Source organism: Amphiura filiformis, unplaced genomic scaffold, assembly GCF_039555335.1.
Source record: "Amphiura filiformis unplaced genomic scaffold, Afil_fr2py scaffold_65, whole genome shotgun sequence".
In the NCBI taxonomy this organism is placed as follows: domain Eukaryota; kingdom Metazoa; phylum Echinodermata; class Ophiuroidea; order Amphilepidida; family Amphiuridae; genus Amphiura; species Amphiura filiformis.
The window spans coordinates 46,756-118,844 of NW_027305529.1; the positions used below are offsets into that span (position 1 = coordinate 46,756).

General features: G+C 37.9%; 4 protein-coding genes across 4 annotated transcripts; all 4 read left to right on the forward strand.

Moving 5' to 3' along the window:
- Positions 1 to 11,769: 11,769 nt before the first annotated feature.
- LOC140144596 (uncharacterized) lies at positions 11,770 to 15,811 on the forward strand. The gene is made up of 2 exons (XM_072166412.1): positions 11,770 to 11,863; positions 13,719 to 15,811. The coding sequence occupies exon 2, from the start codon at positions 13,743 to 13,745 to the stop codon at positions 14,565 to 14,567; it is 825 nt and encodes a 274-aa protein (XP_072022513.1). The 5' UTR covers positions 11,770 to 11,863; positions 13,719 to 13,742; the 3' UTR covers positions 14,568 to 15,811.
- A 3,928-nt stretch (positions 15,812 to 19,739) lies between these two features.
- On the forward strand, positions 19,740 to 33,690 carry LOC140144591 (uncharacterized). Its single transcript, XM_072166408.1, has 2 exons — positions 19,740 to 19,993; positions 31,404 to 33,690. Exon 2 carries the CDS (start codon positions 31,428 to 31,430, stop codon positions 32,250 to 32,252), a length of 825 nt encoding a protein of 274 aa, XP_072022509.1. The 5' UTR covers positions 19,740 to 19,993; positions 31,404 to 31,427; the 3' UTR covers positions 32,253 to 33,690.
- A 13,479-nt stretch (positions 33,691 to 47,169) lies between these two features.
- Positions 47,170 to 55,685, forward strand: LOC140144589 (small ribosomal subunit protein uS14m-like). The gene is made up of 3 exons (XM_072166406.1): positions 47,170 to 47,276; positions 49,695 to 49,877; positions 54,296 to 55,685. The coding sequence occupies exons 1-3, from the start codon at positions 47,196 to 47,198 to the stop codon at positions 54,476 to 54,478; spliced, it is 447 nt and encodes a 148-aa protein (XP_072022507.1). The 5' UTR covers positions 47,170 to 47,195; the 3' UTR covers positions 54,479 to 55,685.
- Positions 55,686 to 70,334: 14,649 nt separating this feature from the next.
- Positions 70,335 to 71,543, forward strand: LOC140144592 (uncharacterized). Its single transcript, XM_072166409.1, is given in 2 exon segments — positions 70,335 to 71,062; positions 71,065 to 71,543. Coding segments are annotated over 2 exon segments (828 nt in total). The 5' UTR covers position 70,335; the 3' UTR covers positions 71,166 to 71,543.
- Positions 71,544 to 72,089: the final 546 nt, after the last annotated feature.

Below are 72,089 nucleotides of genomic sequence, written 5' to 3' on the forward strand. Positions count from 1 at the left end.
TTCAACTAAGTTTTGAATTTTGAACTATTTTAAACGTAGAATTTTGGTTAAAAATGGGCAGCAGGAGGGGTTCGAGATGCAAGGTGTTTTGTGGCAAAATTGTGTTTTTAGTAGAGAGAATCACATTTTGTATGTTTCTAATAAATTTGTTATCTTTTAAGACTAGTTTGAGTTCTGACTAGTTCTGTGTTACAGAAACTATGTTTTGTGTCAAAATGTGTTAAGTCCATGCCAGAAATTGCGTTTTGTGTCAAAACGTGTTAAGTCCATGCTATTTTTAAAACAAATTAATTCATTAAAAAAAATCAAAAGTCTCTAGATTTTAACTTAACATGTTTTTATGGTCCTATATAATTATGTCACCTTCACTTCACTGTAATTTGATACAGGGTGTATCAAAATGATTGGTACCGGGCTATGTGACATTTTCAAAAATATAGCAAAAATATAAAATTCCAAATTATTATTATTATTGTATTATAAATAGAAAGGGGCATATGTTTACTCATTGATCTAATAATATGAAGATAATAGGTTGATGCATCTGGGAGCTATTGTCATTTAAACGAAGATCGACGTAATCATGATTTTACTTACACAACACAAGATGAATAGGTTCACTACTCGAACTATTCGTTGCATACATCCTCTTCAATATCTTACCTCAGTCTACAAAACATACAATTACTTTACACATGCTTTTATAAAGATAGTTCCTGAATGAAGTCCCTGCCTTACGACTCTGGCAGTGTGAGGTGAAGCCCTATCTTGAATGAACTTTTAACGTTAAAACACCTGGGATGGATCCATTATATAACTGCCCATATGAAATTTTGAAACATTACAAGTTATAGCATGTTTGCATGGGATAGTCCTTGCTCTTCTTAGACACCGTGGTCTTCTTAATCTTCTCTGCACTTAGCTTTGTGTCAACCAGTAATTCTTTATGAATGCACGCTGAAGTGTGGAATACTGTGGAGCCATTCCAATAACTCTTACTGGAACCAAACAGACACTCTCTACAGTCTATAGCCATTCACTGCCACACCATCTACTTAGTAATCTCAAAGATCTATTACTACAATTTAAATTACCGCTCATGATACACAAACTTCTTTCACCCTACCTAAATGATGTAAGTCAATAATATTACTCTCAATCAATAAATATTGATTAGAACATTTATATATATTATAAATGAAGAAATAGGCAACGAAAAAAATTAAACATTTCCATGATTTTCAACATATCAGTCTCACAAGGTATTTGTGGTAAAATAGAGCTTTGAAAATGGTGCGCTACTGATCCAACGTTACGATGAAAAGTGTAAAAACACCTACTTTCCTTTAGAATCATGTAACTTCTGAACAGAATGTGCTATCTTTATGATCTAAATTTATTAGAGAAGATAAAACTACTATAATTTCAAATATTTAAACAATTAACCCCAAACTGGTACAAAAAATAGTAAAACAATTCGGCAAAAATGAGAAGTCCTCGGTACCAATCATTTTGATACACCCTGTAGAAATCGAACTTTTTTTCATTGCCATAAAGAAAATTCCTGATTTTCTTCAAAGTGAATCTTGTGGACTTAACACGGTTTGGAAATAAGCTCTTCAGATATTAATTTGTGCAATTGTAGGCACCTGTGCGCATTTTATTCATTTTTGCAGAGATTGTATTCGTTTTTGCATATCAATACCATCAATACCATAAACTTAATAACATTTATGATCCTAGTGTGTACTTTCATGCAGCTGTAGGTAATTAAAAATGAAATGAATTAGTGAAATATATTAGTGAACCAGACATGAATCAATTTTCAACTTTAAGTGCATATCATTAGATTGATAAACTTTACTTCGGGGACTGTTAATGTTTTTTAATATAACTTGTCATAAAATTTGTATTATATCGCAAATTTCAATTTGGTATGTCTGAGTGATGTGCTCTTAGCTCTCAGCCCTTAACGTCAAAAATGAGTCAGTAAAACGCGTGATTGGTAAATATTTACAGAACTCAAGGGGAGACAGCCCCATCTGCAGCAACCCCTTCCCCTAAAGCTTGTCTCCGCTAGCTTATCTTTTAGATTTTACGTTTGCTAACGTGCAGTGACTTTTTTCTTCTAAAATAGCCCCTGGCACACCGTCATCATCCCTATATCTTCGTGTTAAAAATTGCCGTGATAGTACGATGAATCCTCACGTTTTTCAATAGCTACGCATGGTGATTTTATTCGAGATAGGCCGAGCGACTTAGGCTAAGCATACAATTTAAGATTTTGAGAGCCTGCCACACTGTTTCTATTCTATGTTTTTACGATTTTCGCATGATCAGTATATGGCTGGCCGTAACCGCCACAACGTGGAGCTGCTACGCGTAGCTTACTTTTCGCTTCGCGGAGCTAAATTGACCAATCATGTTAGATCTTTTCATTACGCGGAGCCAGTGGATGCATCCTCGTTCCAGAGAGAGAAAACTCTTGCCAAAATTAATGTGTACTATGGGGATTTTAAATGAATCGATTGTAAATAAACCACGACCAGTTGTACAGGATCAATAGGCCTACCTTTGTTTGATTAGTGTATAGTCAATGTTACCTTGCATGCATGTGTCATGTGTGTGGCGTGTTTGTTTGTTTGTTTGTTTGTCTACTGTGTCAGGCCAGGATCACTGACACCCACGGTACTGATACTGTCATACTATCACGGTGATCATATTGTTGAATGTTGTTGACTTTAAAATAATCATGATGCAGTCATGTCTACAGTAGAATTCACCACGACCTTTGCAGGACTTAAACCCCATTAAAAGCTATTAAACCAAGATAACACTCAATGAAAACAGCTCAACTATGTTACATCAGATCTTCTCTGGTTAAATACACACTGCACTTGTGTCTGTTTTACCTGTGCAATGAGCAATGAGCTGGTATTATAGTTTCAGTTGGGTGAACGATTATAAAGCGAACGCAAGGTAACAATACTGTGGGCTTTTGTTTACGAAATGAGACAATAGTCTGCTTATTGTTAACCAGCGTTCTTGAAAATGAGAAGCTTAATGACTTAACACGGTTTAGAAATAATTTCTTCATATTTTTTGGTGTTATCTGTCGTTTACATATCCTTCCTAAAACACTAAAGTACCAATATTTCCAAACACCTAAATTAGCTAAAAATTTAGGACATGTTACAAAACTATATTTTCTAGAATTTCAGAGAATACTTTAAATATTGGCCGGTTATTTTTTACACAGTGACGTCAACTAGGCAATGGCCTATACTTCTAACATACACTATTTGTAGAGGTCACGCGTCTATGGTGAGCGCACTGAGTATTGTGTATAGGAAAACGGACAGTAACTACAGTATGTATGGCCTACTACTAGTATATAAAGTACCGGTAAATCCGGACTGGTTTGCAGTTTGCTGAAGGTCGAATTCCGCAGGGATACCGCGCAAGTTATACAAATTAGCTCCCGGCGATACACTGCAGATCGCAGAACTGTGTGCATAGTTTACCACCACTCTGCCTAGCTATATAGTTATGTACAATACTGTATGAGTTTCTTATGAGTGCATGTCCATCTTAATAATAAGTCAGTTCGTACTTTTCATAAACTACTTTTAGAATCATAACTTTCGTGACCGAGGATATCTTGCAACTACGTGACGCTCGTCTGGCAAATTCTTAATGAATAAATTCGCTTCACGTAATGAGTAAGTCGTACTTAATTGGTCAGTTTTACCTCCGAGTAATGAAAAACTCTAACATGATCATGATTGGTCAATTTGGCTCCACGGAGCAAAAAGTCAGCTACGCGTAGCAGCTCCACGTTGTGGCGGTTGCGGCCTACCATATCAGTATCCCATATGATATTTCTATTGCAAGAAAATTTAATTTGTTGTCAGGTTTTATCTTAAATACACTAACTGGAAATTAAATGCACTAATTAGTGAGGACCGGTATTTTGCTGTGGATATGTTTAACTGCAATTTGCGGGTAAAAAATTTGAAATCCTGGGTAAAAATTGTGATCATATTCAACTCTTTGAGAAATAATAATATAAAGGAATGTATGTAAAATCCAGCTGCAATACAATGTACATTATTGACACACTATCACTCTCTTTATCCACGCCAATAATAGAATATCGATTTCAATCGAATTGAATACAAACTCAGTTTTGAGTTTGTAGTTGACTACTAAGCGACCTAAGCGATCGATTGCTAGCCAATCAGATAGAACTCCTGTTCAGTAAAGATAGAACTCCTTTTCTTGCGTTCGGTGAAATACCACTCGCCCGTCGCTCACCAACGGAGTATTAAATTTATATTTATCGTATAGGACGTCGACACTGTGCCTGGATTCCGGCGATGGTCCGCCATTGTTTTTCTTCAGATTTTGAGGTCATTTAGTATACTTGCTTACCAGTCGTTTTCATTATCCTATCTACAGTTTGCACATTGAAATGTGAACTTCGACGTACGTGATGCGAAAAATTCTTGCAGTACTAAAAAACCCGGCTTTTTTTATTCATTTTTCAGCCGCGACGGTTACGTTCTCGGTATACCGATAACCAGTTCTTGTGTATATTAGAATTCTGTGGAGTATACTGGACAAGAGTACTGATCTTTTGGTCATTATCCCAGAGTCTGCATCCTTAAGGGCTGGGGTATGAACGTTTGGACAGTATTTATTTTGGGACATTAGAGCACATCAGACATATCGAATTGCATTCTGAATACGAAGAATGTCATTCTGATATCAAATAATTTTGGTTTTTGAAATTCGCAATTTAATACACATTTTATGGCAAATCATTAAAAATTGATATTTTGATATTTAACAGTACTCGAAGTAAACTTTTTAAATCTGATGATTTATACTTAACGTGTATGTAGGTGGGATGAAATGCCGACGATTAATTGAAAATTTTGACCTTTTGTATTGAAGATATGGATTTTTTCCCCAAAAAAATTAGGTCTTTTGGGGAAAAAATCTATATCTTCAATATGAAAGGTCAAAATTTTCAATTGACCGTCGGATTTTCCTCCTGCTACATACACTTTAAGAATATATCATTAGATTTATATAATTTACTTCGAGGACTGTTATATATCAAAATTTGAAAAATATCAAATTTTTATAATTTGTCATAACATTTGTATTATATTGTGATTTTCAAAAATGAAAATTATTTGATATCAGAAAGACATGCTTCGTATTCAGAATGCAATTCGATAGGTCTGAGGTGCTCTCATGTCCCACAAAAATACTGTCGAAACGCAATAAACGCTCATTTTAGATCCCTTAATGCAGTATATTCACAGCAACAGTTGCAGCCTTCGTTATAATCATAGGAGAAGAATCTGTATCCTAAATATTCCAAAAGCTTCCAGATTCGTTCCCATTCCGAATAACGTACTGGACCCTCCATGCCTGGTATTGGAAGTGGGTTATGCATGTGGAATTCAACGGCGAGTTGATAAGGCAATGAATCCTCATTGGCAAACCCAGATATTATTTCATATTCATAACGTTCAATATCCATTTTTAATACATCGATATGCTGATGTCCAAGTTTTTTCATTATAGTTTTTACGGTGTAAAACTGTCCAGGGGTTTCTTGGTTTTCTGGTTTCATTACCAGCTGTGACATCGGTCTTGATTTCACCTCATCTTTACTGCCAATGCACCAAGGGTAGAAAGTAACTCCTTTTGGAATTTGATTTTTACCCGCATCTCCTACAGTGCAATCAAAAGTAAACACTTCGCATTGGAAATTTTCAATCATTTCGGTCTCAAAATCAAACTCCAAATTTGAGCCCAAAGAGTACACAATGCAACTCCCTGTTTTAATCGCATCAACGCAAATATATTTACCGCCATTTCCCGAACCGCCGATACGTTTCACGTTGTTGCAAGTAGTTTTTAAATCAATGTATTTAGATTTAAATGCATGTCGTAGGAATGTTTCAGCTTCTGATCCAATTTCAACGCAGTTATGATGTTGAATCGCTGATAAATCAGAAGGAAGGTGTTTATTCCAGAGTTGTTCAGTATTATCTGCAAATCTTGCTGCAAAATGACCTTGATCTTTTCTAGGAGTATTAGAAAGAAATGACAAGTATATAAACCATATAAAAAGTGCTGATATTGAAAATATTCCAAAGACAAAACCACGCTTGTTAATATTCATAACATGAATAGCCATGATGCATGCGATTTTCGACAACTATATACATGTACATGTAGCTCTGTATACTATTATAAACTACTGACCGCGTAATGAACTTCCAATTGTAATTCAAACTAATCGACGTTGAATAGTAGGGAATGACATGAGGTTATGCCTGATTATGCTTCGTATCATCAATGATAATAATTATATATTATAATAATTAATTATTATTATTGATTTAATGTGATAATAATTTAAAATAATAATAATAATTTAAATTAAAATAAAAACAATTTTAACAATTTTATTAAATACAAATTTAACATTTTTAATTAAATTTAAAAACTCGATTTTATTTGTTTTTTAAACTCAACTCATGCAGAACGGAGACCATGACCTCGACATTCAATAAGCGTGCATGCCTTACACCTAGAGGATTTCCCGCCTTTTCATTCAGGAGCACCACAGTGTGCATAAGGTGCTTGTAGTTTAGCTGATGAGATGCATTAGTAGTTCACATCAATACAAATATACAGTCTGTCCTGACCCACCACCACTTAATAACAATATGGTATGAGTTTATCTTTATCACAATGAATACTCTCTAAAACACTATCAACATGTACATGATAACAGCAGTTCATACTGCAGTTACTGTCCGTTTTCCTATACACAATACACAGTGCTCTCACCATTGAGCTGTGACCTCTACAAATCGTGCCACGTTAAAAGGATAGGCATTTGCCTAGTTAACGTCAATGTGTGAAAAATAACCGGCCACTATTAAAAGTACTCTCAAAAACTTCTAGCAAATATATTTCTCTAACATGACCTAAAATTACAGCTAGGTTAGATGTTCAGAAATATTCGTACTTTGGCAAAACAGTGAGTGAGGGCAAGGCATAGCTAGCCAAATCCCGTGTTAATTGAATGGAGATTTGACCGAAAATTTTGGTAAACGGACCGCTCACTTCTGAAGAATGCCACACGAAAACGGTACAAGCTACATTTAAAGTACTCTCTGTTCGATCATCATGATGAGTTTTTTAAATAGTATGCCGAAATTTGGTACTGTAGGTAATTGACAAAGGGTCGTACTTCGCTGATGAGTAAGTGACAGTGAACATGAAAATCAGGGCCCATAACCCAAGTTAGTAGCTAGTTAGTGGAGGCCGTCACGGGACTGATTATTGATTATTGAAGTGCCTTATTAATAGATACGCACGATTTAGGGAAAAAAAAAAAAAAACCGGGACACTTTTGGAGACATCATCATCATCATCATCATCATCATCATCATCATCATCATCATCATCGACATCATCATCAACATCACTTTCTACATTTTTTCTAAACAACATAGGGCCTACCGTTTTAATAAGATTTTTTTCTTGAAATGCATGTAACTATAATTATTGTTTAGAGCGTGATGAAATAAAACATCACGATTTTCATCACAAAACAAATATAATGCATAAGAAATCGTTTGTTTTAGAGCGTGATGATGAAATAAAACATCACGGTTTTCATCACGAAACAAAGTAATACATAAGAAATCGTTTGTTTTAAAGCGTGATGAAATAAAACATCACGATTTTCATCACAAAACAAAGTAATAGGCCTACAAAAGAAAACTTAATCATGCTGCATGCCTCAATTTTCTCCATTTTGCTGATTATGCGGTTACATAAGCAGGTAGTGACATCTAGCTCCTGTAAAAAAAGTAAACATACTTATGAGACCATTTTTGCACCATAGTGAACATAAGGACCAGTGATTGCACTGACAAAATTTCATTGATATAGCTCTTTCACTTCTGGGCGATTTCTAAAACTTTTTGATACCCCCTCGTATAGTGAATATATACCGTATTTTGAGTATACCGTATACGATATGCCTTGTATATAATACCGAAACTCTTGCTGTTTATAGTGAAATACAGTTACCACACAAATAATATACCGACTAACATTGCAATGACCCAGAGGTTACACGGGGAATGTCTAAATATTGTGGCGCGAGCTATAAACAGTCCATTCAACAGTATGATCATGGCGGCGAACATGTACGTACTGAACTTCTGTAACTCTTGGGGTGAGAAGCGTTCCGAATGTCCTGCTCGCATCCTACGCATCATGAAGAAGCTGCTACTTCCGGTAATACAGCACAATGATCCTCATGTGTTTTTGCGTCGTCGTCGATCGGCTGAGTATTTCGTGACCTTTCTGATGAAGTTTCTCCACTCATGTCGATATCTTGTACATAAATTGATCTATATTAATGTGCACATTATCATTCGGATTGGCATGCATTTTGTCAAATTAATTTGACAAAATGCATGCCAATCCGAATGATAATGTGCACTTTTTTCTGTAAAAACGTTGAAAATAAGCCCTTCAATCACAAAAGGTCCGCTTATGAGCCTGTCGCGCCCCATTGTACTTGTGCAGGGCCACAGTGTCGCCCTTCCCTCGTATCAATGTCTATCTCCCTATTTTGCTTCCTCCTGCCCCCCCCATGATCAGGCTCCCCACTCCCTCCCCGGTCCCTACTCTCTCCTCTCGAGCTTTCTCTTTCTAGCCTTTCCGTCTCTCCCTCTCCTCTCTTTCTTCCTCACCCCCCCCCCACTCTCACTTGTTCAGCCTCAAGTATCTCCCTCCCTCCCTCCCCCTTCCTTGCGAAATTTATCAGTATGACTAAAAATAAGCTCTGCAAAAATAAACATTTAAAATAAACCCGAGTCATGCATATAGGCCCAACCAATTATCAGATTAGCTTGCCATTGGTACGAATGAATAGAATACATTATCTTTGCTCCAATACAATTCTTTTGTATTGCATTTCAATATAAAACATGATTACCAAATCACCACTTGTACGCGCCTCATTGGGAGATATTTGACTATTTCAGACGCTCGTTTCATCGCCAATAAGAAAGACTTTTGCTTATAACTTGGCAACATGGTTAGTATCTATTTCAATGCAAGACAATTTTTACGAGCCACTTACGTCTAGGCGTAAGTGCATCCCGGGGGGGGCACTTCAATATGAAATGGATATAGGTGTAGGGCTGGCACTTTCGCACTAAGGGGCATTCGGTGAGAGCAAAATGTAAAAAATATGGGGTCATTGGGTGAGAGCATGATTTTGGCATTCGGTGAGAGCAAAATGAAAAAAAATATGGGGTCATTGGGTGAGAACATGACCTTTTGTTAAATGGAATCTTTGGGTGAGAGCCGAAACAGCACCACAAAAACCTCGAAATCGAATTTCTAGTTCGAAATGGCTTCAAATTTCATTGTTTTATTCAAAATAAGTAACAAAATCAGTGATAAATGAAAGTTGCTGTTCAAATTGAACTTGTAAGGGTCGGTGACAGATCAAATGGAAAAATAGGGGGTCTTCGGGTGACAGATCATGTGAAAAAATGTGGGGTCTTTGGGTGACAGCGATGCTGAAAAAGGGGGTCTTAACAGCCCTACATACGCGTCACCTCCAAAGTTGGGGTGCCCCCCCGGAAGTGCATATACACCAAACACAAGTCAATTGAAGCCGTACAATTTACCGCGAATTTAGGACCGTAAAATTTAGACTCTTCTTTTGTCTAGATTAGCACCCAACCGCACATCTCAAGGTTTTATGTAAAAAATCAATATAACTTACCAAAACGAAAACTGAAATTCACGAGCTTCAAATTTTCAGTAACTAACAAAAGGCTGAATAAAAGATTGGCCACACCTGGGAGACTACCACTTCAGAATAACAATGACTTACAAAAACGGATACGGTTACGGAAACAGAAACTGAAAAGATAAAACGACGGTAAGTATCCTAAGCTGTTCTACCACATGTTTTGGGAAGCCCATTGATACTGAGGTGTCCCACATTTTTTGATGTTGAACAGTACCAAATGCTTTTAGTCAATGAAGCACATGTATGTAGACTGGACGGTTGAATTCAATATTTCTGATGTTTGCTATTTGTTCTCTTGTGCTCCTGCCTTCCACAAAACCTCTGCTCTGTGGGAATCTCACGACGCATGTACTCATCTCAACCACTAATAGTAATGTACAGCATAATCTTCCTTGCATGGGAGATTATGGCCCTTTTGTTTTTGCATTCTCTTGTGTCACCCTTTTTGGGGAGAAGGTAGGAATATTGATCTGGTCCAGTCTATCGGCCAGCTCTTGTCTTTCCACAGAAGATTGCATAATTTGTGCATCACATCCACTCCTTCGTGTGTTCATATAGTGCAAATATCATCGATATTATGTGCGGTGCATACAAATACGGCTAGTGTTGATAGTGAGCAAGTTTCCGGATAATTTCTGACCGGATAGAAATTATACCGCAATGTACCGCACTACAGGGCGTCCCAGAAAAAAACTGCTTCCATTTTATTAATTTAACTTCTTTTTCTCTCATTCTTGCACCACATATTTTAGACAGATATATATTTAAAAATAATAATCATGTAACAATATTGGGTATATTGATTTAATTCCAAACTTCAATATTGGGAATAGCTGCTCTGAACCCGATTAATTAAACATTCAAATTGGGTAAAGTTCTTTTTGGACCAAACTGTAGTTGTGGGAGGACAAGATTCAGCTATCATCTCAATTATGACCAAATACCTCCTACTTTTTAACCTATTGGAATTTTTCAAACTGTACACTTTTTTGATACACCCGTAAACATTTTCAAACAAAATAGATTAGCATTTCTTTGACATAAAATGTTAGCTTTTACTGTCAAATATATCCCCTTTATTTTTTATTTTTTTATCTACGGCAAAGCAAAGAAAATTGGAATTTACTACCAGCGCACATGTCGCTAATACGTACCACTCCTTCGGTCATGTTGTGGTACGACCCTTTGTTGTGTATATCACCGTCCCGCACGCCGTGTACGTACTGTGTGTTATGAACATCGTGTATGCGTTCGACTAATAATTCCATCGTAATAATAAAGCGCCGGTTCCGGCGTCTTATTCAAAATCTCGGATTTTGACAAAACTACAGCACCTAGAGTCTTGATTTTTGCAGGGTATATTGGTTTAATAAAGTACAATTTAATCGTGTAAAAAAGGAATTTTAAAAATTCAGTGAGGGCGTCTTCCTCAGCAAATGTTATAATATGGCTTTAAATATCGGTCGTGTGAGGTTCATCAGGTCTGGACAGTCAGTGCCTGCCACCTGAGCCTGGCTGCACCGTGCACTGACATCATGCAAATAACCCAAATGGTCGTGATGGTACGAGTAACTTATTGTCAGGCGATAAACAAATAAACTTACAAATAAGAGACGTCAACAAAATGGACTTTGACCTGATACCACTGTTTGATGACTGTGTATAAGATCTGATAATGGATTAGGTGCAATCAAAACGTTCTGCATTATCATAATATCCGCCTTTTTCGACTTTAACTCTATATAAAACATGCTCGCAATTAAGTCGTATACAGAAAGTAATGAATGACCTGAAGACTGTAAGGAAACCTTTTGAATGACCCAGTATTATGCAATTAAATAGCACAACTCTAACAATATCGCGTGCAATATTGTCGGTCATTGCCATCATGTGTGCTGATGAGAATATCATTATTTGACAAATCTCTGCTACGGATTGAATTCAGTTACCTTTCTTCTATATTTGTTGCTGTTAAAACTTGAGGTAAGTTAATTAAATCATTTATAAGCTCTCCATATGGATTATAGTGACGGAGGCATTTTTACATATTAATGCCACTGGATTCCACTGGATTTTATTAGTGTAATTTAAAGATGGAAAAATCTTAATGGCAAAACCATTCTGTTCGAAACGTTTTCCTGATCATAGACCATATCATTTAATATTTTAGAAATTCCCAATATCGTCTATGTTCTAATACTATATATATAAATTTATAATCTTCGGATATACGTGTAATCATATTATAAATGAGGGAAATTATACTTTCAGAAATCAAAATCCAAGACACTGAATCTTATTATGTATATCCAGCTGATTACCTATAAAGGGCCATACAGACTCCGAGTAATTGACGTATAGAATATTTTGATCGTACCCTATTCCCATTATATTTCCAGTAATGTTTAACTTCTAACGAATGTCCGATGACGTCAAATCGATAAATATGTGATGTAAAATGTCTCGTGAAAGTATAATATCGATTTTACGTCATCAAATATTAGTTAGAAAAAACAATAGAACGGGAATAGATTAAATAACGACAATATGTTGCATCAAATATTCTGCATCCACCAAAAAGTCTGTAGCGGCCTTAACTCTATAAAGTACTGAAGCGGATCAATTATTTGAGTCCAAGGTATTATCTGTTAGCAACAGAATACGCGGATTTATGGTTTCTCTAGCAGAAGTCAATTTGTGCCGAAATTTCTGCAATAGGCTTATTGCATATGAACAAAGGAGATGTACAATCTCCGAAATGCGTTTATGCAATTATACATCTGTTGCATTGTAGGGAGGAATTTCAGCACAAATTGACTTCCGGTAGAGAAATCCTAAATCTTGCCAGTGGGTCACTTATCATGCTTATTGGGATAATAAATAAGGAATAACTGAGATGCTTTGTTACCTAGGTAATATAGTGAAACGGGTCAATACCCAATAGGTCCTATTGGTTGTGACCTATTTTGTTGTGTTTTCGAGGTAACCAAATATCCTACACAGGGCAAAGTATTCTATTTTTTGATTGCCATTAACAAAAACATTTTCATCAAATGAGGAAGACATTTTCTGTTTTGACCCAAATGTTGACCTTCGACTTTTTTGCTCATAGGTCCGGAACGATAAGCCGTAGCTAGGTAAAATCATACATTTTTTGAATCCTTATAACCTGAGGAATATATTTTGGAATAAGTTTTAACTTTGAAATTTGACCCCTGTATAAACTTTGACCTCGGAATTCTGGGATTGTACAAATGGCTAACATTGGCTAACGAACTTTTTCTAATAAGTGACCACAAGGAGGATGTCAATTCTGTTGCGTGTATGACCTAGGACACAATTGTGGCACCAGAATTGATTAATCTCTAGTACTTATATATATTTTCGACACAGACAGTATGTTTTCAGCTCATTACAGTGAATATTTTTGGGTCGGTGGGGAGCAGTGTTTGCACTCAAATATTAAGACAAATAAAGCTGACACACAAGTGGAATGGCATGGGTTCTATAAACATGATAAAGGAGATCCTATTTCTATAGGCTTGATATTAAGGGGTGTCATTTCCGCACCATGTTCGTGTTTACATATTATTGGCTTTAACTCAACAAGACCTATGGAACTATAAATGCAATGCTTCCTTGCCTTATTTCTTATAAGATCAATGTATTAATATTATTATTAAACAAATGCTAAAATGGGAAGCGCATGCCATCCCACTCACCATTAATTAAACGTTCAACATACTTAAGCGTAAACCTTGTAATGTTATGAATTATTCTAATTCAAGATCTACAAATAATGTATCATATCAATGCACATTTTGATTTTTAATTTCAGATTGTTGAATACAGCTAAAGCACTATGTCGACGGATATTACCAATCTTAGGCGAGTTCTCCTATGGACCATTCCCCGCAGTATCTCCACAGCATTCGAGCGATGCGTTGCAGGGTTGGACAACGTTGCCATCATTCACGAACCATACACCACAGCATACTACTTCGGTCCAGATCGCCAGTACCTCCAGACCCCGTTCCTCCCCGTTGAATATGGCTACAGCTATCAGAATATTAAAGATCAGCTTGAAGGAGATCATAAAGACAAACAACTAGTGTTTTGCAAAGACCATGCGTACAGTCTCGACAAGCGTTATGATAAGATCCCAAGTGGTTTCACTCATACCATTCTGATCCGAGATCCTGCTAAAAGTATGTCTTCCTTCTACGATGTATGTACAATGCCTGTGTGTCTCAACTATGGTCTCTTAAGACATGTCCTACCAGAAGGTTACGCTTTTAAAGAGCTCTATGAGCTGTATGAGTACATTAAGAACAACTTAGGACAAGAACCAGCCATAATTGATGCAGATGATCTCATCCAGTATCCAGAACAAATAGTGAGACGTTACTGTGATGCGATTGGTGTTGAATTCACGAACGCCATGCTGGATTGGGATCCATCCACCAGCGTTACTACCACGTGGTCTAGTACCATGAAGCTACTCAAGCAAGTCGGTGTGTATGAGAAGGCTCTTAGTAGCAATGGGTTTACCCCAAGGAAGCCTAAGGTCATGGATTTGTCATCGTTGCCCGAAGATGTCCAAATTGCTGTCAAAATCTGCCAGCCATATTATGACAAACTATATGAGAAGAGGATCGTTCCTGAAAACAGGGAGACTGAAGTATAGACACTATAGTGTGCTAACTCCCCGGGGGATACTAAAGTTTGGTTTAGGGGTGTGCCGCTGAGAATTTGAAAGCAGACCCATCAATATAGAAAGTCAAAATTTTCGGCTGAATTTAATCCAGATTGTCTTAGTTTTTTAAATATTTCCCCTAAATTTCGCTAGACTGAGGCAAAATTGGGCTATTTTCTGAAAATTTTTTCGAAAATTTCGAAAATGGACCCATCCATATGTACCAAAATTGGCTTAGAAAAAAGGGGTCATTGATCTATAACAAATTACCGAGTTGCAAAACTTTTCGTGATAAAAACTCGAACGGTGGTGATGCAACTGCAAATTTCACTTTTGCAAATCTAATCATTCACCGAGTTACGCTGCATATTCACCTCATTTTTTTCAATCTTAGTGATTAAAGTCTAAAATGAGCAAAAATACCTTAAAAAATATCCAGGGACCTCAAAATAGTGAGCATCAGTTACTAAGTCCGCCTAACAACTACATCGCGTCAAACAAAAAAATCTTGCGTCTTCGCGTATCAACACGCCGCGTCAAACAAAAAACCGCGTATCGTTTTGTGCGCTTCATCTCGCGACATCGCGTATCAACACGCTGCAATAAACACGGGAAATCAATATGAGTGAGGAGAGTCATGGGTGCCATGGGTTGGCGATATTATTTAACAATCCGCGATGCATGTATGATACATGGGTGACCATCAAACTGGCAAAAATACAAATTAATAATTTTTTACCAGTTGACTAGAAAGAACTACTAAAACCACGATAAGAGGCAGAGCGGATAAGAGGGATGTGAGCTAAAGGGGGAACAGTGGAAAGAACGAGAGGATAGGAGCAAAAAACCGTGTATCATTTAAGAGGCAGAGCGGATAAGAGGGAGAAGAGGGGTGTGAGCTAAAGGACCCCAGTGGAAAGAACGGGAGGATAGGAGACAACACGGGGGGGGGGGGGCAACAAAGAAGAAGTTGATTAAAATGAATAAAATTAAACTACTGACCAATCGCAATAAAAACTCGGAGGGTGGTGATGCATTTGTAAAATTGCATTTATGTACGAACCGCGAAAGACGGGTGACCGCTAGTATACCAAAAGGCCGAAAATGCTACCAACATTTGCTGCACATATCTGTATTGAGTACCCCACCCCGGGACTATAACTTATGAGAACAGCTTAGGTTGTCAATGAAAAGTCATTGGATGGCAACCGTAATGCGTTTTCATCTAAGTAAACCGAGATCAGACTCCCAAATTTACCATCCCAAATCAAAGCTATTATTGACAAAAATACTTTTAAATATGCCATAAAAAACACCTTGCCAGAAGTGCGTTAACCGAAGAGTCAGCTGCATTTGTGTAACCTGTTCCTTTCTGTCCTTTTGCTTGTTTTGTCCTCCGTCCCAGGCACCGTCTTGTCTTTATGTAGGACCCCATTGGAAATAAGTTTACACATTTGCAGCTAGACTTTATGGGTTATCCTGCATGGCATTTTGGCTTTTTGGTGTCTTTGCTTGTATCCATGTATTTCATAATGCTTAATTTGTGATAATTTGTGATTGATTATATTTATTGTTCTTGTCGATTTTGCCTAATAAATATGAATGAATGAATGAATGAATGAATGAATGCGCATTAGAAAACTCTAGCGAGTTAGGCAGGCCTGATTATTGTCAAAAAACAATTTCATTTTCCTTTTTTTATACTTTTTACCATTGAAAACATGAATACCGCGACCGCGATTTGCAGTTGTGCTTAAACAGGTGATTTGTATACCCCGACAGTATAAAATAAAGAACTCAAGATTTAAATCATACGTTTTGTATCTTTGAATTAATACTTTGTGTCACAGTAGCATTATGCGCAATATTACAAGAAAAGTGGGTACCCATATAATTGTGTGTCTCGTCGAGTTGAGAGTATAACGCCATGTTGGATTTCACAGTTACAGATTCGAACCAAGATGCGTTGTCAGTCTTGCAAATAGTCAATCACTTGTTCGGATATGTCATTTCAATATCGGGATGATCTTTTTTGTTATTTACACTTGAATGATCACCCTATTGGTATGTAGATTTTCACCATGTTCACCTTGTTGTTTTGGTGTCTATAGTTTTGTTTTTGATAGATTTTGCTTCTCAAGATCACCAAACTTGTAGCAGTCAAGTTAGCTCAATCGATAAGGCGTTCGACTATGGTGCGAGAGGTTGCGAGTTCGAACCCTGGTGGTGCCTTGTATGCTCTCGTGGAAAAATTGAGTTAGCTTGAAATTCCCTTGGACAAGGAACTCACTGCTAATTTGTCTCGTTGTAACCCGTACAAAACTCGGGGAGCTGATCCTGGTTGCGATGGTTATTTGTGGAATGTCTAGGGTGTGCGCTCTTGAAGCAGCAAAGCCCCTGAATTGTTGTTTAATGGTTTATGGAATGATGTGGGGCCATATAGGTCAGCGACAACCTGTAAAGTGTGCTGAGGCTTGTGGATCAACGTCTAGGCGTTGTGCCTGTGCGTAGCGCACTATAAATCACTGCGCTTTTTTCTTTTTCTTTTTTTTGCGTCTCATATTAGAAAGAACCAATGTTTAATTGCAATATTTCGATACTACAAACCAAAACTGGGTGCTATGATGTACGAGATTGGGCTACGAGTATACATTTTACCAAGTCGGCGATAGGAATTTGCTTCATTTTGCATATATGCATGACTTTCTTGTGATGACCTTCAAGATGTGTCTATTTTCAGAAAAAGAGATAAGGATGTTAATTCTACTTGGAAAAGGTTAGGCAGATATGAAATGTGCTGGATATGTTCATGGATGAAAATTGCTGTGGGCATAATTAACGAAATCTGGCGAATGACTCATTTTCAGTCCAGATTGAGAGTATAATAGTCTTAGCAATCAATACATTCACAAAATACAATATTGGATTAAGTAATTAGTCTTTTTGATTATAATGTGCTTGTAACTAACAGCAAACAATGCATTGCGAATAAATTACAGCATTCCCACTACTTGTCAATGCAAAATTATGAAACGTGATCTTCATCCATGGCGTCGATCATATCATCCGCCGCCTGGGGACAACCGGTATTTTACTTCCACATTTAGAAGATGAGTGTTTGTAAAATGGTCAGTGATTGGCTCCGATATGTTATGATATAGACTTTAAAGTTACGTAATGAATACAATTGATTAGATTGTCTCGATTCTCGCTTGGGGTGTGAAAGGTTCCCTGTTCAATTCCCAGTATTAAAAGCGGGATAGAATTTGTGTCTTTTTCTTTGTCCATTTTTAACCCAAATTGTTTACTTTCATGTGTAAATGTACATATTGCACTGGGAAATATATTTTATGTCCATTTTCTGAAACGGTACTGCATATGGGTACCGGGTGCAAAAAAAGGGCCGAAAATGCACGTCGGAATCGCTTCATCGGGGAAATTCTTTCTTATTTACATTCAAATGTTTTCAATAAATAAATAAATAAATACATTTATTGGTTTATTTCTCGATCGATAGATTAATCGTTTGTTTGATTTACTCGCACAAGTCCGCGAAATGTTGCAAATTTGGGCTAAAAACTTTTTTTTTCATGCTAAAAATGAAGATGCAGAAGGCAATTATTGTTTATTTTTACTTCTTTTAGACAAAATACCCAAAATGGGTCGTCCTGTACAAGTCTATGGATACTAGTTTTTGCCTCTTATCTCAAGAACGTCAAATATCGACTATTCAGTGCCAGGAGTGGGTAGTGCAATAGCTGCCCTGTGAACATTTAGCAATTTCCACCGCAACAGTCACTATGTCAATTTGTTTGTCATGGAGGGACAGTATTCTTTTCTAGATGCTACATCTGTTATCAGGTTAGAAACATCTCTGGAATACAACAATTGCGCAAATAACACATTGTTGCCGATTTGATTTGCTGACTAGCTATTCATCGAGTGGTACCTCTTGTTCAGGACAGAAGGGTTCCGTCATTAAATCGGTAACTGGCCCGACAGGTTACTGTCAAGTGATCAAAAGAAAGTCACGTGAAAGCGCCCACTTGAGCGAGAGGTACCTTGTGTTCTCATACAGCCCACGGGTGTGATTTAGTCTTCGCCGGCACACAAAGGCACACTTTACCGTCGATGTACAGTCATTTACCGCCCACCTTAATTTAGGCGCGTAATTTAAATAAATTGAATAGAGTTGCTGATTGATTATCCGTAACGCGGCGTGGCTGCCAGATATAGGTCTATGTATATCTGTGTCACTTTCTATCAATTAACTATTTCGCAGTATAATCTTGTTATCATGGTTATGGTTATAGACCTGTTCAATAAAGTCAAACGGGTTTCTTAATATCACAAATATCCATAAAATCCCGGGGCAAGTGGGGGAGTGAAGCAGGGGTCGAAAAGAGGAGAAGCGGATGGGCGATCGAGATTGGAGGGGAGGGGAGGAAGACAAAAAGAAAGAAAAAGGGGAGGGAAAAGGGGAGAAGGAGGGCGATGGAGTGATGGGCCCCTAAAGTGTAGGCATAAAATAAAATAAGTGCAGAGAAAGGAATGGATAAAGAAAATAATTATTAATTATTATTATAGAAACTAAACACATAACAGCACTAGGCAGCCATTAAATAATGCAAAAACCTTTATGCTTTACGTAATATTAAAACACCCAGTCAGATGTATTTCACATCTGCCAAACACAAGTCACCCAATTTCGAAAACTGGACGTTGAATGTACACTCTCATGAATATTGATCGGCAACATTTTCCAATATGTCAGCGCTCTAATCAGCCACAATAGAACAATAAACCCTGCAGCGATCGCAGCCAGAGTGCGAGTGCCTTTAAAGGGAATTGTTTTCTGGTTAATTCATTCTAATTTTCGTGCATGCCTACCCCTGACCGAATCACAATGATCTCATTTCTGATAGCGAGCGAGGTTCAATAACCTCCATTCAACAAGCATAGCTCAAAAAGTTGACCTCAAGTTATGGGGGATGAGTTAATGTACCCAACACACTCGAAGGTTGTTTTGTGCATGCAGAGTTCTATGGGTTATAGAACTTTGCACTGGTATTATAGTGTTGGGTAATGGGTTAATGTTTAACCAGCTTGGTATTGAACTTTGTTCATGTTGCTGGCTCGCTCGCCAGCTCGGTCGACCCTGTCTTCAGGCAGATTTCAACAATATATAGCTTTTAATCAAATAAAAGATATACATGTACCTTGCCTTGTTCTGTACGAGGTAAATCATACAACAGCATTGCACCCAACCTGAACACAACTTAAGGGACGTTTTACAGGCATGCAGCTTTGATGTGATGTAAGAAGAAGAGATCCATACATCCGGGTCATGAGCAAATAAATTTGTATGTCATATACTTGACATCATTTCATTTTGAAAGTTGATTTCCTCTATAAAGGTAAGCCTAGCCATACACAGAGACTTTATTGCACAATATTATAATTACGACATTATAATTTGATAACAAATTTTGACTTTTTAGATAGATGCTGTTTGCGTATAGTTGCCCGTATCTTCGTATTAATATACAAAGTTTGTGACATAAAAATAAATACTTCCATTAATGAGAGAAATTCTTCAATTAGAAACTTTTTATTAACGACATTTTTTTCGGTATGACCGTACATGTGCGAAGATCATTATTCTCCATTTTTCCGACGGATGAATTCGTAGACTAGCCTTAGACTACGACAATATTTGCCGTGGTCAATAGGGCTATCAATGGATGACCATATTTGATCACCACATATCACACCAGTATTTGTGAGCTGTTCCAACAACGGGATAATTATATACATATTCCTGAAAGTATAATAATATATCTTTTATTTCCATGCACTATTTACCGGGGCTAGGGGCAATTTCACGAAAACTTTAAACGCGAATAATTTCAAATGTCCTGGTCGGTACCTAAAATAAGCAGGTATATGGATTATGATAATTGGTTTTCTAAACCCGGGTTCCAAACAATTGCAGTTGAAAACGTAACTTCGTATGCGATAGCCTGAGCCTATCCATATCAGGATATACACAATAAAATTTCACTTAATTTTGAAAATGTGTCCAACGTATAGTAAAAATTATTAAACTCCAAAAGCGAGGTACTGCTCGATGCACAAAAGATCGAATCCCCTGGGTAAATGTGATTTTATTGTAAGCTATTGTATAAGACTCGACTAGACGGGTTTTTCCCTTTGAAACCTTTGAACTGAGGTTTGAAAAAAACATTATTTCACATGCTTTATTTAATGTGTTTGCTTTTCCGTATAGCATGAACTATATTGGTGTACAGTGAGTTTTAATACAAGTGGTGAACACATTACTATCAGACTTGACCTTTTGAATAAGGTCGCAAAATCACACACAATGTTCATGTTCCACTAGTTCTATATCGGCCAATCATTGCACTGGATGACTGTACATGCAGCTACAGTGAAATGATTGAAACCAGTGTCGTCATTGTGGGGGTGGGTGGGGTGGTGGTTAGGATGTTTAACTACCCCCCTCCATGAGTTGTTAACTCAACCCCTGACGTGCAAACACAAAATGTCACCGAAAGAACTCAGTGCTCAAACATAAATGAGTTATGAGTATAAATGAATTTATTTTCTCAGTAAAATGTAAAATCAACGAATTTTAATATAATATGAATCTTCAATATACAATGCGACTTAAAAAAATATAGATATACTAGAGAACGACAGCATTTGTTGTTGCTGCTGCAACTTCAACTTGAAGTTGATTAAGTAAGAGCTATTTATAACAGCTTCAACTTCAATGCAGTTGGCACTCTTTGCGCAATTAATAAGTATATGGTGTCAGTTAGACTGAGAAAGTCTGTCTGACTATACTACATTTCCTCTTGTTATAGCTCGATCGATCAGAACAACTTTAAATTTGACCTGACCTTTGACTTCAGATGACCTTTGTGGTTTCATACTCCCCAAGTGTTAGGAATCATTTTTGGGGAGTTACAGCTCAATTGGAGCAACATTACATTTAACCTGACCTTTGACCTCAGATGACCTTTATGGTTTCATACTCCCCATGTCATGTGTCAGGGATCATTTTCTGCAAGTTACAGCCCGATTAGAGCAGCTTTTAAATTTGACCTGACCTTTGATCTTGGATGACCTTTGCGGTTTCATATTCCCCAAATGTCAGGGATCATTTTCCCAGAGTCAGCCCGATCGGAGCAACTTTAAATTCGACCTGACCTTTGACCTCAGATGACCTTTGCGATTTCATACTCCCGAGTGTCAGGGATTATTTTTCATGAGTTACAGCCCAATCGGAGCAACTTTGAATTTGACCTGACCTTTGACCCCAGATGACCTTTGACCCCCAGATGACCTTTGACCCCAGATGACCTTTGCGGTTTCATACTCCCCAAGTGCCGGGGATTGTTTTCCACGAGTTACAGCCCAATTGGAGCAACTTTAAATTTGACCTGACCTTTGACCTTGGATGACCTAACAAAATGCAAACTTGCTCTGCATAGGAAATTGCTATTTCTTTCCAGCGCCTATAATTATTGTTACTATACCCACTCAATCTTTCTCCAGTAGACGGGTCTAAACTTGCCCCTGATTCTTGGCAGTGCTCTTAATATAAACTTGAATCTTGGCACAGATTCTTGCCTTTTCTCTATTCTGAGCGATGACCTCATTGGACAGATATACAGACAGAAAGCTCCTCGTTAGTATTATGATATATATATATATATTTTATTAATAAAAATTCCTTTAAAAAAGGAATGGGCACCCAATGTGAGCTTGGACGTGATATGGTGAATTCCATGGTGTGTAGATTTGGTATTATAATGATTTTTCTAGGGAAGAGTAGAAGATGATCAAATGCAAGAGAAATGTGTTTGATTGGGGAAGGTCTTCTGACAATCCAAATATAAACTTAGTCCACCTCAAATGACCTGTAACAATTTGTGATTGACATTACTTAATTCACCTCGGATGACTTTGATCTGACATTCAACATTTTCCCGCTTACACCAATCATATCCATAACAATTTAACTCTTACAACTTCCTGTCAACTCTCTAATTTAAAACTCTAAATTTCTGTCTGTTTGCCTTTTCTGTCTTGTACCATTTAGTACACTACAGTTTGTTACAATTATTAAGATAAGCAAACATTGCTGGGTAGATAACAGGATTTAGTTATTTACTTAATCCAATCATGGAGGTAGTAGCTAGTACTACGTACCTCCATGATCCAATCATGGCATTAACGTCAATTTTGGTCTTCTGTGTTTTAAAATACAACAATGTAGAACATGTATAATTAGTATGCCGTGTTGTTTGCATACAGATTGCCGCCCAATTGTGCCACCATATTGCAACTTTGGCAATAAGGGACTGTTGCGTTATTGACCCGCAGAATTTTCCGGGTCGTACGATCAAGGTAGACGAATACATAATCGGGCCGTGGTCTTTACATCATCGTCCCCTGGAATCACTGAAGAATGAAAAGGTCATTCATAAACCAGATAATTGAGATGAGCGTCACGACCGCCCGTTGTGAGAATCGATCTTGTATATTGCCGGTACTCGATGCTATTGTTATAATTGTATAATTGGTAATAACTTCTCAAAACCACTTATCACAACACAAAAGGAAGCTGACCGCATGTAATAGCATTTCGCTGTCAAATGTTTGATTCTGATCGATGATTGCTGAATAGGCTGCATTGTCTATGACTAATTATAATAAAATAATAATTATGGCGAATAATGGCATTATATTTAAAAAAAAATAATAATAAGGATTATTAATTTGCTTTAAAATTTTATATAATCTAAAAAATAAAGTTTTATTAATTCTATAGTCAAAAAGTCAAAAGTAGAGAAAAAAAACCCTTCAGCAGTATTGACATAATTTTCTTAAGAACTATTCGATCTGTTTGGAAAATAGTAGGCCTATATGTTTTTAATTTTGGCTAAAAAACTAGTAGGCCTACACGCAAAATAATAACTCAAAATGTATACTGGTAGCACGCACTATATTTTGGATCTGAGCCAAATCCGCAGTGGTGTAGCCAGGGGGAGCCCGGAGGTATATACCCCCCCCCCCCCCCCAAGAAATTTTTCAGGGATAAAATGGGAACAGCAAAGCGGAAAATGTCGTTAAAATGACTAAAAACGGGACGAGAAAAATGACAAATGGGACGAATATTTGGTTGTTCTACTTCACTCTAAAAGGCTGGCTACACTCATTCGTCTCAGGCTGCACTGTTGCAAATCAGGCTCTCGAATCACAACCAAGTAATATAAAAACACGATGTTCTTAAACATGTTAAAGTGCATACTACTTTTAAATAAAATAATTTTTCCTCATGGCTCAACCCCGGGGCTCAACGATGCAATAAATTAAAGTTTAAAATATCATATACATCTGAGTCTATTATCTGATAAACTAGGCCTAAACGAAAGCAAAATTAAAATTCAATATGACCCTAAAGATAAATAAATAAATATGTCAAAATAAAAATGAATTAATGAATAAAAAAAACAAGAAGCTGCTTAAATATTAAATGAAAAATGGATATGATAGATGAATATTAAATTAATAAATAAATAAACAAATAAATATAAAGAGTTAAACAAGCAAATAAATATATAAATTGTCAGATATTGAGATGGATATTCATGCAAATAAATCGGATAGATCAATAAATGGGTAAGTTGGGGGCAAAGATAAGTAAATTAATGAATTAAGATAAATTAATGAAATAAAATAAATAAGCAAATGAAGGATACACATATTTTGGAACAAAATTAAAGCTTTTTCAATGAAGTAAAAGTACGTTTATAAAAATACAGCTAAACATGTTTAACCTTGTCTTGCTTGTTGCGAAAGTTTAATCGAATAAATGTTTAGGCCTATATAGCTTGGGCAGGATCGTCCATAAAGCATGATAGGTATAATGTAGGCATATCATAATACTGCTCGTGATTTAAATGTTGTATCATTTTATTTATTATAAATTAAAGAAATATATAGTAATTTAAGACGGTTTAATCAGGAATCGTTTCTCTAAATCAATAACATGGTTTATAAAAACTAGTCCAGCGCTCCAGTTACGATCAATGTAATCGGTGACCAAACTAATTGACCACTTCAGCAAAGCACTTGAAATTGACCACCGCAAATTGCTGTTTGAATACACAATCGATCTCGGGGTCATCATGGTCATGCTTCTTCCGTCCCGGTCTTTGAATTTCATCGGGTAGCTAAGCTTGTTTCGTCCCGGGTCGTCCCGGGCAGGTCTTTCGGGTCAATAACGCAACAGTCCCTAACCGCTATATAGATTCTATGGTAATTAGCAAACAAAAGCCATCAGTTTAAGAGGCCTCGTTAATTGATCTTATCACTATGGACCACAAGAGTCTCATCCCAATGGCATAGTCCAATAACCTCAATTACATAATCATAGTGCAAAATTTGACCTCAAGTTGCAGAGTATGAGTTTGTGTACCCAAATTATCATGTCAAACTAATGTCAGAATCGGAATCCTTGTACTCGACATATCCGAAAAAGTGTCTTTGTGCATGATTATAGGTGCTCTGGCTCAAAACTTAAATTTTCAAAATGGTGGCGGCGGCCATTTTGGATTTTGGCCTCGAGCGAAAAATGCCGGGATTTTCGCGAGGGACATGGTGGCTATTTTTTTTCTAAATGGTCCATAGAAGTCGAATCAATCATCAAACCTTACTAGCCAGAGAGTGGTCACCAAATTGAACTTTTTCACCTAACTAAAGGATGAATGTACAAATGTATTAGGGTTTAAGAACTGTTCCCATGATAGATGAGCATGTTGTGGATCCTAGTGTATGGTCAAATGTCACCGTCTATCGGGTTCTAAGGCACACGGTAAACTGGTTGAACGCATACAAAGGTCAGGATTTATTTGGTGTTTTTATAAGTCCTAATTTTGTATTTTAAACAAAGAATATACGCTCACCATTTTATCCCGTGCATATCAGAAAACAATAATAAAATAAAATCCAAGCAAATTGTGGTTTTATTTCTGAGCTGGGCATAATTTTAGCAAAACAAATTGCGAAGTCAATCTAGCAAGAGTGAAATTAGAAGCTTTTCACAAAGTCATGCCTATATGGTGGCGCCTCCGTAGAGGGCGCCCCAAAAAGTAGAAGTATCACACACAGCTATACAGTGCTCGATACCAATAAATGGTAGAGCTATTTTAAAATATAAACACAGATTTTATAACATTTCACTATTTTCTCAGCAAATATTTCGTGAAACACCGTGTTAGTGAAATGTTATAAAATCTGTGTTTATATTTAGATATATACATTTAAAATAGACTTGGTGATTTATTAAAGCATTATTTACAATATTGTTTCATGCAAGCCAGCCGAAGCCGACCTACACTCGTCAGAATATAGGTCAAATATTTCAAATGAGTTACCCAGAAGGTTCCCAGAAACTTGGATTCTTTGCAGGAGTTACCCGGTGGTTATCCGTTTTTAATTTGACCTTGAAAATAGCATAAAGCATCTTAAGAATGCATTGTGCATGGGTGGGTATTTGGTCAAAGGTCACTGAATGAATTCAAAATGGAGCAGCTATTCTGACGAGTGTAGGTCGGCTTCGGCTGGCTTGCATGAAACAATATTGTAAATAATGCTTTAATAAATCACCAAGTCTATTTTAAATGTATTCCAGCTCCCTTCTTGGTTGAGCACTTTACTGTGGATGATTTACCTTACTTGGATTTATTTATTTAGATATATATATATGCCTATAGGTCTACAAGCTCTTACATACATGTATTGCAATGATTGGCTCCGGAAAAAAAACGGCTTCCCAATTAATTAGCTTAGTCTGGGCCAAATGAACAAAACATTTGAAGCCTAACAGTAATGGTAGCTAATGCTGTTCAAAGAAAAATGAAAGCTTCGTTTACGTCAGCACATACTGCTGCGCAAATGAGCTTTATGGTCCAATGAACCACTGTTGGGTCTGTATCCGCTGTACATGTACATCAATAGTGTGCAAACCGGGGTGGACGGTACCATTGGGGGAGGCAAATAGGCCAAGTATACCATTGAGACCTATTGACCTTGATCCATTTTGCTGTGTTACCTAGGTAACAAAACATCCAAGATGGTGCAACCCTATCCTTATTTATTTGAAATGATTTATCAAAACGAACATTTTGACACCTCTGTGGCAAAATCGGAGCACTTTGATGTTTTTGACCCCACATAGAGCCAAAAACATGACCTTTGACCTTTTCGGCTATAACTCAAGAACGCCCATATCAAAAAGAAAAGTTTCCCGGTGACCATTCGGTGGTCATCAGAAACCTTTCGGGTACCTTTTCCAGAGTTACCCAAAAGTGCCCGCTAGCGGATACCTTGCGGATACCTAATTAAGTTATCCAAAAGTTTTCGGGTAGACATCCGGAAGTCTCCCCAAAACTCAAATATTTCAAATGAGTTACCCAGAAGGTTCCCAGAAACTTGGATTCTTTGCAGGAGTTACCCGGTGGTTATCCGTTTTTAATTTGACCTTGAAAATAGCATAAAGCATCTTAAGAATGCATTGTGCATGGGTGGGTATTTGGTCAAAGGTCACTGAATGAATTCAAAATGGAGCAGCTAGCTGTTGGCAGTTGGAATATATTTGTGCAGAATATTCAAGTTATTTTATTTATTTATTTATTTATTTATTTATTTATTTATTTATTTATTTATTTATTTATTTATTTATTTATTTATTTATTTATTTATTTATTTATTAATTAATTAATTAATTAATTATGCTTCATCACTGGCTCATATACAATGACAAAGACAAATATATTATATATAAATATTGCACATACTAATCGAGACAAAGTAAATAGAATAAAATGCCAGCGAAAAGAATGGGACAAACAGGTGCAAAATCACCTCTAGGACCATCCCACCTTTCGATTTTTGAAAACTTCAATTTATGGGAAAAAAACGCAAAAAACCCATCACAGCCCCATCCCAAATTAAATAAGCCTGCAATTCGAGCATCTGCAGTAAGAGCTCCAAGAGCATGTATTCAAAGAACAAAAATTTTGAGTAAAATGAGAATTCAAAAATATGTGGTCCAAAATGTATGGATTTACATTAAAGCCAAGAATTTTCTGCTTTACAAATGCTAAATTCCGCTTTTCTCCGCTTTGTAATTTTAGCACATTTCTGACATAATAAAATTTCACAAGAATCTTGTGACGATCATTGCGATTTGCAAAGTTGGGATGGGTAATTGGGTATCATGGCTGCAATGGGGCGTTGTACGGTAAATCTATGACGGATTTTACTTTATTTTGATGAATTTTGAAGACCCATTTCATTTAGTATTTTATTTATTTCTTTTCGATTGTATTTTTTTCCTTTTTCCAGGTCATTTTTGCTTATTTTTTTCTCAGAAATGCGTTTTCCGCTTTATCTCCGAATTCCGCGATTTTAGCGGAATTTCCGCAACGCGGAAAATTCTTGGCTTTAGATTTACATGTAGGACATTACAAGATGTTTACTAATTAATCTGGAACATGCTGTAAGAATTTTAAAGCATTGAATGCTTGATTTCATATGATAATGCAGGTGGGACCATGATATGATTTGTATATTGATGCAGTCTTTATACTCACTCACTCACTCACTCGGACGACTTCTGTCGGACTCCTACGATGGCTCTCCAGATGTGTCTGTCCTGCATGCAGCTCCGGATTTCGTTTGGTTCCTGTCCAGTGTCCTCACACAGAAGATCCACATAGGTCTTGCTCAGCCGCCCCACACTTCTTTTGCCGTGACTGGGTTTCCACAACACTAGGTCTGACACCACCTGCCCTGTACTTCTTAAACAGTGACCAGCAAATTGTAGTCTCCTTTTCCTGATTTTATCAGTTACCTTTGTGAGTTCTCCATACAGTTCTTTATTTGTGGTATGTGTCCTCCAGCTTATATCAAGAGCTGATCTAAGTAGCCTGGTGTAACAACCATTCAACAACTTGCGGATCTTTGTTGTCACTGTCCATGTTTCTGAACCATAGAGCAGGATGCTTTCTACTGTTGCTTGGAATAGCTTGACTTTAATCTGCCTTGGAAGATGGGATTTCCAGATTTTAGTGAGCTTATTACATGCCCTCCATGCCAGTGCTTTCCTTGTTTTGATGTCCTGCTCGCTGCTTTTGATCCAAGCTCCAAGATATTTGAAGTCTTTTACAACTTCCAAACTGGTTCCATCTGCAGTTCTTACATCCACTTCAGTCTGTTGATTGAATACCATGCATTTTGTCTTTTTGGTATTCATGTGCAGACCTACTCGTAAAGCAGCTTCTCTATCCTTTCCAGTAGCTCCTGAGCTTGACTGGCAGTATCAGATATTAATGCTATATCGTCAGCAAAGTCCAAGTCAGTAACACATAGCGGTCCAACCCTTCTACTGCGTCTGGGATTTGCTGTAAAGCCTAGATTCTCTTCTCTACCATCTATAGCAGATCTCATGCAATAGTCTAACACAGTTATAAAAAGATAAGGAGCAAGAGTGTCTCCTTGAAGAACTCCTGCAAGGATGTTGAATTCCTCTGTTTCTCCATCAGGAGTCACAACTTTTGCTCTTGTGTTCTGGTGTCTTCTATGGCTTTCACAATTATGGTGGGTAGTCCATATGCCTTGAGTATTTTGACCATTTTCCCTCTATGTATTGTATCGAATGCTTTCTTAAAATCAATAAATGTCATTACTGCAGTGAGATTTTTGTCCTGAATTCCTTCTATTATTCTTCTAAGTGCAAGAATCTGGCATACAGTAGATCTGTTTTCTCTAAAACCGCATTGGTTTGGTCTGAGTTTGGTATCCATATGCGGTCTTATCCTTTCAAGCAGCATGCGAGTGTAGGTTTTTGCTACAATAGAGCTAAGGCTTATACCTCTGTAGTTTGCAGTGTTGCTGAGATCCCCACTTTTTGGTACAGGGATAAGGTTCATTATAGACCACTGATCAGGTTTTTCGTTGCTAACAAATGCTTTGTTGCAGAAGTCAAGGATAATTTCATCCAGGTTGCATCTTTTTATGACTTCTGGAGGAAGTCGTTATACATGTACCTAATATATGACACATTTGACTGTTTTAGTTTATATCTTTTCTAGTAAATCATACATGGTTTTGACAGTAAATTAATGTCCATTAAATTACTACTCATCAGCTAATGTGTCAATTAACTGATGTAAGCTTTATGTTAAGCTATTTGTTGTAAATAAATTATAATATTTGATATAAAAATTCAGAAGAATATTTTTGTACAATAACTACAATTACATTGTACACTTTTCAAGTTTCTTATAGCAAGATAGCACTAAAGCTCAACTGCCATGCCTGCAGAGTTGTATTTCTCCAAAAACTACAATTCAAACAATAAGCTAAATTGTCTAATAAATTTGTGCATACTCATGAATTTGTATTTCTGCATTCCCCAGAAGGTCAATAGGAAGTCTCCCAAGAGGTCACCAGGTATATCGTCACCAAAGTTATCCGCTAGGTCCCCGAAAAGTTATCGGGTAGTTATCCGCTAGTTCCCCAAAAAAGTCATCGGGTAGTTACCCGCTAGTTTCCCAAAAAGTCATCGGGTAGTCAACCGGTACCTGTATTACCTGAAAGGTATCCACTATGGTTTCCCAAAAATTTATCGGGTAGTCACCCGCTATCTATCTAATTTGCATGTGAAATTTGCCGGTGTCTACCCGGTGACCGTATCGGGAAGTTATCTGGAAAGGTCTCATTTTTTGATATGGGAACGGTACGTCCTATATGTCAAACTATACATTTTCTGAATCCTTGTGACTAGAGGAATACACTGGAATGGTTTTAACACAATTTGACCCTGTGTAAAGTTCGATGACCTTTGCCCGCCAAAAGCTACTATTGCTCATTATTGCTATCATGCATTTTTGTGTAGCCCATGATGTTAACTATACCTATGGTAAAAGTGCAGCTTTGCCCCAGTGGTACCGTCCAAAACGAGCTCACACATACCGTAACCACACGCTAAAAAAACATTACACTACAGTGGGTTGTACTGTCACACCCATCGGATTTAGACTTGTAAGATATTGCTTGATAACATAAATTTATCAGGGGGTGTAGTATTATACCACCTTAACACCAGCTCAGTGTTGCACATTTACCGGCGTTTTTGCAGTGTACTGCCTATGAACTATTTTCAACTCAAGCTCACAGTGCAGTGGTGGCTGCAATATTTCAATATTTATATCCTAAATATGCTATAAGTTTAGATAAACCTTAAACATAATTAATCATCAGGCCTATGTCATTGCATTGTATAATTATTTGAAATTGGATTCTAAATCGCGACGAATGGGCACACTGAAATCTTCATGCAAATCGAGAATGAGATTTTTGTGTTGAAGGGGGTACCCAAAATAAATCATTATTCTGTGCATGGTGGGCAAAGTTTCCCATCTCTTTCCTAAGCCATGCAAACACTCCTGTCGAAATGGTATCCAGGCCTGGCTGCCCCTTAGCCCGGGTGCCCGAGGTGCGACCCTACCTGAGCGCATAGGAGTTACGCCACTGGCAGTATTCAGTGAGAGCTCCTCTAGCTCCTTACACTTTGTCCTAACATTAACGGTGGGGATATTGTGCCCTCCCATACATTTGATAAAGTTGCTCCTCTATCACCACCAGCCTTGTCCCTTTCATAAACAATAGGCCATATTATAGACAAATGCTATAACCTGATTTGCTCTTTTGTTTATTTTGTTTTAGATTGGACTGGCTTTTGGAACAACAATGTCACGACGCACCATCAATCAAAGACGGGTTATGCTTTGGACCATTCCCCGCAGCATCTCCACAGCCTTTGAGCGCTGCATAAGTGGTCTTGATGATGTTGCCGTCATCCATGAACCATACACAACAGCTTACTACTTCGGACCAGATCGTCAGTACCTCCAGACCCCATTCCTCCCCGTTGAATTCGGCTATAGTTACCAAAACATCAGAGAGAAATTAGAAGGAGAGTATGCAGACAAGCAACTGGTTTTCTGCAAAGATCACGCGTACAGCCTGGATGGACGCTACGACAAAATCCCCCAAGGTTTCACCCACACCATTCTGATCCGTGCACCAGCAAAAAGCATGTCATCGTTCTACGAAATCTGCACTTCTCCTATTCTTCTCAACTACGGACTCTTGAAACGCGTCATGCCTGAAGGATACGCCTTCAAACAGCTTTATGAGTTGTACGAACATATCAAGACACATTATGGACAAGAGCCTACGATTATTGATGCCGATGATTTGATAGAATACCCAGAGCAGATGGTGAGACGCTACTGTGAAGCCATCGGGGTAGAATTCAAAGATTCCATGTTGGATTGGGACCCAACTGTCAATGTGACGCGTACTTGGTCCAGTACCATGAAGCTCTTGCAACATGTCGGTGTCTACGAGAAGGCGTTGAGGAGTGACGGCTTCCATGCTAGTAGACCTAAAGTTGTGGACACCTCGGCACTTCCGGAAGATGTCAAGGATGCTATCAAAGTTTGCCAGCCTTATTATGATAAGCTTTACGAGAATAGATTGATACCTGAAGACAGAGAAACTGAGGTGTAATATTGTAATAGGTGACTCGTACATGTATAGATTGGGCATGACAACATCTTGTCTCTCTTTAATTTTCAGCATTCATCATTTAATCATGGCAATAATCATGATCATGAAACTACCCTCTTAATAATTGATACGATTCAGCCATTCATGACGAGGCTAGCGCAATGTAATAGCACAGGTCTTGCCTACGGCGTTTATGCAGTTTGTGCATTTTGTAAATACATGGCAACATTAATAAAGTAAAGCAAAATACGATAATATTAAAAGGCATCGTTACGGATTATGATGGGCAACGGTGGCGCAACGGTCTAACAGACTCTGCCGCAGCAATATTACTTACAAACATGGTGCAGGGTGGAGTCTGGTTCATTGGCATCGATAGAGAGATGGACACTCCGGCCAGCCTTTGAACATGCATATTTTCCCCTTGATCTTTACAGTTCACAGAGCTGCGATGTAACTGGAGTCCTGGAATTTCCTAGCAGTGCCGCCGAGAGCCATTACGGGCCCAGGGGCAATGTGAACGCACAGGCCCCTTTGATAAGTGATGACGGTGCAGGATTTCATAAGTGTGTTCGTGTGTGTGTGTGGGGGGGGGGGGCAATTTGGAATTTGAACGGCATTTTGTTCCCAGATTAAGTTTCTCTTAACAACTTCCACGCGAAGTGCAAACATTTTGGCAATTTAAAGGCAATTTGAAGCTAAAATGATCCAAATATGAACCGGTGAATTGTACATTAATGCGCGCGAAGCGCGCGAAAATTTGTAATTCGAATTAGCGACTCGTTAGCTCCCAGATTGGACTTATTGAAACAAAGTCCGTGCGAAGCGCGTAAAATTGCCAATTTTAAGGTAAATGATCAAATAATAAAGTTAAGGGCACAATGCGCGCGAAAATTTTCAATTTGTGTTCCCACGATTAAGCTGCACTCCCCCTGATTTCTCGAAGATTTCATTATATCGAGGATGATCATTTTGGAAAAATAACGAGTAAATTCAAGTGAAATATTTATTAGAATGTGTGCTTCAAAGGCTATCTTGTATTTTATCAAATGCACGTCTCTTTTCGTTGTTTTTTACGGGCCCGTTACTTTTGTTTGCTTTTTATGGGCCGTAAAAGAGCAACAGACCTTATAATGGCAAAGAAAGGAGATGGGCCCGCAAAAAGCAAAGAAAATATACCATAGGCCCGTAAAGGAAAGAAAAGAGACCTTAGCATGCTTAGTGAGTTAAAGCTTAATAAGCAAAGACAGGATACCTTAATGGACCCATAAAAAGAAAACAAGAGACCTCAGAGGGCCCGTAAAAAGCAAAGAAGAGATACCTTAGGGCTTAGGCCTAAGAAAAGAGACCTTCGGCCCGTATAGTAAAGCAAAGAAAATATGCCTTAATTGGAAGGTATCTTTGCTTTGCTTTTACTGCCCCATAGTAAAGTATCTTTTCTTCACTTTTTACGGGCCCCCTAGGACCCCGGGCACCGGGGTAACGCCCCAGTTACCCCCCTTGTCGGCGGCACTGTTTCCTAGAATGTCATTGGTGGTATTACGATATTCCCACCCGGTTAGTGTGGGAATTACTAGCATTCCAAGTACTCTGTACTTGTCAATGTAAAATTATGAAACATGAAAGCTCATGAACTTCATCCATGGCGTTGTCTTTTATAAAGACATTTCTTGTTTAGATTCTTGACATAAGACATAAACATAGTACGTACATGGCGTGCGGGCAGTCGTGACATATCCAGGGCCGGATTTACCATAGGGCCAGATGGGCCCGGGCCCAGGGCCCCCAAAATTGCCCTGTACAATGTTCATCTTCCATTTTAGCTGAAAAACACTATGTTTTGGCCAAAGTAGCCTACAAAACTTGCACAATTTTGCGCGCTTCGCTGTTATATAGCAAAATTTTGCTTTAATTTGGGCTAAAAATCTTTCGCGCGCAAATGTCCCAGTAAGATCTTTAAAAAAACAACTTGGCCACTTGTGTGCACATGCCTTCCTCACGGCGGCGTTTGGGGCCTCCAAATTTTGGCCTGGCCCTGGGCCCCCCAAAAGGTAAATCCAGCCCTGGACATATCAAAAGAACCGACACGACTCACGTTCGAATGAGTAGTTCGCATTGGCGACATTTGCGCTGGTATTAAATACTAGCGATATTCTTTGTATTGCCTCGTCTGTTTGAACTCAAATTAACAAAGGACATTATATGACAGTGAAAACTAACATTTTATACAAAAAAAATACAATTCTATTTCGTATGGAAATGTTATAATATGGCTTTAACTTTGATATGACCTTGATGGTTTTTATTACTTATTTTCTAAACCATTGGAATCATTCCAATACCACACCACAATTTATGAAGAAGTATTTTATGGTCGATTGTATCAAACGCTTTTGATAAGTCTAAGAAAATTCCAATTGTTGTTTTACTTTTTTCCACTGCTGGATTAATTTTATCCACCGGCTGTAAGGGGTGGTGCAATAATTATGTGTGTGGGGGAGGTGAATTATAGTGGGGGGCAAAGATTTTTGGCAGGCCAAAAGGGGGGGAGCAAGCATTTTTGGCAGGTCGAAAGGGGGGGTCAAGCGATTTTTGGCAGGTCGAAAGGGGGGGGCAAGCAATTTTTGGCACAGATATTTTGGGCACCGATTCTATATTACGCCCTAAAAGGCGTAGAAAAACGTTACGAACACGTTCAAATATGCAAAATTTCCTGCTCGCTGCGCTCGCATTATATGTTAAGACAATTTAAGGTTTTAAATTCAGGTTCCCCAAAATCTTGCATGTGTAAGGGGGGGCAAAGATTTTTGGCACGTCAAAGGGGGGGGCAAAGGTTTTTGGCACGTCGAAAGGGGGGGCAAGCGATGTTTGGCAGACCATTTTGAGAATTCACCCCCCCGGGGTACACATAATTATTGCACCACCCCTAATATAGGGTACAGTGATAGGATTGAAATCCAAATTGTTTGTCATTAAGGATTTCGTGAGTATCTATATTAGTTCACACATTTATCAAATACTTTCTAAAATCTTTGAAAAACATGGTAAAAGTGACACTGATCTATAATTGGAGAAGACACCGGCATCTTGTTATTGCTACAACATGTACACAAAATGTTCTGAAAATGATATGCATGAATATTAAATAAGTGACCAGAAATTTGACCCTTTCTTAACATGTTTTACCTGATATTTGCTGATATTGCTATAGGCCCTATGGTTAATATAGTTAACTCCGGATTGATTGGTGTATTAATAACATGTTTGGTATGGTTTTGGTGTGTGTTGTTATTATCATGGTTATTGTATGTTCAAACGAGCTATTATTATTAAAACAAAATGGAATTCTCAGTATTCAAATGGTAGTTCTTGCTTCCTTAAAGAATGTATTATTTTCGTCATAGCGTCATAAGATTGAGCTAGATTGAGAGCTTGAGATTGGCCACGCGCGCACCGGGGCCCGCACATCCTCGTCATTAGAGACTGTGCTTTAGGGGCTGTGCAATAATTATGAGCCGGGGGATTTTCAAATGGCTCGCCTGAAAAATCCCGGGTGGCACTCAACTTTGGAAGTGACGGTATGTGCCTGTCAATAGGCCCCCTCTTTTGAAGTCGCCTATACCCGATGACCCCCTTTTTTAAAAGTCATACCCGATGACCCCGGTTTTTTTTAGTTGCGGCTACCCAATGACCCCCTTTTTTGGTTGCGGCTACCCATTGACCCCCATTTTTTCTAGATTTTCTAGAATAACATCATCAAAATGCAACAAAATAATGCCGAAACTTTCAAATTTTGCTCCATTTTTTCAAAATTATGCCGAAAATTTCAAAATTTTGCCCCATTTTTTCAAAATTTTCTACCCGATGACCCTTTTTTTGAAATCTTATACTCAATGACCCCTTTTTTTTCAAAATATTATACCCAATGACCCCTTTTTTATTTTGTTTGTACCCAATGACCCCCTTTTTAAAATAACGATTTGTACCCGATAAACCCCTACTTTGCGACTCCGGTAGGCACATACCCGTCACTTCTAAAATTGAGTGCCCCCCCAAGGGCGGCGGAACCGGGGGGGGGGGGGGCAGTGGCCCCTCCACTTTTTTGACTGGGGGGCCTGGCCCCCCCACTTTTAACCCATAATGTGCTGTGTGTAACATGTCCTGGTGAACATAAAAATCAAATCTCTATTCTAGACCCTTAACATGCTTAAAAAGTGTAAAAATGATGCACGAAATGGCTTCAATTGGACCTTCATTTTGCAAAATTTTCCAACTCCCCTGTATTAGGACACCCAACACTAAAAGCAACAATTGATACAATTATAGTGAAAACTTATCCACGAATGGCGTTCAATTTGGGCCTTCATTTAGTCCATTTTCGGATTTTTCAAACTAAAATTGTACACAATGATAGTGCCAGAATGGTCCACCAAATGGCTTCAATTGGGCCTTCAGTTTGCAAAAGTTTTTCACTTCTGAGGGGGGCACATCCCCTCAGACACCCCTGCGTCGCGCAAGCCTGACGATGATAGCCCTTCGCGGCCATTATTTTATTTTATGCATCACCCGGACTGGCCCCCCACTTTCAAAATCGTTCCGCCGCCCTTGGTGCCCCCCCGGGAAACTTCGCTTGCACGCCCCCCCCCCTTCTCGGCCCGATTGAAAAATTTGCATATTTAAGCGTTTCCGTAGGCCTACTGTTTTCCTAAGCCTATTTAGAACGTTTTATTTAACAGGAGCCCCATGAATGTTTGCCAAAAATCGCTTTCCCCCACTCTCGGCTTGCCAAAAATTGCTTGCCCTCCCCTTTCGGCTCGCCAAAAATGTCTTGCCTCCTCCAATTTTACCATCCCCCAGGGCTCATAATTCAATTGCACAGCCCCTTAATTATCTGCCTCCCCAGAAGTTTAAAATGGACAAATCATAATACCGGTATAACAAAAATGTTCAGAAGAGTCTGGACAACAATATTATCTGCCATAAGGGACCGCTCATTATTAATGCGGGAGGGGGGGCCGGGAAAATGTTGAGCTTTATGGGTGAAAAATACGTAACCCCCCTATTGCGATGAATCAATTTCACATAACCCCCCTATTGAATCAAACAAAATCACATAACCCCCCCCTTCAAGCAAACTTAAATATTAATTAATTCAGTCACAGAGATTGGGATTTTGACATTGGGGGTGATGGGGTGGGAAACAATTTCTTGAAGTCATAGGGAATCCAGCTCTTTTTGGCGACAAAATAAGTGTATTGTACAAATGCGTGCGAAGCGCGAGGAAATTTTTGCCATTTTGAAGCTGAATTGATGAAATATGATGCAAAAGTGGAATAAATTTGCGCGAAACGCACAAACATTTGCAATTTTGTGACTAAAATAAAAATATAAGGTTAATTTGGTCAGAAACCCACATAAGCATACCAGGTAATTGTATGGATCATCTCCCTGGCCAAATAGGAGGGAATTTAACCCCTACCCATCCCCAGGGATCTATGCCAATAGATCAACTTTTGATGAGAAAATTTATAGGTGTGTGCTTGGAGGTGGGGTGGTCCCCGGGGGGTGGTCATGTGGTGAGGAGTGAGCATATCAAAACCTTAAGTAACATTTCAGAATCAGTGAATCCACGACATCGACAGACGCAACAGAAAACTGGCTAAAAATGGCCAAATTTTTCTTTAAATCGCCGTCAATTTCGAACTAGTGAACTCAGAATTATATTCCCACGTTTATATTACCTTGAGATATTCCTTAACCCTAAAATTATTTTTTTGAAGCTGTAGGTGCTTCCATGAACCCGCCTGAATTTTTATTTATTCCATGTTTTCACTCAATTGTGTTCCTTTCCCTGCGTGGAATCAAGTTTTTCTGGGTTTTCCTGTCAAACCTGCCCTGTTCCAACAGTCACTCTACGAAATAGCGCTACGCTATTAAAAATGTCCTCGGGTTAATCGACTGTACAGGGTGTAACAATAAAATTTGTACAATTTTGAAAATAGAATGACACAAGTATGCCGCTTATTTTTTGGTTTGATATTTATATGCCCATCAAGATAATTTCTTTAGCCATCAGATAAGCTTTGTTTCAATAAAATTGATAGTTAATAATAATAATAATAATAATAAAAACCCGCTTATATAGCGCTTTCAGTCCGAAGACCTCAAAGCGCTTTACAAAACAACAACAAAATGTAAAACATCTACAGATCTCCAAGCAGCAGCAGAAACACAACGAGCAACCGGAGAGCTGGTTGATGGAGATCTGTAGACAACAACAAAATATCTTAAACTACAACAAAATATAGCACCAACATAATTAAGCATAGGCATCAAAACCACTAACAAAATTGCACAAAATAGGTACTACAAAAGTCTACAAACCTCCAAAGAACACATAAACGAGAGCCCAAAACCAAAAAGGCAGGTTCATGGAGATCTGTAGACAGCAATAAATACCAACTATATATCTTAAACTACAGCATATTATAAAACAACATTCAAGAAAAACATCATAAGTCCCAAACGAGAAAGTCAGAAACACACGAACAAAAGATGATTAGATTTTCCAGCCGTGAATATTGAGTTTGAAGAGATGAGTTTTGAGGACACGTTTGAATGAGTCAACAGAGTTAGATTTCTTGATATGGTCGGGAAGATTGTTCCACAGTGAAGGAGCAGCGTGGCAGAATGCTCTTGAGCCATATGATACCGTAGACCAGTTCTTAGTTGGTGGTTGCAGAAGATTCTGCGTACTTGATCTGAGTCCACGGTGACCAGGAGAGTAAGTTGTTAGAAGCTCAGTGAGATAAGCAGGTGCCAGACCGTTCAGCGCTTTAAATGTCAACAGCAGTATCTTGAAGATGACGCGCTTCTTAACTGTCAGCCAGTGCAAATCGTCAAGAACAAGTGATATACTATCATATTTTCTGACCTTGGCAACGAGTCTGGCAGCTGTGTTTTGTACCCGCTGCAATTTCATTATTTGCGAGTCAGGAAGGCCGTAGAGCAACGAATTGCAACTGTCCAAACGAGACGTAATAAACGCGTGAACGAGACGCTCGGTGGTATGTTGGTCAAGGCATGGACGGATCTGACCAATCTTCCTGATGGCGATGGTAGCAGATCTACAGATGTTGTTCACGTGGGTGCACATAGACAGGTGACCGTCCATAGCAACACCGAGGTTGCGGGCAATGTCAGAAATCTCGACCGACGTAGCACCAACAGCTAGAGGAGGCATTGCAGGAATCTTAGCAAAACGCGACCTGATATGAATGACTTCGGTTTTGCTATCGTTCATCATCAGTTTATTAGCGACAGCCCATTGCTTAACATCACAGATACACTCCTCTAGAAGCGGCAGGGCATGTGATCTATCAGATGGCTTGAGAGACAAGAATAGTTGAGTGTCGTCGGCGTATATCATTGAGTGTATTCCGTGAGCAGAGATGATGTCCTCAAGGGGTGCCGTGTACATAATGAAAGATAGCGGTCCCACCACTGAGCCTTGGGGGACGCCAAATTCCAACGGTTGTGATAGGGAAACACTGTCACCAATGACAATTTGCTGGCTGCGATTGTCCATGTACGAAGTAAACCAGTCAAGTGCTTTATCTTCAATTCCATAGCGAGAGTTAAGGCGATTCAAGAAAATGCGATGGTCGATCGTGTCGAAGGCGCTGGAGAGATCTAACAACACGAGAACTGCCTCCTTCTGACTATCCACAGCGGAAAGAAGGTCATTTTGAACCCGCAATAGCGCTGATTCCGTGCTATGGCAGCTGCGGTAAGCAGACTGGACATGCGCATAAAGATTGTTTGCAGAAAGATAGTCTTGGATCTGAGAAGCAGCGATTCTTTCTTCGAGTTTGGACAAGAAGCTGAGGTTGGATATGGGCCGATAGTTTTTAAAACTTCGCGATCCATTTTTGGCTTCTTTAAGGATGGTACAACACGAGCACGTTTGAACGATGTAGGGAATCGTCCATAGTTGGGGTGGAGATGGGTGGGGATGGGTGAGGTCATTAAATAATGCCTAAATATTAGATGTAATTTTTTATTAGACTTTTCTTTATTTGTAACTTAAACTGGTTTACTGATTTTGCCATCTTTATATATTTATCAGTAATATTCCATTTCCTAGGACCGGCAGCTCACCGGAAGCCCGTGTTGTGAGGGCCACAATAACTGCGGCTACGTACCCCGTACAGATACGCGAACGCTGACTTTTTTTGTTCTTTATGACCTGAGGAAAAGTTCGACATATCACACGACTCTTTAGGATATTTGGTTTAAAAGATAGAGGGTTAAGTGCACAAAGTACAACGAATTGGTTTGTGACCGAATGCAAGACATCAAGGCATCTAAATATACAGATTTGGTGTAAAAACAACGGTTATGGAGAAAATCACGAAATAGTTAAATTTGGCCAACTTTTTTGTACATCAATATACAGGGTTCGAATTAGCATGTGGGCGAATTGGTTTGGGGCTGAATTGACGAATAGTATTGATATCGATATTGAAATTTTTACCCACGTGATATTTCGATATGATGATTCGAATTGTCACGTGATCGTCAAACCTGTACTAAAGGTGTCAGTTCTGCAGGAACTGACACAAAAACTATATGGGTACCCCCTAATCAGAAGTCAATTCTAGTCCCTTCGATAACTCGCTGGGTCTGCTAGTCTTAGTCACAGTCTATATGGCACAGCATAATTCGCATTACAGTGAAATGCGACCAAGCGTAGACTTTGCGTAGACTATACGATCTATTTTTAGCATGACTCCACACAGCTCGCGTTCATCAAGGTCACTTTCGCTTTTCATTGCGCAGTGAATATTATTTTGGGTAAAAAACATGTTACTTTTCACATAGAAAGGTTTTGATATGAGGTGTGTGTAGCATGTGGCAGTGGCGTTACTCTTCTTTTTTGACATTGGGGGGATGGGGTAGGAAAAAGAAAATATTTCTTGAACTTGGTATAGTGAATCCAGAACATTTTGGCTGTTGACTATGTTTATAACTACAAATGTGCGCAAAACGCGCAATTTTTTAGCCCAATTGAAGCTAAAATGGTGACATATGGTGCAAAATGGGAACAATTTTGTGCGCGAATAATACAATTATGTATGGTATGATTGATATTGTTACTGTATGCAAGACCTTCCAGGATTCTTGGTATTAAAAAATAGTGAATGACTATTAAATTTCACATGACCCCCCCTATCAGGAAAAATAAAATCACATAACCCCCCTGTTTGTCAAAGTGAAAATCACATAACCCCCCTACATTTTCCCGGCCCCCCCCACATTAATAATGAGCGGTCCCTAAGTTGGCAAATTTGCCCGAGCATTCTATTCCGTTTCCGATGATGGCAAAAGTTTATATTTAAGGCTTTTTGTCATTTTATACCCAAATATTACACATTTTAATAATAGTAGTGATAAATAATAATTATAATAATGGAAGATATGACATTCAATACTTTATTGTGCGATCAATACCTGATCTCATGATCTTAGCAGGCGGAGCACAAAGATATGAGCTTGTGAACAAGTTGTAATTAAAATAATTATGTCGACTGATTAATTATTCATACCTACCATGGACGGTTGGAATACAATACATGAAAAAGAAAGCACTTTTCGGCACCACGTAGAGCAGGTTATGAATATTAATGAGGTGTCGGGTTTTATATCACCGTGTGGCAAATTTGTGTAAGACTGTCTTACATGTAGAGCTAGCTATGTGGGCCTAAATAAATAATTTTAATATTGGAGATATTTTGGTTTATTTATTTATTGATTGATTTACTTTTGGAATAAGCAATTCTAATGAAAAGATTAAAATAATAAATACTCTAAAAAAGTGTAAAATACAAAACTTGAATACAAAGCTTGGTTTGTAAAAAAAAGTTCATTCTCTTTTGTCAGTAACACTAACATTTACATAATCTATTTATTTTTCAATCTGTTTATTTGTCTGTTTGTTTATTTAATGTTTGATTTTATTGATTTAGACATAATTATCATGAAAATATTAAAGTAATAATGTAAACTTAGATAAAAATTATTTATTTATTTATTTATTTACTTATTTATTAAATTTAAAGGTGTTAACTGTGACTGTAAAAAGTTAATCCTCTTTTGACAATCATTTGTTTATTTATTTGTACTAATTGATTGAAAAGATTAAAATGCATAATATAAAATTTAAATTAAATAAAAATTAAAACACTTATCCTCTTTTGACAAAATTATCATTGCTGCCTTTAACATTTATTTATTTATTTATTTATTTATTTACAAATTCAAAGTATAGACCTCTGGCAAGGCTAACCGTTACTACTTAGTTTCACAGCATACCCTCACTTACGATCATTGGGTATACCGATCATCATTTAGGGAACAAACCAAAAGATCGATGACGTCCTATAAACGTAACTAGTTTCGTTTCTCAGCCGACCCCCTCCCTCCCTGCCAGAAACGTAATAATGAAATGTTGAAAATTTTGACATAATGATAATAATGACACATTCTTCAGACCGATGTTTTTGTACAAACGTAATCGAGTTTTTTACCCCCTCCCCCCTAAACGAAACTAGTTTCGTTTATAGGACGTCATCGATCTTTTGGTTTGTTCCCTTATTTATTTATTTATTTATTTATTTATTTATTTATTTATTTATTTATTTATTTATTTATTTATTTATTTATTTATTCATTTATTTATTTATTTATTTTTTATTTATTTATTTATTTTCTTGTTTAATAGCCTAATGATTGGTTGATTTATTTGTTGATAGATTGCATTATTGATTGATTGATCGTTTGGGTAGATGGTTGATTTATTGACTGGTGATTGAGTGGGTAAGTTTGATCTATTGATAGGGATTTTTTTTTAATTAAAGGGGAATTTCGTGATCCACAGCCTCATCCCCACTTTTCCCCAAAAAAGTTGAGATTTTTACACTGGATACCTCTGGCTACATAATGTTTATGTACCAAATATTTCTTGCAGATTAATTCGTTTAGCAAAAATATCGCCAAATTTGAATTTCGTTCTGGTGCAGCAGAACGAAATTACAACACATTGTCTATGGAGCAGTGTAATACACATAATCATGCATAACTCGCAAACGCAAAATCGGAATCAACTGAAATTTTGGAAATAAGCTTTTTCGTGGATATCTACTGAAAAATGTCATAAAAAGAAGATGCTAGGATCACGAAATCCTCCTTTAAGGCGATATAATACCCTGATTTTCATCAGTACCCATCTTTTTTTTGTTGCAAATTTATGAAGTATATAAATATGTTCATTATCTCATGTCCTGAGCTTATAAAATATCTCTACATACAAAGTGGTTTTAAACCATTTTAGAAAATCATTTTAGCCCTATATATTTTTTTGTTTACTGTATCCTGGTAACTGAGATGTGTGTTTCATAACAAACCATAATTTATTCTATTGAACATGTCCAAGTAGAATACATGAATAGAATACATTAAATCAATTATTGATACCGATGCCACCAATAAAACGAGAAGATTTGCCCCTTCATTTTGCATACCACTTTGCCCAATTGTTTTTTGTAATTTCTTCACAAAATGCAAAAAAATGCACAAAAAAAAATCAATGGGTGTAGTACCCCCTTAATTGATTACCGTATTTATGATTGGTTGATTGATTGATTGATTGAGCAAGTGAGTTATTGTGCAAGAAAGTTCGAATAAATAAAAGCGAATAAATATATAAATATAGGCCTATAAGTAAAGCAATAAACCTTTTATGATCATTAATTTCTTGTTTGTTTAATTCAAAACTAATCATTTATTTCAATAATTTATACCGACAACTGTGACCGACAACAAAGTTAACTTCCGCTAATTAGGCCAATAGTATTAGCTCATATATCATAAAAAGGTTAACAGTTCTCATAACAAGCTGATTTTTTCAGGATAGGTCCAGGAATATGTATAGAATCAAATTCCAAAAGTCCTCGAAAATCCCCCTTGTGCTTCCTTCAAAATCCAAGATGGCATCCAAAATGGCCGCCATTTTCAGTTTTTATCATAATTTTGCCCCCAGACATGTTAAAATCACAAACAAAGCATCTAAATATATGTTTTGAGGTACAATGAATGTTTTAAAAGCATTTGCAAGAGGTTTCAATGATCCTAAGTAGCCAAAATCCAAGATGACGTCCAAAATGGCCGCCATTTTCAGTTTTTATCATAACTTTGCACCCAGACATGTTAAAATCACAAACAAAGCATCTAAATATATATTTTGAGGTACAAGGAATGTTTTAAAAACATTTGCAAGAGGTTTCAATGATCCTAAGTAGCCAAATTTGAATATGGCGGCCAAAATGGCTGCCATTTTAGTAAGTAAAATTAGTTTTCAACCAGACTTGTTAAATACATATACAAAATATCTCACATAGGTTTGAGGTACAATGGATATATTCAAAATGTACTCGAAGGATTTCAATACCTAGATATTAAGCCAAAATACAAGATGGCGTCCAAAATGACCGCCTAAGAAGTGTTTAAGATGTGTTAATTGGCATTGGAGAAAGTTCAAAACTCAAGTCATGATTTGTAAGCAGACTTATAATGCACATCATCCAAATTCACTACCATTATTACCATCATTATTTTACAATATTGATTCAGTGCTTTTACCATGTGTACAATACAATAGTTACCATTATTTTCTATTTGCCTCCAAAAGAGCTGAGCTCATGCCAAGATGACTTAAGCCTATGTTCACATTGGTATTCATGTGATGTAATGCAATCAAATGGTATACCTTAAACTTAATCAACTTGCACTGTGTCTTCTGCATTAATGTTCTGCAATGTTGGTTCGGTCTCCTCCTCATTGTCCCCAACTAGTACAGGTGCTGTGTTGCTGCAAGACTGACCACAGCATTTGCTGCACATCAATGTACAGAAGAGTCTCAAGTTTCTTGCAGCTGCATGTCATGTTGTTGCATCTTGTTTGCATCCACATGATACTATATGTTGAGCAATGTGTCTGGTGCAACAGCGAGTTCTGTTTCTACTTGAACAAGAATTCCATCTTGTGATCTCCATCCCCAGTCAGTTGGACTTAGGTTGTTCCCCATCCATTCTTGAAACGTGAGGAAAGTGCGGAATGAGTGCTGTTTTGCAGCAGCACAAGTTGGAGGCTAAGCTAAATTCGCGAGCTCAAATGAAGAGCTAAGGGAACTGCGACCAATTGCCCGTTTGTATACAGTGTGGCGGTATTCATTCAATGAAGAGTTGCTAACCCCATACATCTTCAGGATGAAGCTCTCCCCTGCTCTCTGTACCTCATCATGCATGCTGCTGGCATTTGTAAAGGTATCTAACAAGTCATATTCATGTTTCTTGTTCAGGGTTTGCGCTTTCCTCAACGATAAATGGCTGAGACTGTGTCACAGCCTGTAATAGCGTGAAGAGACATCAAAGCAGGTGAAAGCAGAATTGGGAAGCTGTGGGTGCAATACATCAGACAGGTGGCCCTTATTCGGCATTTCATTAGAGCTGAAAGAACAGGGAATTGGAAGCTCCACCTCTACTGCATAAGAGAGATGATGCCTCACTTCCACGCTGCAGGGCATCTCCACTATGCCAAATCTGCAAGGTTGTATTTACAACAGATGGAGTCTTTGGGGAAAAACATGCCCGCAGATGAGTACCAACTGTTCACACACAAGGGATATTTCACCATCCGACGTCTAGATTTTTTCTGGGGTGGAAACGTCTCTGACCAAACCATTGAGCAGTTTTTGTTGTGGACTTTGAAGACATCAGGGGGAATGACACATGGTCGCGGAATCACAGATAGTACATTAACCAAGTGAGTCCACGCACTTTCTCGATGTGCCCCAGATTGTGATGCTTTAGAGCAGTTCACGGGTGTTCATACGTGAACATAAGGCTGAGTTCACATAGAAGTATACGGTATACGGTATTCGCTATACGAAATACGCTCATTCGTTCAGGCTGAGTTCATATAGGAGTATACTATGTGAACTCAGCCTGATCGAATGAGCGTATTTCGTATAGCGAATAGCGAGTATGTCAGTTTACCCATTTTCTTCGTCTTATCAAATGCTTGTAACTTTACTTCTTGAGGTCACATTGCATTCAATGAGGTGTCATAATGTGCAGAATTAGATAGTGCATCTATTAAAAAAATGAATTTGCCCACATATGGTTTAGGTTTTAAAAATTTGGACGGTATACGCATGCACTAAAATCGAACACGCGCGATTCCCACTATACTATACTAAACGCAGGTATACGGCCTTTTCGAATAGCTCTTATGTGACCCGGTACTATGAAATTACCTTGCTCGATTTAATCTATTCGCGTGCACCTGCAAAACGTGCATCGTATACCCGAATAGTATACTTCTATGCGATCGTAGCCTTATGTGACCCGGTACTATGATATTGCCTTGCTCGATTTAACTATACGCGTGCACCTGTAAAACGTGCACCGTATACCCGAATAGTATACTTCTATGTGAACGCAGCCTTAGGGATCGTTCCTAGGTAGTTCCTTATAAAATGAAGGATTTAATTTGATTAAAATTTGTAATATGCTTATGATATTTCTATTTGAATTGAAGTGTTAAGAATGAGAATAAAGGTATTGTTTTTTTGCCGCTGTCGTGCATCTATCGTCTCATATAACACGGGCGACATCATTATTTTTTTTGTAAAACAACTCGGCTTCGCCTCGTTGTTTTACTTAAAATAATGATGTCGCCCGTGTTATATGAGACGATAGATGCACTCAGGTGCTAAAACCAATACCTTTATTCTCTAAGAATTCAACGGTGCATGACGTCACTTCATTAATATTAATAACCTACTCTACGTGGTGCCGAAAAATTGCTTCCCCGAAAAACAACATGGCGACTCCCATGGCAAAACACGGGCTCACAATTGCCGTTAATTTACGCCAAAATGTTCATCACATTGGATGTTTACAGGTGGGTACAACATGAAGTCACCATTGAGCACCTTTTGCCACGTATGGGAATCCTCAGTATTTTAGTAGGGCATGCATTATTCAAAATTACCTTCTAAGTTCTAGTTCTACTTCTACTTATACTTCTACGCATGTACGAAAATACTCGTTAACGCCTGCTCAGCAACTAACTTACCTGTCATGCTGTACAAAATGACAACGTAAACGTTGGTTTACAATGTTTAGTAAATTATAGACTCGCTTGCCAGTCCTATATACGCCGTACCTATGTATATTAAAGTCATAATGTACGATCTTATGAATTTGGTTAATTTTTTTCAAACCTGATTTTTTGGCATATTTGTATTGTAATGTTTACACATGTCACAACTTGCACCTAATGGAATCAGTCAAATTTGTTGTGTTTGTAGGTAAACAGAGAAAAGTTCGACATAAAGTCATAATTCAAGAAATTATGTTATGACTTTATGTCTGCCCATCAGCCCTCGAATTAAGGATCTGAAGGGGCACGGCAACTTTTTTAGGGCAAGTTGATAATTGCCGTGGATTTTCACTGAAAAGGCAAGGCAGTACGGCAATTTGTAATATTTCAAAAGGGCATCAAGGCAACTGTTGAAAATTTGAGAAGGGCACCAAGGCAATTTTTCAAAAGTGAATAGATGCATTACCGTCAACTGAATTCGACACCAAAGTAAAATTGGACTCTCAACTTTACACTAAAACTAACCTGATTGCTTAAAAAACCTGCTTTATAATACAGTTTAATTTACTTAAATTTTGCGATCCCTAGTTCTGAGCTGCAAAACTGACTCCAAATGTAGCGATGGAATAGCTGTAACTTTGGTAATAATATTGATCAAATTCGCCGGGATAAAAACTATTTCGTGCAAACATATCTAGAGATGGGCTCACATGTACAAGATAAGACGATACCTGAAGGGTATCGCCATCGGTTTGCAATGGGAAGTCAATGTTTGATAATCGAGAGAACAATTGATTTGCCCAGCGCTCAGATTTTGTTTACGACACGAGGTCGAGGAAGCTATAGTTACTAACAGCGTTTCTGATTGGTCGATAGTATGCGTTGAAGGTATTTCTCTGACCAATCGAGAAATGAAGTCAGATTTCTAGTAACCAGATAATGTATCAGCCGATGTGATTGGCTGAATATGTAAGCTTACGTAGGGGTAATGAATATTAATTCACAACAAACTATTGTGTATACTGTGATTTGATAGCTGGGTTACGATGCTCAAAATAGCGATCGTGTTCAAGATTTTCGATTTAATTTTCCACAATTTTGCTGGGATTTAACCAGTACTTGTTAATGATTTTATAATGAAGGGGCAGGGCTGGCGGCTAGGGCACCCACGGCAACTTCATTTAGGGCACACGACAAGTGACTGCCGTCGGTAAAGGACATATTTTGAGGGCATTGCGGCAATGGGGGTGGGCACCCACGGCAATATGCCGTCGGTGCCGTGGGTTAATTCGAGGGCTGCCGCCCATTAGAACTGTGTGTTAAACGGCCAAAATAACAAGCAGTGTTTCTTTCACGTTACCTCGTTATTTCAGCTCAAAATGGACAAACCATTCCCGATCATTATTACTAGTATTATTTCAGCATTTTGAGTATATATAATGACAAATTTAAAATTGGAAGGAAATCGTACATTAAGCCTTTAAGGACTGGCTTACGCCATTTTGGATGTCAATGGGAAATACACACTTAACGATTTGCGCCGGTTACAAACTAAAACTTGAAAAAAAATCTTTAAAATTTCATCAATGTATATAAAAGTGGTTAGACTGCGGAACTCAGTCCTCAATGATTGTCAGTCATTTATCTTTTGGTCATTATATGACTATCATTTGAGGACTGAGTTCTTACGATACATCTTTCGAGGTGCCGTTTCAGACAATAGCTTGGGATTATTGGGGCAGAGGTTATCTATTGAATCCTTTCATGACCACTGAAGCATAGTCAAGTCTGCCAAGGACACTCGGCACGAATTGAAAGACCATGTCACTCTCGACAAAAGAATGCAATGCATGCATGTCAAAGGTCATACGACACCAATTTGGTGTTTGTTATGCTCCTCGAAATATGTACCTTAAGGTCTATGTCTGAAAAGTGGTACCAACCTTATTGTGCTTGCTAATTTACAGTACGCGTCGGGCGCACAGACTTTTTACCGGACTTTCTTACATTAGATGATGTCTTGCAATAAACAGACATTATTAAATATTCGTTTATTATTTCCCACCGTACCCTAAAGTCCTGTGATTGAAGGAAGTCCTGTTATAACGTGAAAACTACCATGAGAGGACATTTAGACATTATGTATATGATAAAGACTAAAAGCCTTGCTTAATCTTAATAATCGATACTATCTTTTCCCCATTTTTTGGTCTACAGAATATTTCTGCTTTATTAATGCCACGTTGTGCGGTGCAGACAACATGTCCATTGCGTACCAATTATGCAGATTGGAGAATGAGACGAGATGCAATACGCAGACAATTAACAAAGGAACATAGTCAGGAAAGAAGGCTTCTCAATTGCATCAGGAAAAATACTATACTTCCTGATGAAGTGAAGGTAAGGGAGGACAGTTTTTATGGTCTACTGAGCTCAGCAATGCTTTGCTGTCTTCGATAGCGTATTGTATCGGAGAGGTACCTGGCTTTTATCAAAGCCCAAACCCATTAAAGCCTGTAGCAAACTCTTTTAGGCTCCGCTCAATTGACAACTCTGCTCCGATACAAAGCATTGACCAAAATATCGATCGAATCAATTTTACGACCATGCTTGAATTAACAACCCTTGAAACCTAATTATACCACTTTATGTAAACATAAACTTACACATATTATTTACTTTCTATTGAGCGCAGACACGACCAGAGACATGCTTATTTAACAGGGCAGTAGCAAGCGGGCGGCCGGGATGCCATGGCCGCCCCACTTTTTTGAGACATTTGTTATGTTTTTCTTTATATCTTTATTTCAATTTGGGCATATATTTGTAATTTGGCCGCCCCACATTTGTGATGGCCGACCCACATTTGTCAACCTTGCTACGGCCCTGTTATTTAATGACCACTTGAGTAGTTGATGAGTGGGTCGTTATAAGTACTTACTGAACACAAAGGAAATTGATTTTGGTTTTACCATCGACCGTGTTTATAATCCTGCTGCTCTGCTGAACGCTCCGACCCCGGGGGGGCACTCACATTTCCCAGCTATACGGGTATGTGCCGCGGCGACGACCCCCTTTTTCAGAGCCACTGGCCGTTCCTTAGACCCTCTAAATTCATTGTTTGCCCGCTCTGAAGCCCAAAAATTTTTCTAGCCGTTCCATAGACCCTCAGATCATCGATTTCCGCTCTCATCGGCATTTTGAGAGGCGTGTTTTCTGCCCTACTATTTCAAGCCCAAAAGCAGACCCAAAAGCTACTTTTGCGAGCCCAAAAACTTCAAAGGGAATTTTCCATTAATTTCTTCCCCATTGAAACACATTGTAAGGAATAAGGTGAACTTTGGGTGGGATTTTGGGCTCCTTTAGTAGTGGCAACACTGGTTGACTGTTTATAAACATTGCAGCAATGCCGATCGCGACACCCCCAGCTGGTGAACATTTAGCTAGAAATAAATGATTTTGAGATCTCTTTTGGGAATAAAATTGCCAAATATGAAGAAAAGTACCTTAAATAATTATGTACACATCCTTGCAGCTCTCCATAAACAATGAATTAAAAGGTAATTTACGATCTACTGGTCTAGTGAAATCGGGAGTTGAATGGCTGTCAAATTCTGCACACTTCACTCAATCAATCATCTCATGTATAAGCATGGCAGTTCAATGTAGTCTAAATGTTTTTCTTTTCGGCACTGAAAAAAATAATTTTTGTGGGTTTGTTTTTATGGTGGGCTTTTGTAATGCTGCTATAATTATCAGTAGGCTAATAGCATAGATTGTAGGTCTACAGGGTCTAGTAATTTTGATTTGAATGCTGTTTTGCTTTGTTGAGGTTTCTATCGTGATGGGCCAAACCAGACCTATTTTGCATTAATGATTTTCCTGATTCATATTTTAAGGCGAGTGAAAGTCGATTCCGAGTTTATCGTCCCCCGCCCGTGTCACTTTTTGGACACCAAAAACACCCGCGTCAAATTTTCAAAAATGCCAAAATAATTCATTATTTTCAAAGTATCAGTGTTTTCACCAGTTTTAGCAATTGGAAACATATATTTTTGTTTGTAAAACATATAAATTTGTAACTTGGAACCAAAACCAGGCTCTTTTCTAACTTTTCTAGTCCCTACCCATACAAAAACATGTTTATAAATAACATGTATGAGTGTGGCTTTAAATCAACACGCACTTTAGGTCAATAATGAAATCTGATGAAATAATGAAAAATGAAAAATGAAAAAGTCACCTCACCAACCTGGGAAAAAAAAGGGACGATAAACTCGGAATTGACTTTCATTAGCCTAATGCACAATTCAAAGTGAAATCGATTCCTTCAAATATCTGTGGCAAAAACGGAACAAAATTGAACCCTGGTTTGGCTTGCGGGTTTAGTTTCCGAGATTTTTCAGATTTTGGCGGCCGATCAGTTCCCAAGACCCCCCTTTTGGCCGGTCAGTTCCCAAGACCCCCCCTTTTTGACCGGCCGTTCAGTTCCCTAGACCCTCCTTTTTGGCTGGCCGATCAGTTCCTTAGACCTCAAGTTCAAACTGGCGGTGGCACACCCTACCAAAAAAAAAATTTGAGTGCCCCCGGGCTCCGATGAGATATCAGCAAATTCATATACTGTTCGCTTGTTCCTATCGAACGCTCTAGCGTACATGAACCATTATCGTAGACAGCAAAGTATTGCTGAGCTAAGTAGACCATAAAAACTGTCCTCCCTAAGGTTACGTTGAGTCCATGGAGCAGGGGCATAACAGTGTCATCCAGTCAAGGGGGAATAATTGCCAAATTTTCTTCCTGAGCCGCTACTGATATTCTATTTCTGGGAAATGTGTAATTTTAAATCTAAATTCTAAAAAGAGCTAAAATGAGGAAATTATTGTGGCTTAAAACCAGGCCAAAAGATACAACTTTTGGTCAGTTTTATTCCAGTTTTTTTTTTTTTGATGGTTTCAACTTGCTCCCTGACTCACCGCTCGCTCATTATGCCATAGCCGGGCATGAAGTATTACTAAAACTGATTTTTATGATTTGAGTTATCGCACTGTCACCCAGGGTGGGGGTAGGGACATGTGTAATTTCCAGGTGGATATCATGCTTGTGCAAAAGAACAAGTAAAAGGGTAGTTTTTCACTGTCAAAAAAGGATCAGTGAAATAATTCATTAAAATTGTAGATTGTCTACATTAATTTTATACCAAAATGATAAATTTTGGACTTTTATTTAAAATAAATTACAACCAGGCTCTTACATATATGCAGGACTTCTTTTTTTTTGGGGGTGGGGGTGCAGATTTTGAAAAAGTGGACCTTTTTTCCAGGAGGCATTAAAGGAGATTGTTCTTCGGACCTTTGACCAAAAAAACATTTTAAAAAACCTGATATTTTTGGCCCTTCTACACTCGCAAATTGAAATTTGTTTGGACTTTTTATTCTTTTGCATATGGGGAGTGGGGGTACATACCCCAGCGTATGGGCCTAATTACAACTGCATTGTACATGTAACTAAGTTAAAATGAAGCAAGGTGGAGGAGAGAGGACACAATCACAGTACCATGTGAAACATGTGACTGGACACTACGAATCAGCCGTAAAGTCGGCCCCCGGTCAATTTTGTTTTATTTCATGTTTAGAAAATATATATCATAAGCTTTAAAATAGTATATCATTTGACTTCAAACGATATCCAGAAGCGGGGTTGTAGTTTGTTGAACTCTGCTCCTTCAACAAAATGGTAACTTTTTTCGGTTCTATGTGTCTCTTTTTCCACATTGCTGGTAATAAAGTCATAATTCAAATCATCCCCAAGTCAACGAGGTTCAGGAATGGCCTCTCATTGTTATTGTTGTTTATACATACCTAGACAAAATACAATGCAATTGAATACCTGAGTGGAAGAAGGGCCCAACTCCATCAAAAATGTTTTTGAGATATTAAGAAAAAACTTAATATTTGGAAAAGTTTTATAGACAGAATGTTTTCGTCTTCAGGGACCTTTAATACATGAACATACAATATTACATACATTCGAAATTATGTATGATGTTTCCATGGCAACGGTACAGGTCTTAATACGAGCTGGAGTTGGGCCCTTCTTCCACTAATGTACCACAAGTGCCAGTTTCGGTGTTGTAAATAGCTACAGAAATTAGATAATCACCATTATGTACAACTAGAACTCATGTAATATGTTAGCAAGAAAGTTTATTGTAGTGACAAGTAGATTTCATGGATGAACAAAATTCCTCTTTAACCCTATATTTGTGGAAGAAGGGCCCAACTCCATGGAGTTGGGCCTTTCTTCCATGAAAACCATGATTAAGTGTACGTGGAAGACTATTTAGAGAGTGGATTTTGGCTCATCTTTCACACACAAGGAAGAACAGTTTGCTGGTAATAAAATGCTGGGTCTAACTCATTTTTGTAAAAAATTGGAGTTGGGCCCTTCTTCCACTCAGGTATTCAATTGTAACCCACCACTTGAACAGGATTTAGCCAAAGCAAACAAAGACTAGAGCTATTAATGATTAGATTATTATCCTCTTCAGCAATAGGATTATTGATTGGTTTAAACGCTATCAAATGAGAAACATGTCACGCCTCTATTTCTTATTGAAATGTTACAATATAGCTTTAAAGTCCCTTTGTGTGGTCAAAAAGTCTGATTTACGTTTGTAAAATATCGGTTAAAGTTGATCTTTTGAGTTTGAATTTTCAACATTTCAGACTTACGTTAGAGGGAGGAGGGTCAGCACATGATATTATCAAACCGTTGGTTTATTCCCTTATCATTAAGTCTTTGAATGTTTGTTTTGACAGGTGATGGCAGATCAAGAGATAGCATCACTTCCCCGTGATAGCTCCTATGTTAGGATACGTAACCGTTGTGCTATCACATCCAGATCCAGAGGTGTTGTACAACGCTGGAGACTTAGCCGTATTGTATGGAGGCAAGAGGCAGATGCAAATCACATGTCTGGTGTACAGAGAGCTAAATGGTGAAATAGTTACCTTGACAAGACTATGATGAATAACAGACTATTTGCAAGAACATGTCTACCTGAATGCAGGTCATATGTCAAAATAATTGCATCTATCAGTCAGATCACAGATTTCCACAGTCTAGGAAGCAGACATAAACTGAAAACCTGATTTTTATTCAACTACAACCTCAAATCCTCTTAAGATTACCAGAATTTATATTATATATAGAAAGCAATATAGAAAGCAAATAAAACTTTTTTATATCAGCCAGTGGCTGATCCAGGCATGGGCACCCCCCCCCTTTTTCATTTTTTTTTTTTCTGGTAAATAAAAAACCCTTAGTTTTGTGTTTCACTTTTACATGTTCTACGGAATATACAAATTGCATCGCATTATGATCAATGATTGCCATCCCATGCAGAACCAAAATGGACATCGCATAATAATAGTGTAAAAATCGAAAATGGTTTCAGTTGGGCCTTCATTTTAGATATTTGCTACAAATACTGATGGGGCACATCCACCATCAGGCACCCACTGTGTATGGATAGGTGTCTGTTTTGGTTTCTTTTTAGGACATCCATACACTTTGTTTTAAGCAATGGTCCACGAACTGGTTTCAATTGGGCCTTTATTTTAAAACAATTTCCAATTCTGAGGGCCTCTCTTGCATATGGATCTCAGCCATTTTGGCATATCTTTTGGACACTCATACACTTAAAAGCAATGATAACAAATATAGTGTGAAAATGACACACAAGATGGCTAGGCCCTGGATTGGGCCTTTTGAAATGTTTTCTTGTTCAACATCATAGTTCAACTGTATTGTGCTGAGGCTTGTGGATCAACATCTAGGTGTTGTGCCTATGCGTAGCTTATTATAAATCGCTGTGCTTTAGTTGATCAAAGTAAGAAAGTAGGAAATTAATGTAATTAAAATGTTATTTTAGAGAAAATGTCAAATAAAAATAAAATAATTCAATATTTTACTAATCTCAATTTTGGATGGGGGTGGGAAACGGGAACAAGACAGTAGAAACATACACCTCTCTTAAAACAGCTGTAGCTCAAAAGTGACATCTGGTAGAGCTGCCCTGTTATTTTTTCCTGATATCGCAGGATTTATTATCTATAGACGAATCCAAATCCATGCATTCCTACACCTGACTAGCAGCCTTTAGTTGGGTACCCGTCGGCTACAATGCACCCAAAATGTGAAATGATTCGCCTTGGCGGAAATTTTAAACTGCATTCCATCACCCGTTTTACACCTTCCGCGAAAACACAGGTAGACAAAAAATGATTAAAGTTTACAACACAATAGGCCCTACAGTTCCCTTTGGCAAAACACACAGCTTCTACATGGTCTATTCGCTGTTGAAGTGACATAATAATCGGATTAACTACATGCGGTATCTATGCATTGAACAAAAATATGCGATATTGTTTTCACTCCAATGCATGAATGGATGTGACGTGGCCCCCAGTGTCGACACCCAGTGTTATAAATATAAACTTAATACTCCGTTGGTGAGCGACGGGCGATTGGTATTTCACCGAACGCAAGAAAAGGAGGCCTATCTGATTGGCTAGAAATCAATCGCTTGATCGCTCAGTGGTGTAGTACAAACTCAAAATGGAGACATGTATTCAATTTGATTGAAATCGATATTCGTTTCTCAAACAGTTGAATATATCACAATTTTAACTTTTGATTTCAAAATCGTTACTTATAAAATGCAGTAAAACATATCCACAGCAAAATACCGGTCCCCGCTAATTAGTGTATTTAATTTCCATTTAGTGTATTAAAAATAAAACCTTGGATTTACCTGATCATATACTATATCATACTGAAAACATAGAATAGAAACTGTGTGGCAGGCTCTGTGGAATCTCATATCGTCTGTAAATGGTATGCTTAGCCCGAGTCGCTCGGCCTATCTCGAACAAAATCGCCATGCGTAGCTGTTGAAAAACGAGAGGATTCATCGTACTATCACGAAGATATAGGGATGATGACGCTGTGTGGCCCTGACCGAGAGAATAGAAACATTGGAAATATTTCCAATTCCAGCGTGCAAATTGATCAACCATGGCGGTCTCATACACCATATCAAACGCTACAAATGGATGTACTTGCGAACAAAAGGACTATGTATAAATAGATGCGACGGGATTACCTGCGGAATTATCTCTATTGTATTATTCTATTAACCCTCCTCGTCCTTGCATCTTCTCTAGGTGTTAGGCGGCTTTTATTTGCACAATTAGGCGCTCAAAACACCAGGTTGGTGCTAGCGGGTAACCAAAGATGGCCGACCAAATCCTGACCATGACTTGGCTCGTTGGTACACCACATTTCGCCATACTGCAAGAGTTTCTAGAATGCTGTTAAAATAAGAAAAAAATTAATGCTAATTTATTGCACATTCTAGGGAAGCGTGGTTACCTTTTTGAAATAACCGAGTGAGAGGGTTTTCAATAAAATATTTTTCCTGTCAAAACTGAAGCATCCTCTGTATAAAAGAAAATATGAATATTTACTGCACATGATATATAACGATCCGTGATACCCAATTGTGGCACATTTGATGTCGTTTAAAGGTCCGTAACCCGATCGACAGCATCATCCCCCGATTTTTTTCATTGTTGATGAGGTTTTGGTATCACATAATAGATACTATTTTTCTCATTACTATCCTGAAATTTGACGCTCCAAGTCGATGTATTTCGGAGAAATCATGAAACACAGCGGTTTTACAGGTTACCAGTTTGTAAATACTAAATATTACTCCGAATTCTGGGGCAGGGAATTATGAGCGATCATCAGTCTCCTCAACAGCTACTTTGGTTTCGCGTCATACACATTCTGTGGAAAAAAGCGAACCACACTAACTGCTGAGGAGACTGTACGCCGTATTTAATTATAAAACTTCCATACTTCACGTAGTGGGCGATTTAGCTCAATTGACTAGTGCGTTTGTACTTACCCGAGAGGTACCCGGTTCCAAACCCGGTACCGGAAGGTTTTTTTTCTCTCCATTTTTAACCCAAACTTTTTTATATTCATTTGAAATGTACATATTGCAAGGGGAAATATATTTTGTTTCCTTTTTTCTGAAACGGTGCGAAAAAAAAACAAATATTTTCCGTTCAATACGGGCGGGCATTGTACGTCATACTGAACGCTAATTGTTGTTGTTGCTTGCCTGCCCAGAATGCAATTCACGTATACCAAGGTATTGGATTGCAAATTTGGCTATTTATTCACATTTACGCTGAAAATGCTCTCGTTTTTTCACAAAGCAGCATAAAGGGGGAGATATTTGATATTATTATGTAATTTTAAAGACAATCCATATCCAAAACCAATAGGGTTACCCCCCCTTTAAGAGGCAGAGAATTTTATTTCAATTTTATATACGCCAAAATATTTTTTTAATTGAGCAAGAATAAGGATAGAAAAAACGTTGCAAATTCTATGTAAAAATTACATTAGACCCCACCAAAGATTACCGTTTCGTTTTTATGGTAATCTAATCTTTTATTTCCTGAAAAAACATTTGGGGTCTAATGTGGATTTTTTATATACTTGATAAAAACATCGAACGTGTATACAAGAAGAATGGTAGGTTCCTCTATAGTATTTTACTGACCATGGAAATGTACTGACACACGAGCACGTGTCAAAATCGATATAATATATTGTCCATATAGACGCCCATTTATCATGTTTATTGTCAGATTTCTGTATCAGTTAACAACAATTCAGCGCTATTAATACACATTAATGTTTTTAGGCAAATAAAATTCCAAAATATGGTACGTTTTCTGCCTTTGCTTGTCACGGGGTAGGCCTATGTTGAAGTTGCGATTATATCTTTAAATAAGTTTCAAATGGATACCAACAAGACAAGTGGCCGAGTGGTCTAAGGCGCTATAGGCTTATAAAGTATCCAAAGCGGTGCGCCGTGAGTTCGAACCCCGCCTCCGCCAAATTTAAGTTTACTTTTTTTTTTTTTTTAATTTCATATTGGGGAAATGTGACTGGGAGAATTTATGCATGGCGTGGAGTGGTGTGGCTCGTTGGATTCGTCTATACATATTTTAAATATGTTAATATAATATATCTCAATTTAAAGGAATTTAATTCAGCGGTTTTCTTACGACCAAAAAAACCTGTATCGACCTCTTCCTATTTAGACTGGTTTGCAGTCCTTTTCATTAACAAATCACCCCAGCTAAAGCAGCGCTACAGTACAGTTTTCAGATTCGAGTCCGTGGGGGAGGCGCACTCACATGGTCTGTATGCATGCGTGACCAACAAAATAAGGAGTTATTTTAGGCAAGGCAAGTTACGCGCGTGACGCATTTAGGGTCTAAAAACATTGATTTTCAATAGAATCTTTCTGAAATTGAACAACTTGTTTAGGGTACCTTTTCAAATTTTTGGTAAATCACAAGTTCAAATAGGGTACATGTACATTTGTTGCATTTTTACTAGCCAGAAACTCATTAGGGGGTAAATTCTGTATTAAATTAATTTATTAAGGGGCTAAATTTACTGATAGGGTATAACTCGTTCAGAGGGTGTTTGAAAAAATTTGGTCACGCATGCGTACACTGTCATATTTGAGTGCCCCCGGGATGCGAGTGGTTCTCATTCTGAACTGGCAATCTGAGACTTATTGTGAGTTTATATTGACGTATGCCCAGCCGGGATGCCCAGGAAGTATGAATGTTAAAAGAAGCTATGAAGTACTCTATACTGCCTATTAAAATATTAACAGAAAATTTTCAAATATTTGCGATTTGTCCGTTCTCCTTTGGTCTGTTCTACACTAACAGACGTAGTAGCAAGCCAACACTCTTCATGTAGAGATGCTAGGGGGGGCTTACATTACGTGATGGACACCATGCTCATGTATGGACTCCCGAAACGCACCCCAAACGAGTATTACTCAGCGCGTGCAAAACATAGCCTAAACAAGTATTTTGCCATTTTTTTAACAATAAGGAAGTAAAAATTCATGTTCAGGTTCTAAAAGTAGTTTGATGTTTTACCCTACAATTTGTTCTGATAGAAGCCAAACATTGCCTATTTCACCCTTTTTTTGTTATTTTGCCATTAAACTTTGGTACCCTAAGCAAGTATTTTGCTTGGAAAAGTATACCTTTTTCCTAATTTTTGGCGTTTTTGACACCCTAAACAGGTACAGCGCTGTACTTGCCCAATGCTGAAAAACAACACTTTTTACTTGTGTTTTAAACGAGCATGGTGTCCACCTTGAAATACAAGTCCCCCCCCCGGATGCTATATTTTGGCTCTGTAGTTTTGATATTTTGCTTGCTACCTTGGTTTAATTATTTGCTATGATTTGATTGATTTTTAGCTCATTGCGTAAACGCAATGCACTATAGGCATAGTTCATATTTCTGTATGTTTTTTTCTTTCTCTTGCTACATCGTTTGAGCAATGGATCTGGTAATTTGAGGGGGCGATCTTTGCATGATTGTTCATGATTGTTACTTATTTAGCTAGGAAAATTCGGACGGAAAGTGTCATTTTTGAGCATTTTGTTACGAAAATGTTTACCAAATTTCATGGAATAATAGTCTCCTATGCAGACTGTTTGTGGTGCTTTTAATATTACAAACACTGTACAAACTCCATGATCTGGCGATTTTGTAAAAGAGATGTTGAATTTTACTGTTTCATTGCGGCTACAATGTTTGCTTTTCAGTGTTGCTTAAAGCACCAATTGGGCTTGTGCTGTCTATAGGCCCTTACTTCTGTGCACGAGCCATGAGCAAATAGTGTCTCAAATTCTCCCAAATCAGAACTAATTGGGCTACCAAATTGTTGGTTGGCAACCCTGACTATGAACAAACATCTCACTCATTTACACTTATCACACATCTTGACCCAATTAGTTATGTAAACATTTACTCAAGGTGACATGTCCTTTTGACTGGCACTTTTACAGTGCCTAGTATATCAATATATGGGACCATGACAACCCCTCTCTGACATTACAAAACAGACAAACAGAAAGTCTGAACAGGGAAGTGCTGGGGGTAAACACTAGGCTAGTGGCCTTTCCCTGTTCTGAAGATTGAAGGGAGCACTTGTTTGAAATTGAGAATACTGAAATGTGTTTTTCAAAGTTGGCAGCCCTGTATACATAGCTATACATGGCTATACATGGCTATACATAGCTATACATGGCTATGACATGGTTACATATGGCTATACATGGCCATACATAGCTATCCATGGCTACACATAGCTATCCATGGTTATACATAGCTATCCATGGCTATACATAGCTATGCATGACTATACATAGCTATGCATGGCTATACATAGCTATGCATGGCTATACATAACTATGCATGGCTATACATAGCTATGCATGGCTATACATAACTATGCATGGCTATACATAGCTATGCATGGCTATTCAATCAATTTATTTTCATCCATTCATTATACAACAATATAATTATGATACAATGAGATACAATAATGATGTATTTTATATACAATAATATAATGGAAAAAGCAACTATTTTTATGAAAAACGTCAATGAGATGGATGAGGACACTGCTAAACGCAGAGCGTGAGGTGCAGTGCCCTCGGCCTAAAGTTACAACATACAACATTTAACCAAAAAATAAAATACGCTCGGTACAATTTTCACTCTAAATCGTGCACTGAGTGCCTATGGACGAGATAGTGAAAGCAAGCAGTTATAGCCACAAGGCTGTCCATGCACTGGGCACACAATTTGGAGTGAAATGATACATAATTGGAAAATATAAAACTGATGGTAAACTAAATGTACCAAAAAATTAGGGTGCCGACATAAAGCTGACCTGACAGCAAGAAATGAGAGACCGTTTTAAAGTAGTAATGAAACATGAATGAAACATGAATGAATGCTATACATAGCTATGCATGGCTATACATATCTATGCATGGCTATACATAGCTACGCATGGTATTCCTGACCATAACCCATAACAAATGAGCTACAGCACCAGTGGTGCTCTTGTTATGCTTTAGATTCAATTCTTTGCTGTATATTATATTTTTGTTGTTTGTCCCTGAGGAAGGGCAGTTTATCTGCTCGAAACGTCGGTTGACGGTTGTATTTTTGTTAACTTTGTCTACCATCCCTGTGGTTTTGGATTTTTAGCTGCGGGTTTAGCTGCGGGTAGCAGCTCTAAAGTCACCATGTCTCTCCGTTAGTCCGTCCGTCAACATCGTTTGTCGCATGGCTATGGTACTTGGTGAGGGGGGGGGCTATACCGGCCCCATACTGGAAAAGAGTTTCGTCCCGAAATATGCTAATTAGATCATTAAAGGGGCATTACACGATTTTCAACAATTTTCTGCATTTTTGAAATTTAGATTTTTTGGATGCAAATACTCTTCTGGCATTATTTGCATCAACATCGTTTGTCCAATACTTTGGTTTGTCGCATGGCTATGGTACTTGGTGAGGGAGAGGGCCTATAGGGCAATTAAAGGAGGATTTCGTGATCATAGCATCCTCTTTTTATGACATTTTTCAGTACATATCCACGAAAAAGCCTATTCCCAAAATTTCAGTTGATTCCGATTTTGCGTTTGCGAGTTATGCATGATTATGTGTATTACACTGCTCCATAGACAATGCGTTGTAATTTCGTTCTGGTGCACCAGAACGAAATTCAAATTTCACGATATCTTTGCAAAACGAATTAATCTGCAAGAAATATTTTGTAAATAAACATTATGTAGCCAGAGGTTTCCAGTGATATAAAAATCTCAACTTTTTTGAGAAAAGTGGGGGATGAGGCTGTGGATCACGAAATGCCCTTTAAGGGAATGGGGAAATTAAGGGCAATTTTGGGGAAATTCAGGTGAATTAATTGAAATTGTGGGCAATTAAGGGGAATTGAAGGGAAAATTGAAGAGAATTAAGGGAAATTGACAAGGAAAATTTGGGAAAAAGAGGGAAATTTGGGTAAATGAGGGGGAAATGGGGAACATTGAGGGAAATTCAGGTGAATTAATTGAAATTGTGGGCAATTAAGGGGAATTGGGGAAAATTGAGGGGAATTAAGGGAAAATTGAAGAGAATTAAGGAAATTCAGGTGAATTAAGGGAAATTGCCAAGAATTAAGGAAAATTTGGGAAAATAGAGGGAAGTTAAGGGAAATTTGGGCAAATGAGGGAAATTGAGGAAAATGGGGAACATTGAGGAAGTTAAGGAAATTGAAGAGAATTAAGGAATTTGAGGAAATTCAGGTGAATTAAGGAAATTGACAAGAATTAATGGGGGAATTAAGGGCAATTTTGGGAAAATTAAAGGGAAATTCAGGTGAATTAATTGAAATTGGGGAAAATTGAGGGGAATTAAGGGAAATTTGGGAAAATAGAGGGAAGTTAAGGGAACTTTGGGAAAATGAGGGAAGTTAAGGGGGTACTACACCCCTGCCCAGTTTTGTGCTTATTTTTGCATTTTTCTCAAAACTTATAGAGCATTGGTGACAAGTAAGATATGTATATTATAGGGGCAAGGACTACAACTGATACACTGGAAATTTTATTTCAGGACAGACAACAGTTGTGGAGTTACAGTCAAAAATGAGGGAAAACCAATATTTGATCAATAAATCTATAACTACTTGCCTTGAGTTGCTGAATTTTCAGTGCAGTAGTTGTAGTCCTTGCCCTTATAATATACATATCTTACTTGTCACCAATGCGCTATAATTTTTGAGAAAATCGCAAAAAAATGGCTAGGGGTGTAGTACCCCCTTAAGGGAAATTGAAGAGAATTAAGGGAAATTCAGGTGAATTAAGGGAAATTGACAAGAATTAAGGGAAATTTGGGAAAATAGAGGGAAGTTAAGGGAAAATGAGGGAAAATGAGGGGAAATTGGGAACATTGAGGGAAGTTAAGGGAAATTGAAGAGAATTAAGGGAAATTCAGGTGAAATTCAGGAAATTGACAAGAATTAAGGGAAATTAGGATTTAACACTTTTGATGTCAAGGCGCTTTTTTCCTGAAAATCGTGTGGACATCAAAAGTGTCCGAAATCGGTTTCCGAACACTTGCGATGTCAAGACGCTTTTTTCCAGAAAATCGTTTGGACATCAAAAGTGTCCGAAATCGGTTTCCGAACACTTTCGATGTCAAGACGCTTTTTTTCCCGAAAATCGTTTGGACATCAAAAGTGTCCGAACTCGGTTTCCGAACACTTTTGATGTCAAGACGCTTTTTCCCGAAAATCGTTTGGACATCAAAAGTGTCCGAAATCGGTTTCCGAACACTTTTGATGTCAAGACGCTTTTTCCCTGAAAATCGTTTGGACATCAAAAGTGTCCGAAATCGGTTTCCGAACACTTTTGATGTCCAAGCGCTTTTTCCCGAAAATCGTTTGGACATCAAAAGTGTCCGGAATCGGTGTCCGAACACTTTTGATGTCAAGACGCTTTTTTCCCGAAAATCGTTTGGACATCAAAAGTGTCCGGAATCGGTGTCCGAACACTTTTGATGTCAAGACGCTTTTTCCCTGAAAATCGTTTGGACATCAAATGTGTCCGAAATCGGCTTCCGAACACTTTTGATGTCAAGACGCTCTTTCCCCAAATATTGTTTGGACATCAAAAGTGTCCGGAATCGGTGTCCGAACACTTTCGATGTCAAGACGCTTTTTCCCCGAAAATTGTTTGGAAATCAAATGTGTCCGAAATCGGTTTCCGAACACTTTTGATGTCAAGACGCTTTTTCCCCGAAAATCGTTTGGACATCAAAAGTGTCCGAATTTGGTTTCCGAACACAATTTTTCAAATTTTTTTCCGAAAATTGTTTGGACATCAAAAGTGTCCGAAATCGGTTTCCGAACACTTTCGATGTCAAGACGCTTTTTTCCCGAAAATCGTTTGGACATCAAAAGTGTCCGAACTCGGTTTCCGAACACTTTTGATGTCAAGACGCTTTTTTCCCGAAAATCGTTTGGACATCAAAAGTGTCCGAAATCGGTTTCCGAACACTTTTGATGTCAAGACGCTTTTTCCCTGAAAATCGTTTGGACATCAAAAGTGTCCGAAATCGGTTTCCGAACACTTTTGATGTCAAGACGCTTTTTTCCCGAAAATCGTTTGGACATCAAAAGTGTCCGGAATCGGTGTCCGAACACTTTTGATGTCAAGACGCTTTTTCCCGAAAATCGTTTGGACATCAAAAGTGTCCGGAATCGGTGTCCGAACACTTTTGATGTCAAGACGCTTTTTCCCTGAAAATCGTTTGGACATCAAATGTGTCCGAAATCGGCTTCCGAACACTTTTGATGTCAAGACGCTCTTTCCCCAAATATTGTTTGGACATCAAAAGTGTCCGGAATCGGTGTCCGAACACTTTCGATGTCAAGACGCTTTTTCCCCGAAAATTGTTTGGAAATCAAATGTGTCCGAAATCGGTTTCGAACACTTTTGATGTCAAGACGCTTTTTCCCCGAAAATCGTTTGGACATCAAAAGTGTCCGAATTTGGTTTCCGAACACAATTTTTCAAATTTTTTTCCGAAAATTGTTTGGACATCAAAAGTGTCCGAAATCGGTTTCCGAACACTTTCGATGTCAAGACGCTTTTTCCCGAAAATCGTTTGGACATCAAAAGTGTCCGAACTCGGTTTCCGAACACTTTTGATGTCAAGACGCTTTTTCCCGAAAATCGTTTGGACATCAAAAGTGTCCGAAATCGGTTTCCGAACACTTTTGATGTCAAGACGCTTTTTCCCTGAAAATCGTTTGGACATCAAAAGTGTCCGAAATCGGTTTCCGAACACTTTTGATGTCAAGACGCTTTTTTCCCCGAAAATCGTTTGGACATCAAAAGTGTCCGGAATCGGTGTCCGAACACTTTTGATGTCAAGACGCTTTTTCCCTGAAAATCGTTTGGACATCAAATGTGTCCGAAATCGGCTTCCGAACACTTTTGATGTCAAGACGCTCTTTCCCCAAATATTGTTTGGACATCAAAAGTGTCCGGAATCGGTGTCCGAACACTTTCGATGTCAAGACGCTTTTTCCCCGAAAATTGTTTGGAAATCAAATGTGTCCGAAATCGGTTTCCGAACACTTTTGATGTCAAGACGCTTTTTCCCCGAAAATCGTTTGGACATCAAAAGTGTCCGAATTTGGTTTCCGAACACAATTTTTCAAATTTTTTCCGAAAATTGTTTGGACATCAAAAGTGTCCGAAATCGGTTTCGAACACTTTCGATGTCAAGACGCTTTTTTCCCGAAAATCGTTTGGACATTAAAAGTGTCCGAACTCGGTTTCCGAACACTTTTGATGTCAAGACGCTTTTTTCCCGAAAATCGTTTGGACATCAAAAGTGTCCGAAATCGGTTTCCGAACACTTTTGATGTCAAGACGCCTTTTCCCTGAAAATCGTTTGGACATCAAAAGTGTCCGAAATCGGTTTCCGAACACTTTTGATGTCAAGACGCTTTTTCCCGAAAATCGTTTGGACATCAAAAGTGTCCGGAATCGGTGTCCGAACACTTTTGATGTCAAGACGCTTTTTCCCGAAAATCGTTTGGACATCAAAAGTGTCCGGAATCGGTGTCCGAAATCGGCTTCCGAACACTTCTGATGTCAAGACGCTCTTTCCCCAAATATTGTTTGGACATCAAAAGTGTCCGGAATCGGTGTCCGAACACTTTCGATGTCAAGACGCTTTTTCCCCGAAAATTGTTTGGAAATCAAATGTGTCCGAAATCGGTTTCCGAACACTTTTGATGTCAAGATGCTTTTTTCCCGAAAATCGTTTGGACATCAAAAGTGTCCGAATTTGGTTTCCGAACACAATTTTTCAAATTTTGATTTTTTTTTTGGTGTGGATGGAAATACCCTTTCTGGCATTATTTTAAGATGAGCGCCCTCAAAGGTTAAGCTCACAGAGGGGTTACAGGTCAAAATAGGGGTCAAACTTAAACCTGCTTCAAAGACACCATAACTGCAAAATTGAATTCCTTGACCCGCAGCGACCGCTACGGTTACCAACGGTCCTTGTTTCTAGTGCAGTAACAGTGTACACCATCCTGGTTTACATACTGTATTAGTTTTTATCTTGTCTTTGTTCCCCACACCAAGTTGGTATACCTGGCTCGAATCTTTCTGTTCTGCACTGTAAAAGTCAAAGAACACTCGACACTAGTGTTCTGTCTCGGTTTCTAAGATTAGTTATGAAAAGATGTCTGCATATTATCCACACTAAAATTTGCCTCCTTACCTAGCACTAGACACGTGTGTAACACTTTTTTCTTTGTTTCAGTTCTTGTAGTTTGAACACTGATGTTCTGAAATATTTTAGAACACTTATTCAGTCTCTACGCAGCAGGACAACCAAAACAATTCGTTTGTTATGCAAGGCTCACTCAGTCATTTAATGAGGCAATACAAACGATCGAATTTGGTGTTGAAATGAGCAAAATTTTGAGTTACACCTTTTCAATGTAAAATTAATTTTCTCGGCCAAATGAAAAGCAATAATTTTAATTTTTTCAGTAAATGTCAGGAAAAACTGTAATGCTTGATACTGTTTTTTTTCAAATCCTAGTGTTAAACTTAGGCGTGAAATTCAGTCATTTAGTGTAAGATTTTCGATTTTGATAGGCTTCAACTCTGCCCGCGAGCCTTTTTCTGCCTCCGCAGGAGGTAGTATGCTTTGAAATTTACACCTAAAATGCCGCACATTGCGCGGCATGTAGGCCGATTGTACAAATTTATATTCTGACAAGTACTCTAATTTCCGCCCAATATCGAGAGCCCAATATATATCCCCCACCTCTTTGCGCCATACATAAATTCGCCTATCGCCATTTCCGAATGTTCAAAAAGGTAATCACGCTTCCTCAGCATGTGCAATAAATTAGCATTAAAATTAATCTTATTCTATAGGGATTCTAGAAACGCCTAGCACGTGGCGCCAATGGCGTGGGTCTATCAAGTTAATGAATTATGCATTAGAATATTTTCAAACTCATATGTTGTATAATTGAAGACCGAATTAAAAAGACTAGCTTGCGTATGCCGTCCTGTAAACCAGACCAAAAATGCCATACTGCGCAGGTCAGCAACCAATCACGGCGCGCCTTTGTCATGACGTCAGACGCAAACTAGTCTTTTTTAATTCGGTCTTTAATTATAGGTTGTAGCCTCAGCGCTCATCAGCAGCCACACCACCTCAATGCCTTCGGTGTGATCAGCAGCTTTATCGTTGAAGACAAGTTGGAAAACCGTTATGCTGTGGCAATGGGAATACACCTCAAACAAGGTTTAATTTCATGATTACATGAAACCTGATTATTAATGCAAAAACTTTGGCTGGAGAAGTTGAAGCTGACGTTCATGGCGACACTTTGGATGTGACTATAATTTGACATCATGGATTGTTTTGTGCAAAAGCGGAGGTATTTTTGTGCCACGGCGAGTCAGCAGACCGACTGGCATGCATGCTAGGCTCGACTAGGCCACAATCATGATCCGATGCATTTGAACTGCAATGTATGGTATGATACGCCTAGCCGCGCCTATATGACCGGCTTCATTGCTGCCCGGGCATTGCTGTTCAAATACTAAAGTATTGCAATTTTATTGCGTTGATATAATTCGGAATAATTCGTTTTAAAGTATTTGCTTCCCCAATTCCCATGCGTGGTTGTGTTTTATGTTCTACTGAGTACTGTTGCAATATTTTTGCATGCATACCCATGACCGTTTCAAGACTTTGACTGGGAAATTTGCTTTTTGTTTGTTAAGATAAAAATAAAAATAAAATGCAAGAATCATCTTTCCCCACACAATACTTCTTACAAACAAGGTGTTGATATTGGCCCTTTCGATGCAAGACAAAGCACAAATGAAGGAAACAAAACAAAACAATAATGTTTTTGATTTTTTATTCAATTACACATACAAAAGAGTAATGACCTATAAAAGACCCCCTAAATATAATAATATTAATATTATTTTAGTCCTGAATACAAAATATAATAAACAAGCATTAAAAAAATCTGAAACGTTACAATCGTAATTTTCAGTCAAAAAATCCACGAGAAATGACTCTTGATACAACTTAGGCATATATGCATTTAAAAAAACAGAAACGGCTGCCTGCATCTGGAACTCTTCATATCTGAAAGTTTGAAGGTCTTATTTCATACATCAGAATTATCTGCAAGATTGCAAGATGGCTTTAGGTGACCGTGGCCCTATTGGCTAATGCACAAATTTAGATTTTCTTTCTATTTAAATAATATGTTAAAGCTTATGCCCTGTAGATTACATTCGGTTCTTGAGATATGTCCTGTCAAAATGGTGCGAACCCAAAACAAAAAATTGGCAACAACTTTCTTTTTATTTTCTATATTTTTGACAAGTCCAATTGCCAGATGATTTTCTAATTACATGTATGAATTATGCAAAGTAAAGATTTCAGATACAATTAAAAGAGCTATAGTAGGCCTACTGAGGCATGGTACATGGGTAGAACACACACTGTAGACCTACTACAAAATTACGGTTGCGTTTTGGCAAATTTCAATTTGCATAATTAATTTGGGCCACTTATTAGAAAAGTTGATTAGGGCCCTAATTAATTATGCAAATGGAAATTTGCATGGAAAAAACATTCATGGGTTTTATATCTTATTTTGTAGCCGATCTGAACATTCTACTTTGTACAATTCTTGCATATATAATTAGAAAATAAGGCCTACCTGACATCATTGCATATCAAAAATAAAAAAAATTTGTTGCCAACTTCTTGGTTTCGCGCCATTTTGACAGGCCATATATTTTGGTAACCGAATATCCGATTAAAATAAAATTTTCAGTCTTGTAATCAGGAGAGAATGGACTCACATATTTCAATCAGACAAAAATCTATATCCAATAGCGTTACCTTAAAGCTAGCATTATAAGTGTCTCCTTAACTAATAACAAAAGGTGCCCACTGGTATCTTGGAGGCATTGTCTTTTTTAAAGACATTTCTTGTTTTGATCAACCTTTTACTAGTTTTCAAAGTAATATAGTTCGCTAAAGAAGGATTTTTCCCAACTTTCTAACGCACATCACCGTGAGCGATATATCATAGTTTTGTCAGAATTTCCGTTTTGATTCCATAATTTTTTTACTACCAGCTTAACATTTTTCAAATCCATGCGTGAAATCTTAGGCTAATACTGAGACTCGTCTCAGGGCTATACTAGCATTGTGGGTCGATATCTCTGGGTGCCCGGCCTGGCTACAGCGTTGCCAGAACTTCAATATAGCAAAGAAATTACCCAGTGTTTCAATTGTCATGAAGGTGACTGGGTATAGTGCCTTTTGTTTGTGTTTGTTTGAAATTGCTTAAACCCACCGAAAGTCATAATGAAGCAGCCAAAACAATACAAGGTTAAACATGGAAGTTTATAACAACCTATTATAATGACCTAAAGGAAAAATCATTTATGGCAACAATGAGCCTTGCATTGTAAGTCATGGTTAAAATGTGTTGAGTGCCACCCCTACATACACCCCACTACCCACCTCTGCACCCACCCCACCCCCATAGGCCTATATACATAATATACCCCACCCCCATAGGCCTATATACATAATATTACATACCGGTACCTAATAATATTTATATAGCACGGCTTCAAGATGGCGGCTTAGCAACAACACGCCACAAAACTGGTCTCCGACCAACTATGAAAATGACCATTTAAACAAGATAAAATCGTAATTATTCTTCAATCTTTATTTAAAGATCTAAGTTCTCGTCATTATATTTGATTTTCTTGCTGACAACGTCAACGATGACTTCTAAAAACCCAAAAACCCGTCGACGCGGCAAGGAAACATCATCATCCGTACCAACGATGTCAATGGTTGCTACACCAAAACACACAAAGAGGTCGTCCGAGCCTTGGTCCGAGGATACCATACCATTGCTATTCACCCCACCTGCCGGCGAGCCGAATACTGTATCAGAATTAACAGATCACATCCACAAATCGTTTGACAAGTTTCAAAAATTTGTGAAGTCAACGTTGGACAGCCTTATGAAGAAAATGACGGAACTAGAAACGAATTTGAATCGTTCTATAGAATTCCAGTCAACACGAATTGACGACCTGGAGAAACAGGTAGGCCCACTTGTGACTGAAAATCAAAAACTCACAGGTGAGATTGCAAACCTAAAACAGAAACTTGAAATGCATGAATCAAGTCTAAACAAGCAAGAACGCTTCTCACGAAGAAACAACGTGAGAATAGTGGGAGTGCCAACAACAGCAGGTGAGAAATGTATTGAAATTGTTGAAGACATTTTGAGTTCCAAATTCAACATGGCCGACACAGTAGTAGAGAGAGCTCATCGAGATGGCAGAGGGAATGATGGAAAATCTCCTCACATTTTAGTGAAGTTTTTGTCATATAGGGACAAAATAGATGTACTGAGATCATCCAAATCTGAGCTGAAGTCTGAATCATACTTCATTGTAGATGACTTAACAAAACAAGATCTGGATGAAAAGAAGAAATGGGGAAAGAAGTGAAGAGTTTGTATAACAGAGGTGTTAAATTGCGTTTCGTTGCAGGAAAATGGAGACAGAACGGACAAGTTTATTCATTTAGTTCGGACTAATCTTCTTTTCGGAACGTAAGTCTATTGAACACTCGCTATACACAGATTACTCACCGCGATTCAGTATAGACACTTTCTGTTTTATGAAAAGAGTATACGTTTATTTACACGGTTTAATAACTTCTGTTAATCATTCACCACTCCACAAGAGATGATCGCGTGTTGATGACTTTATGAACTATATTCACACCACATTATCTTTTAGTTATTATAATTTTGTTTGTGAGTAGTATACTACCCACTTTACTTGTGTTAAATATGCTGTTTAGTTATTGATCACAAAATGTCACCATTACTTGTTTTCCAATCAGTTTTATTTTTCTCTCTCAATGAACTATTATTGTTTTACCAAAAACGAGAATGCTAATTACAGTGTAAATGCCGTTGTTTCTACTGGTCTATGCTTTTTATGCATTTCCTCCTCCTTAGGCTCTTTTGCACTGTATTTGGCACCGTTATGGTACATAAATTATTGCTTATGATTTATTTGAATCATATATTTGTGCAATGATATTGTGTAACACCAGTTCACTGCGTTCATGTTATTTGTTTGATCAATCATAGTTAATCTAATCAATTATGATATCTTTAACCCATGGTTAAATCAAATGTGTTTGAAGTTTAGTTTGAATCATATTTGGTGCAAGGTATTGTTTATGTTTACCAGAGCAGGATTCCTAATTACAGTGTAAATGGCCTTGTTTGAATTGGTCTATGCAATTTTTTTTTTGTTATTGCAATTTTCGTCCTTTGCACTAAAAAAAGGCACCCCGTTATGGTACATGAATTCATGATTATGATTTATTTTTCCATTCAATATGTTATGCATCATTCCATTTTGTACAATAAGTTCGTGTAAAACCATTTTACTGCGTTTGAATTCTTTTGTTCATAATTATTTGTTTGATCAATCATATTCAATTT

Bases quoted from the DNA above. Each gene is read 5' to 3' on its own strand.
- LOC140144589 (XM_072166406.1), top strand. From the start codon at position 47,196: ATGGCGACTCCCATGGCAAAACACGGGCTCACAATTGCCGTTAATTTA. The intron at 47,277-49,694 runs GTGGGTACAACA...TTTGGTCTACAG, and splicing joins ATCACATTGGATGTTTACAG to AATATTTCTGCTTTATTAAT. The intron at 49,878-54,295 runs GTAAGGGAGGAC...TTGTTTTGACAG, and splicing joins TACTTCCTGATGAAGTGAAG to GTGATGGCAGATCAAGAGAT.
- LOC140144596 (XM_072166412.1), top strand. From the start codon at position 13,743: ATGTCGACGGATATTACCAATCTTAGGCGAGTTCTCCTATGGACCATT.
- LOC140144591 (XM_072166408.1), top strand. From the start codon at position 31,428: ATGTCACGACGCACCATCAATCAAAGACGGGTTATGCTTTGGACCATT.